A 72,089-nucleotide genomic window follows, 5' to 3' on the forward strand; every position below is an offset into this window, starting at 1 on the left:
TCTTCGGTAATATAAATGCCGATGCCCAATGAAGACTCAGTGCTATAAGTACAGATTTAATAATTTGTACTCTACCAGCATAAGATAGAGTGGTACCTTCCCATCCAGCAATCCGTTTGTCAATCTTCAGTAATAGTGGACGGCAATCTGCAATAGTTAGTCGAGACCATATAAGTGGTAACCCCATATACCTCATTGGAAGAACCCCTTCCTGAAATCCGAGTAGCGCCAACATCTCCTCACGCAATGCTTGCGCTGAACGTGAGATAATCAAGTGGCTTTTCTGCACGTTCAGTCTGAGACCCGACCATTCGGCAAAACGATCCAGACCTGCTTTGAAAATTCTTAGAGAGTCCATATTAGCACGGAAAAATAATATCACATCATCCGCACACCCCAACTGAAAGATCCTGGCTGCCTCGCATTTGCAATGATAGGAAAATATCTCCTCTTGATCAATCAACTGTAGGAAGCCCAAGTGTAGGACTTCCATCACAAGCACAAATAGGTAGGGTGATAAAGGGTCACCTTGCCGAAGTCCTCTGGCTCCTCGAAAGAATCCATGGGGCTTCCAATTTAGCCCTACAGAGAATGAAGGTGTTGTCACACACTCTTCAATCCACTTCACGAAAGTAATAGGGAACCCAAACATCTCCATGACTACTATCAAGAAATCCCAATCAACTGTGTCATATGCCTTTCGGATGTCAACTTTCAGAGCACATCTAGGAAGTAGACGAGTCTGGTTGTATCCCGTAAATAGTTCCCGTGCTAGCATGATGTTATCTCCAATGCTGCGTCCCAGTACAAATGCCGCTTGGCATGGGCTGATCAGTTTGCCCATTATCACAGTCAACCTTTGGACAATGAGCTTTGCAATGATCTTATAAAGTACATTACAGCATTCTATGGGCCGAAAATCACTAACCGTCATAGGGGAATGTACTTTTGGTATGAGCGACAAAAGTGTAGTATTTATCTCCTTTAGAAGTCGACCTGTACTAAAGAAGTCCAGTACTGCCGAAGTCACCTCTTGTCCAACTATAGGCCATGCTGCTTTGAAGAAGCCCGATGAGTATCCGTTCGGGCCTGGGGCCTTGTCCTCAGCAATGTCAAAAACCGCCTGTTTGGCATCTGCTGGTGTGAACGGTAATAGTAAAGCGGTAGATTACTCAGAATGTGCCTAGCCCACGGTCTGAGAAACCAAATGTCAATACTTGCTCTTCGTCTATCTCCTCCTAGCAGGTTTTGGTAGTATGTGACAAACTCATTAATAACTTCTTCTGGATCAGTGCGAGTGGATCCCTGGTCATCGTTGATCTGGAAGATCCTCCTTGATGATCTTCGTTGGGCAATCTTCCGAAAGAACACTCGGGAGCACTGATCACCTCCCTTCATCCACTGCATCTTCGCTCGTTGATTTAACATAATCTGCTCCAATTTTGTTGCTTTGGCCAGTACGAGTCGACAACAGTGTTCTAGTTGTATGTATAGTTCATCTCTCTTTCTTGAGCTAGCAAGTAATTGTGCTGCTTCAAGAAACCCTTTCGCCATTTGGACATTGTGCGATAGATCCCCTTATTCCTCCTTTGCTCTCGGAAGATTGGTTTCAATGCTTTGAGTTTGCGTGTCACAGCATACATAGGCGTACCAATAATGTTATGTTGCCATATATTCTGCACACTAGGAATAAACTCAGGTGAACGAGCGAGGTAATTATCAAATGGGAACATACCGCCATATTGCTGCTGCCGGTCCCCATTTAGTACCATCGGTGAGTGGTCTGAAGTGCGTGGTGTAAGGACCGAGTAGAATGTGTTAGGGAACCGTGCCATCCATCTATCATTTATCAACATGCGGTCCAGTCTTTTCCAGAGGTTCCGTGGTGTCGCACTGTGGTTGTGCCATGTGTACCACTCTCCCTGCATGGGTAGTGGTAGTAATCCTGTATTCTGAATGGCAGCATTAAAATCTTCCATAGCTATTCGGATATCCCCTGATGTGCCACATACTTCGCTGAGGTCGCGAACTGCATTAAAATCCCCTCCAATCAACCACGGGATATCAGCACACTCTATCGCTAAATTTTCCAGGGCATTCCATAACTCTCTCCTATCAACCACCTCAGTAGCTCCATAAGCGACAGTAACAGCGACTGACTCATGAATTGCATGAATATTAACAAGACAATAGATAAATTGCGTTCCACATTCAACCACATTAACATCAATAAAATTATCATCCCACGCTATCCACACCCGATTATTAAAGCAAGTTTGTTTCCCTTTTATACTAACTTGTAGTTATTATTACGCTTAGCAAATTTGCAATACAAATGCTTGGGTCTAAAGCAACGATTGGGTCAAGTTTCATTGAATTCAGTGTACGTTCAAAAGTTAACTATTTTTGAACGTTCATAATGTATATAATTTATAATTATTAAAAGGGAAACAAATTTGCTTTAATAAAACCGTGCAAAACAGCTAAATTTTGAACGTTCTTAGAATTCGACGAAACTTCTCCCAAACGTTGGTCTAGACCCAAGCATTTGTGTTGTAAATTTTCTATGCGTAATAATAACTAAAAGTTAGTATAAAAGGAAAACAAACGTGCTTTAATAAACCGTGCAAAACAGCTAAATTTTTAACGTTCTCAGAATTCGACGAAACTTGACCCAAATGTTGGTCTAGACCAAAGCATTTGTGTGCTAAATTTGCTAAGTGTAATGATAACTACAAGTTAGTGTAAAAGGGAAATAAACTTGCTTTAATAAAACAGTGCAAAATAGCTCAATTTTGAGTGTTCTCAGAATTCGACGTAACTTGACCCAACCGTAGGTCTAGACCCAAGAATATGTGTGGTAAATTTGCTAAGCATAATAATACCTACAAGTTAATATAAAAGGGAAACAAACTTGCTTTAATAAAACCGTGCAAAACAGCTAAATTTTGAACGTTCTCAAAATTCGACGAAACTTGTCGCAAACGTTGGTCTAGACCCAACCATTTGTATGGTAAATTTGCTAAGCATAATAATAACTACAAGTTAGTATAAAAGTGATACAAACTTGCTTTATTAAAACACTGTAGAACAACTAAATTTTGAGCGTTCTCAGAATTCAATGAAATTTGACCCAACCGTAGGTCTACAACCAAGAATTTGTGTGGTAAATTTGCAATGCGTAATAATAACTAATAATTAGTATAAAAGAGAAACAAACTTGCTTTAATAAAACCGTGCAAAACAGCTAAATTTTGAACATTCTCAAAATTCGACGAAACTTGACCCAAACGTAGATCTAGACCCAAGAATTTGTGTTATAAATTTTCTAAGCGTAATAATAATGACAAGTTAGTATAAAAGGAAAACAAAGTTGCTTTAATAAAACCGTGCAAAACAGCTAAATTTTGAGCGTTCTCAGAATTCGTCGAAACTTGATCCAAACGTAAGTCTAGATCCAAGCATTTGTGTGGTAAATTTTCTAAGCATAATAACAACTACAAGTTAGTACAAAAGGGAAACAAACTTACCTTAATAATACCGTGCAAAACAACTAAATTTTGAACGTTATCAGAATTCGAATAAACTTGTCCCAAACGTAGATCTAGACCCAAGCATTTGTGTTGTAAATTTGCTAAGCGTAATAATAACTTCAAGTTTGTATAAAAGAGAAACAAACTTGCTTTAATAAAACCGTGCAAAATAGCTAAATTTTGAACGTTCTCAGAATTCGACGAAACTTGTCCCAAACATTGGTCTAGACCCAAGAATTTGTGTGGTAAATTTGCTAAGCGTAATAATATCTACATGTTAATATAAAAGGAAAATAAACTTGCTTTATTAAAACCGTACAAAACAGCTAAATTTTGAACGTTCTCAGAATTCGACGAAACTTGACCCAAACATTGGTCTAGACCCAAGCATTTGTGTAGTAAATTTGCTAAGCGTAATAATAACAACAAGTTAGTATAAAAGAAAAATAAACTTGCTTTAATAAAAAAGTGCAAAAGAGCTAAATTCTGAGAGTTCTCAGAATTCGACAAAACTTGACCCAAACGTAGGTCTAGACCCAAGAATTTGTGTGGTAAATTTGCTAAGCGTAATACTAACTACAAGTTTGTATAAAAGAGAAACAAACTTTCTTTAATAAAACCGTGACAAAATAGCTAAATTTTGAACGTTTTCTCAGAATTCGACGAAACTTGACCCAAACGTAGATCTAGACCCAAGCATTTGTGCTGTAAATTTTTTTTTAGGTAAATATAATTTTCATTAAGTAAAGTAATACAGTACAACAAGGTGATTTGCATTGTAAATTTGCTAAGCATAATAAAAGGAAAATAAACTTACAAATGCTTGAAGATGCAGATGATGCTAATAGGGGTCCTAAAGCAAGCAGCCCCAAGTATGGTGATCTATGTTGAATATGGCAATTTGGAATGTGCGTGGCCTGAACAAGAGGGACCATCAGCTTGCAGTAAAGGATCTTGTGGCTGAGTTTAGGTTAAATTTCATTGGTCTCCTTGAAACTTGAGTACGAGTTAATAATGCTTCTCATATTCAGTCATTTTTATTACCTCATTGGAAATGGTTTATGAATTATGCGTTGACGGGTAATCATATCTGGATTGGTTGGGATGATAATTTTCTTGATGCTACTGTGGTTGAGTTGAGTACACAATTTTTACACAGTCATGTCATTATCCGAGCTCTTCAGGAATCAGTTGATATTACTGTCATTTATGGGGCTACAGAGCTAGCGGACAGACGCTCACTTTGGGATTCACTTAGTACAATTGCCATCCAGTGCGTGGATACTCCGTGGCTAGTCGGAGGTGATTTTAATGCAGTACGTGATCTCAGTGAAGTCTGTGGAGCTTCTGGTGACATACGGCCTGCAATGGAGGAATTCAATTATTGTATCCAGAATTCCGGATTGTTACCTCTACCCATGCAAGGAGAATGGTACACGTGGCACAATTGTAGTGCAAGTCCACGTAATCTATGGAAGCGACTTGATAGGATGCTCATTAATGATACATGGATTGCCCGATTCCCCACATCCGCATATTTCAGCCTCACCCCACGTACCTCGGATCATTCACCACTAGTGTTATGTGGGGATAGACAGCAACAGTTGGGAGGTATGTTCCATTTTGACAACTATCTTACCCTCTCACCAAAATTTATTCCCAGTGTACAGAATGTTTGGAAACATGATGTAGTTGGTGTACCGATGTATGCGATAACTCGGAAACTTAAAGCATTGAAACCAATCTTCCGGGAACAAAGGAGAAATAAGGGAGATTTATCGCACAATGTACAGTTGGCAAAGGGATTTCTTGAGGCGGCAAAAAACCTGGTTAGTGCAAACCGGCAGGAGGAAGTATTCTTATTCTTGGAGCACTGTTGTCGGATGGTTTTGGCCAAAGCAGCGAAGCTCGAACAAACCATGTTACATCAGAGAGCAAAAATGGAGTGGATGAAAAATGGTGATCAATGTTCTAGGGTGTTTTTTCGCAAGATTGCACAGAGACGGGCAACAAGGAGAATTTTGCAAATTAATGATGAGCACGAGATCACTCACATGGAGCAGGAGGCTGTTATCAATGAATTTGTATCTTATTATCGTATCCTTTTGGGAGGACAAAGACGATGGGACATGATTGATATTCGGTTCCTCAGACCGTGGGCTAGACATCTGGTGACTGAGGATGAAACCAATTCTCTTTTATCACCATTCACCCCCTCGGATGTCAAAGAGGCAGTGTTCGATATTGCAGAGGATAAGGCATCGGGTCTTGATGGGTACTCGTCAGGCTTCTTCAAAGCTGCCTGGCCGATTGTGGGAGGCGAGGTTACGAGGGCAGTGTTAGATTTCTTCACTACCGGGAGGCTCTTGAAACAAATCAATACCACAATATTGGCGCTTATCCCGAAGGTACATTCCCCTATGTCCGTTGGTGATTTTCGACCTATTTCTTGCTGCAATGTCCTCTACAAGATTATTGCCAAACTTATTGTCAAAAGACTGAGTGTGGTATTGGAAAAAGTCATTAGCCCATGCCAAGCAGCATTCGTTCCTGGCAAAAGTATCGGAGACAATATCATGCTAACTCAGGAACTTTTTGGGTAAGTGTAATTTTCATTAAAGAAAAGAAAGTATAGTACAACAGAGTCCCTCTTTAGGCGCTTCCCTCGACAGGCGAAGGGATACGCCACAGTCTATACAAGGCACATGTGCTAATAGATCTAGGAAGCTTAATACTGAGTATACGTTGTTGAACATCTTCTACTATTAAGTTGGCCACTACGCTCGGGGGTCTCTCCTCGTGCTCAAAACGTCTCAGGTTTCTCCCCCTTCAAATATGGTATACACACGATCCAAGAAGGCATCGGTAGGATATATTGATGATGTGCTTCCCACGCCATTTTCTTGCTCCCCATTCAACATCACTGACCCAATCCCTATTAGGCCACTGGAATCATACAATGCGCCGAATACTACTGAGGCATCTCCTACTAAATCTGCAGTGGAATAACAGGTGGTTATGTGACTCCACCATGTCTTCATTGCACAGCACGCAGCACCCAAGATGGGAGAACCATGGTTTATCCGTCGTTGCGAGCTTCTCCAGGATAGCTAGCCAAAGGATAAACAAATGTCGCGGGATCTTTAAAGAACCCGAAATGAGTGAAATCCAACCTACTTTCGGTCCTGCTGGTATCATAGCCCGATAGAACTCCTGGTAGTGGGTTTCCCACTCGACCTTTCCATATACTACGATCTGTACCCCTATGGATCCGAGGCAGCACGTGTGTAATCTCCACGCATTCCATGTTTGTGATCAATGGCCAGTGCCAATGGCCCTCACAGATAACCGAGCTTAACATGGTAGACTCATGCAATCCCAGACTGTTTGGTCCCCGCGGAAATCTGTCAAGGAGGGGCCCAAGGTGATGCCAGGGATCCTTCCATAAGAAAAAATCACTTCCATCACCAATACGATATTCCACCTCTGAGCGTAACCAGCCTCTCAACCTCAACATTTTTCTCCATCCCCATGGTCCACGATTCTCCGGGATAGTCCATATCGAATCATCTCGTAGTCTGCCATGCCGCAGCCACTCGACCCAGATAGAAGTCCTATCACATCGGATGACTTCACATAGCTTTTTGCACATCAATGCTCGATTAAGAGTTCCCATATCCTTAAGGCCAAGTCCTCCCTCCTCCTTCGGTTTGCAAATCTCCTTCCATGCAACTTTAGAGTATCCACTATTTCCGGTACCTCTCCATAAGAAAGCTCGCAATTGCTTCTCAATATCTTTAATGACCCCTTTTGGCAAAATAAATGCCGAAGCCCAATATACACCCATAGCCACAAGAACAGACTTAATGATCTGTACCCTGCCGGCATATGACAGTGCCAATCCCTCCCAACCATTGATACGTGTATCGATCTTACTCAGTAATGGTTGGCAGTCGGCGATAGATAATCGAGAAGAGATCAATGGTAGACCCAAATACCTCATCGGTAAGTGGCCTTCCTAAAACCCCAACACCGCAAGTAGCTCCTCTCGTACATTCTAAGCTCATCGGGATATGATGATGTGGCTTTTTTCAACATTGAGGCGTAACCCCGACCAATCAGCAAATCTATCTAATCCGGATTTGAAGACCCGAACAGATTCAGTATTGGCCCGACAGAATAGGAGTAAGTCATCAGCGAACCCCAGTTGGAAGATTCTAATATCGTCACACTTCCAATGGAATGCGAAGTTCATGTCCTGCTCGATTAGTTGTAGCATTCCCATGTGTAAAGTTTCCATCACAAGGACGAAGAGATATGGCGATAAGGGGTCGCCCTGTCGAAGCCCTCTGGCACCCGCAAAATATCCATGTGGCTTTCTGTTCATTCCCACCGAAAAGGAAGGTGAACTGATACATTCCTCAACCCATCGTCTGAAAATCTCTGGGAAACCGAATAGCTGAAGCACCGATAGCAAGAAATCCCACTCGAGAGTGTCATACGCCTTCTGAATATCAACTTTCAAACCACATCTCGGTGGGAGTCGGGCCTGATTGTAACCAGTGAAGAGTTCCTGTGCTAACATAACATTGTCCCCTATGCTCCGGCCAGGGACAAACGCTGCCTGGCAGGAGCTCAGGAACTTTTCTCGGGATACAATCAGTCACGCCTACCTCCCAGATGCGCGTTAAAAGTTGACATTAGAAAGGCGTATGACTCAGTTGAATGGGACTTCCTAGTTGCGGTTTTGGAACTTTTTGGGTTTCCACCCACATTTTTTTTTGGTAAAAGTAAGTTTCATTAAGTAAAATTGGTACAGTACAACAATATGGTCCCAAAATGGTTTATCCCTCGACATGCCAAGGGATTCGCCATAATCGAAATAATGCACGTGTACTGACTAATCTAGATAGTGTGATGCTATGGATTTGCTGTCTTATGTCCTCAATGATAAGTAATGCAATGGTGGTAGGCGTCCTCTCGGTGTGAACGAATCGTCTCAGGTTTCTTTCCTTCCAAATGTGGTACACACATGATGCAAGTAGTGCTCTATAAGACATGTTGATGAAGCCCATGTAATGTCATCTTTCCACTCTCTATTGGGCCACAAGAACCATATCGTTCTTCGAATTTCCGTGAGGCATCTCGGCTAAATCTGCATTGGAAGAATAAATGTGCATGTGTCTCTGTCAAATCTTCATTGCATAGGATACATGGGCCAAGGTGAGCAAGCCATGGTTTATCTATCGTAGCCAACTTGCCTTGGATGGCAAGCCATAGAATAAAGTTGTGACGTGGAATTTTAAGTGATCCCGAAAGTAGTGAACACCAGTCTACTTTTGATCCTGGTGGGTCAAATAACTCATAAATAGCCTGTGCTGTTGGTCGATCATTCTCAAATCTCCAAATTATACGGTCTTCCCCTCCAAGAATAGTGGGGGGTGCATGTGTGATCTCCAAACACTCAAGATCCGTGATAAGGGGCCATTGCCAAACTCCTTCATGAATCACCGTGTTGAGTCTGGATGACTCATCTATTCCAAGTAGCCTCGGTCCTCGTGGGAAAGATTCACAAAGAGGGCCAAGGTGGTGCCATGGATCCTGCCACAAGAGGAAATTCCTCCCATCTCCAATCATGTAGTCCACCATATTTCGGAGAAAAATCCGTAATCAGAGGATTTTCCTCCATCCCCATGAGCCTCTTTGGTCCGTAATCGTCCATATGGAGGTATGTTGTAGGCGTCCCTGGTGCAGCCAATCAACCTAGATCGATGTCCTGTCGCATCTAATGACATCACATAGTTTTTTTGTCATCAATGCACGGTTCAAGGTACTGATGTCTTTGAACCCAAGTCCTCCCTCCTCCTTTGGTCGGCATATATCTTTCCACGCAACCTTGGCATAACCACTATTCGTCATTCCCTTCCACAAGAAAGCTCGCAACTGTTTCTCAATTTCATTAATAACTATCTTGGGTAAAATAAATGCCGATGCCCAATAAACACTCATTGCTGTAAGTACAGATTTAATAATTTGTACTCTACCAGCATAAGATAAAGTGGTACCTTCCCAACCAGCAATCCGTTTGTCAATCTTCAGTAATAGTGGCCGGCAATCTGCAATAGTTAGTCGAGACGATATAAGTGGTAACCCCAGATACCTCATTGGAAGAACCCCTTCCCGAAATCCAAGTAGCGCCAACATCTCCTCACGCAGTGCTTGTGCTGAACGTGAGATAATCAGGTGGCTTTTCTACACGTTCAGTTTGAGACCCGACCATTCGGCAAAACGATCCAGACCTGCTTTAAAGATTCTTAGAGAGTCCATATCAGCACGGCAAAATAATATCACATCATCAGCAAATCCCAACTGAAAGACCCTGGCTGCCTCGCATTTCCAATGATAGGAAAATCCCTCCTCCTGATCAATCAACTGCAGGAAGCCCAAATGAAGGACTTTCATCACAAGTACAAAAAGGTAGGTTGATAAAGGGTCACCCTGCCGAAGTCCTCTGGCTCCTCAAAAGAATCCATGGGGCTTCCCATTTAGCCCAATAGAGAATGAAGGTGTTGTCACACACTCCTCAATCCACTTCACGAAAGTACTAGGGAACCCAAACATCTCCATAACTACTATCAGGAAGTCCCAATCCACTGTGTCATATGCTTTCCGGATGTCAACTTTCAGAGCACATCTAGGAGGTAGACGAGTCTGGTTATAACCCGTAAAGAGTTCCTGTGCTAGCATGATGTTATCTCCAATGCTGCATCCCGGCACAAATGCCGCTTGGCATGGACGGATCAGTTTGTCCATTATCACACTTAGCCTTTGGATAATGAGCTTTGCAATGTTCTTATAAAGCACATTACAGCATGCTATGGGCCGAAAATCACTAACCGTCATAGGGGAATGTACTTTTGGAAGGAGCGCCAACAGTGTAGTATTTATCTGCTTCAGAAGTCGGCCTGTACTAAAGAAGTGCAGTACTGCCGAAGTCACTTCCTGTCCAACAATAGGCCATGCTGCTTTGAAGAAGCCCGATGAGTATCCGTCCGGGCCTGGGGCCTTGTCCTCAGCAATGTCAAAAACCGCCTGTTTGGACATCTGCTGGTGTGAACGGTAACAGTAAAGCGGTAGATTCCTCATTACTCAGAATGTGCCTAGCCCACGGTCTGAGAAACCAAATGTCAATACTTGCTCTTCGTCTATCTCCCCCTAGCAGGTTTTGGTAATATATTACAAACTGATTAATAACTTCTTCTGGATCAGTGCGAGTGGATCCCTGGTCATCGTTGATCTGGAAGATCCTCCTTGATGATCTTCGTTGGGTAATCTTCCGAAAGAACACTTGGGAGCACTGATCACCTCCCTTCATCCACTGCATCTTCGCTCGTTGTTGTAGCATAATTTGCTCCAGTTTTGTTGCTTTGGCCAGTACGAGTCGACAACAGTGTTCTAGTTGTATGAATAGCTCATCTCGTCTTCTTGAGCTAGCAAGAACTGGTGCTGCTTCAAGAAACCCTTTCGCCATTTGGACATTGTGCGATAGATCCCCTTTATTTCTCCTTTGCTCTCGGAATATTGGTTTCAATGCTTTGAGTTTCCGTGTCACAGCATACATAGGCGTACCAACAATGTTATGTTGCCATATATTCCGCACACTAGGAATAAACTCAGGTGAACGAGCGAGGTAGTTATCGAATCGGAACATACCTCCATACTACTGTTGTCGGTCCCCATATATTACCATCGGTGAGTGGTCTGAAGTGCGTGGTGTAAGGACCGAGTAGAATGTGTTAGGGAATCGTGCCATCCATCTATCATTTATCAACATGCGGTCCAATCTTTTCCAAAGGTTCCGTGGTGTCGCACTATGGTTGTGCCATGTGTACCACTCTCCCTGCATGGGTACTGGTAGTAGTCCTGTATTCTGAATGGCTGCATTAAAGTCTTCCATAGCTATTCGGATATCCCCTGATGTGCCACAAACTTCGCTGAGGTCGCGAACTGCATTAAAGTCCCCTCCAATCAACCATGGGATATCAGCACACTGAATAGCTATATTTTCCAAGGCACTCCATAACTCTCTCCTATCAACCACCTCAATAGCTCCATAAGCGACAGTAACTGCAACTGACTCATGGATTGCACGAATATTAATAAGACAATGAATAAATTGCATTCCACATTCAACCACTTCAACATCAATAAAATGCAATCCACACCCGATTACCAGAAGATCTGTAATCCACATACCATTTCCAATGGGGTAATAGAAAAGATTGAATTTGAGCTGCATTATTAATACTAACCCGAGTTTCAAGAAGACCGAGAAATTGTAACCTGAATTCAGCAACGATGTCCTTCACTGCTTGCTGATGGTCTCTTTTATTCAGGCCACGAACATTCCATATTGTTGTGTTCAACATGGATCATGAAGTTTGGGGATGCGTTGATTAGGACCCCGGGCTATATCATCTGCATCGTCAATTAAGTGTAGAGCATCGAATGTATTATATACTACAATCTCCTTACCTTTCTCCTTTCGACTTGCCTTCAATCCACCTCCACGAGAAGGCACTGCCGTACCCCTATCGTTTTGTTTCTCCTCGTTTCTCGAAGCACCAGCTCTCATTTTATCATTATTCGAAGCTTTCTTTTCATTGGCCAATTGCGTTTGGGGAATGATAGCTTTTGGCACATACACAGTTACCGGTGGTTTAGTGGATTTAAGGGGTTTATTCATTGCACAATCTTTCATCATATGTCCGATCATCATACAACTCATACATTTCGGAGGTAGCCATTCGTATTCGACATCTATCTTACACGGTGTTTCCCCTCCATCCTCATTCGGTGTCATGATTATGACATGGTTTATCAACTTCTGTGTAACATCTAGTATCACGCATACACGAGCGAAATCCAGTCTCGTGCATGCCCTCGTTATCGCATCTGGATATAGGGGCTTGCCCACTTCACTTGCAACTGTACTCAATCCTTCCGTTGTCCAGTATTTCATAGGCAAGTGCCGAAGTTTAATCCATACAGGTATTTGTGTATGCTTTTGTTTCCTCATAGCCATATCCGGTTCCCACTTCTGGAGTACTATTGGCTGCCCTTGGAACAGCCATGGTCCGCCTTCTATCACCTCTTCCATGGCAATGACATTTTTAAATTGAAAGAAGAAAAAGCCATTAGCTGTCGCGGTTACCTCTCGTAAATCGGGCCAGACCGAATGCGCATATTCCTTCAGATGATGGTAATATGGCCGCTTTCCCAAAAAGTATCCAACTGCAGTAGTTTTCCACCGTTTAGCTCCATCACGCACAGTATCTAAAGATGGACGAACCACAACCTCACCATTTTGCGTCAGTGGGGCTATATATGAGAGCGTTTTTCGTGATGAATTATTGAAGTCTTGGGTTATTTTTTCATCAATTACTGAGTTCCCATGTTCATGTAATGGAATGTTGCCTATAAATAACCCCGTCGGAGCATGATTCGCAAGAGAAGGGAGCATTTTTTTCAAGCTATTTCACAGGCTGACATCACTGCTGATGTCAGCAGAATCAGCAGTGACATCAACAATCAACAGGTCAACTGTAGCTGCAAATGTGACATCAGCGATGATGTCATTCCCTTCCACATCCTTTGCCACACGGTTTGCCAACTCAGCGCCAGCCTGGCTAGGTTTAGACACATCAGCATCCCGTGTTAACTCAACAGTCGCCGGAGCATTCCTACCTGTAGCACCAGACGCCGGCGGGAGCAAAGGAACGTCTTTTCCGGCCAAAAAACCAGTATGCAGGGCATCAGATACTTGCTGTCGCGACGCTTTGTTCCCCAGGTTTTCCGATGAAACTGAGGTGGTTCTCGACGGTGAAAGGCAGCTCCTAGGCTGGTGAACAACCGTTGCTCGTGGTGGCGCACCACCCATCTTGGAACTAATCCATGACTGCGTCGGCTTCACTCGAAATCGCCTCATCCACTTGGTTTTCAGATCTAATAGAGCCTTAACAGCCTTCTCATCGCCTTTATCAATTACAGTATGAGCCAATCGTACGAATTCCTCGATGTTGAATGGTTCATCATCGCATCCGCCATTGTTAGGAGGTGAACATCCACGAAACCCTAGTTTTTGCGGCGCTTCGACTGACAGCGATTCTAAGGTCAAGATCCCATCTTTCAAGTTCGTAGACGTACCTATCATCTTCACAGACCCTCCATTTTGATTGTTGGCCGGAATAACGCAAGTTTCCGTCAAAGTTTCTCTGCGCAGCCCTTCGTCTTCCCGAAACCCTAAAAATGGCGATTCATTTCCCGACATGGTTTTCGCCCCCAAATCATAACTAATCATCAGTGAATCTTCATTGTTTATCCCTACAACACTTGTCTGCTCACCCATCGTCGGATAATCAAGTTTTCCGATCTGAAAATTCAAATCCGACGTTGTAACTTCTTCGTCGGAAAATCGCTTTCTCCCGTCACCGTCCTGCTCAAAACAATCAGCCAAATCACCTTCGCTACCCTCAGCGATCGCCTCACCTTCTTCCTCCATCATGCCATCGATTTGCATGAGAGATAGTAACTTTTCATTTTGTGTTCGGAAATCTGATTTTTCTCCCGGAAAACCACCGCCGCCGGTCACCAGCCGGCGTCCACTTTCATCCTCGTCAGCCCAGTCATCGGCCGTCTCATCCTCATCATCGCCGGTCGGAGTTTGCATGGGGAAGACACTAGTATGTGTTTTTGGTGGTGTAGTAGTGTGTGTAGGAGAGAGAGAATTTTTAGTGAGAGAATTTTTGAAGTCCATCTTTAGCTAAAAGGGATGTGTCACTACACCATCCTTCTCAGTAGGATTGAATGGAAAGCCACATGGATTCTTTTCGGGTGCAAGAGGACTTCGACAGGGGGATCCTCTATCGCTGTACCTTTTTGTCCTCGTCATGGAGGTATTACACTTGGGATACCTACAGATGATTAACCAGGATGGGCTCTTTTCTTTTTATTGAAAGTGTGATTCAGCTCGGATTTTTCAGCTGGGATTTGCTGATGACTTGTTGTTATTCTGTCGTGCGAATATGGACTCTATTGAGGTCCTTAAGAGAGGGCTGGATCGATTTGCCGTTTGGTCGGGCCTCCGACGGAACGTACAGAAAAGTCATCTTATTATTTCGCGGTCAGCAAAGGGTTTACGTGAGGAGATGCTGGAAGCACTTGGATTTCAGGAGGGACTCCTTCCACTGAGGTATTTAGGTCTACCTCTATTATCCTCCAGATTAACTATTGCTGATTGTGAACCATTATTGGTGAAAATCGATAAACGTATTGCTGGTTGGGAGGGAATGACACTTTCATATGCCGGTAGGGTACAAATTATTAAATCTGTACTCATGTCGTTGAGCTTTTATTGGGCTTCAGCATTCATTTTACCAAAGAGAGTTACGAACGAAATTGAGAAGAGGCTGAGAAACTTCTTATGGAAGGGCCCAACAAATAGTGGCTATGCTAAGGTAGCATGGAAAGAATTGTGTAGGCCGGTGGATGAGGGAGGTCTTGGGTTCAAGCATTACTACCTTGAATCGAGCCTTAATGACTAAGAAACTCTGTGATATCATTCAGTGTGATCAAACCTCTATTTGGGTTGAATGGCTATACCATGACCGGTTACGAGACACTTCCATATGGATAATCCGAGATCATGGAGGTTCATGGAGTTGGAGGAAACTCCTGTGTCTACGGATTTTTCTCCGTCCTATGGTGGACTACCAAATCGGAGATCGGCGGAAGTTTCACCTTTGGCAGGACCCGTGGCATTACCTCAGACCTCTTATTGAGATATTTCCACGTGGACCGAGGCTCCTTAGGCTTGAGGAATCAGCAAAACTCAGCATGGTGATTAGTGGAGGAGAATGGCAGTGGCCGCTTATCACGGATTTCGAGTGCTTGGAGATCACACATGTATTACCCACAATCCATGGAGGAGATGACCGGATCGTATGGAGATTTGATCAGGGTCGACCCACAACACAGTCTATCTACAGTTTATTTGATCCCCCAGGACTAAAAGTAGGTTGGGCTTCGCTACTTTTGGGCTCGCTAAAGATTCCACGTCACTTATTCATCCTGTGGCTTGCTATTCTTGGCAAGCTGCCTACGACAGACAAACCATGGTTGTCTCACTTTGGTGATTGCATACTTTGTAACGAGGGGGCAACAGAGACACATTCACACCTTTTCTTCCAGTGCAGATTTAGCCGACAGTATCTCACAACAATCCGGAGAAAGGTACAATTTCATTGGCCCAATAGAGACTGGGTGAACGACATTGAGTGGGCTTCTCATAGATGGAGGGGTAAGCACATCGTTAACATAGCTTATCGAGCACTACTGGCATTTTCTGTTTACCACATTTGGAGGGAGAGAAACACAAGACGTTTTGAGCAAAGAGAGAGGACTCCGAGCACCATGGCGTTAATGATAGTTGATGATGTCAGGCAGCGAATCATTAGTATTTCATTAGCTAGTTCTGTCAGTAAACGAGCTTTGTATAGACTATGGCGTATCCCTTGGCCTATCGAGGGAGAAAACAGCTAAATTTTGAACATTCTCAGAATTCGACTAAACTTAACACAAACGTAGGTCTAGACCCAGATATTTGTATGGTAAATTTGTTAAGCATAATAACAACTACAAGTTAGTATAAAAGAGAAATAAACTTGCTTTAATAAAGCAGTGCAAAATAGCTAAATTTTGAGCATTCTCAGAATTTGACGAAACTTGACCCAAACGTGGATCTCAACCCAAGAATTAGTGTGGTAAATTTGCTAAGCATAATAATAGCTACAAGTTTGTATAAAAGGGAAACAATCTTGCTTTAATAAAACCGTGCAAAACAGTTACATTTTGAACCCTTCTCAGAATTCGACGAAACATGACCGAAACGTAGATCTAGACCTAAGCATTTGTGTTGTATATTTGCTAAGAGTAATAATAACTACAAGTTAGTATAAAAGAGAAATAAACATGCTTTAATAAAATAGTCTAAACAGCTAACTTTTGAACGTTCTCAAAATTCGACGAAACTTTACCAAAACGTAGGTCTAGACCCAAGAATTTATGTGGTAAATTTGCTGTGCGTAATAATAACTACAAGTTTCTATAAAGTGGAAAGAAACTAGCTTTAATAAAACCGTGCAAAACAGCTAAATTTTGAACGTTTTCAGAAATCGACGAAATTTGTCCCAAACGTTGGTTTAGACCCAAAGATTTCTGTTGTGAATTTGCTAAGCGTAATAATAACCACAAATTACTATTAAAAAAAAAACAAACTTGCTTTAATAAAACCGTGCAAAACAGCTAAATTTGGAACGTTATCAGAATTCGACGAAATTTGACCCAAACGTTGGTCTAGACCCAAACATTTGCTTGGCAAATTTGCTAAGCGCAATGATAACTATAAGTTAGTATAAAAGAGAAATAAACTTACTTTAATAAAACAGTGCAAAACAGCCAAATTTTGAGTGTTCTTAGAATTCGACGAAACTTGACCCAACCGTAGGTCTAGACCCAATAATTTGTTTGGTAAATTTGCTAAGCGTAATAATACCTACAAGTTAGTATAAAAGGAAAACAAACTTACTTTAATAAAACCGTGCAAAACGGCTAAATTTTGAACGTTAATTTGTGTTGTAAATTTGCTAAGCGTAATAATAACTACAAATTTGTAAAAAAGAGAAACAAACTTGCTTTAATAAAACCGTGCAAAACAGCTAAATTTTGAACGTTCTCAGAATTCGACGAAACTTGTCGCAAACGTTGGTCTAGACCCAACCACTTGTGTGGCAAATTTGCTAAGCGTAATAATAACTACAAGTTACTATAAAAGGAAAATAAACTTGCTTTAATAAAACAGTGCAAAACAGCTAAATTTTGAGCATCTCAGTTTTCGAAGAAACTTGACCCAACCATAGGTCTAGACCTAAGAATTTGTGTGGTAAATTTGATAAGCGTAATAATACCTACAAGTTAGTATAAAAGGGAAACAAACTTGCTTTAATAAAACCGTGCAAAACAGCTAAATTTTGAACATCATCAGAATTCGACGAAACTTGACCCAAGCGTTGCTCTAGACACAAGCATTTGTGTCGTAAATTTACTAAGCGTAAAGCGTAGGAAAAAATGGAACCAAAAAATTCTCTCTCTAAAATTTCTCTCTCTAATTTTTCACATACAAATTTCTCATCTTCCTCACATCCGGCCGGCGACGTGGAGACCGCCGGCGAGGCTCTGGTGGATAGCGAAGGTGACGGAACAGTGACCGGTCAGCAGAAGAAGAACGACCGTGGATGAATTTTTGGAAATCCAGCTGCGCGCGGTGGAGAAGATGATAGGTCGGGACCTTCGCCGCCGGTTGAAACAGCCATTTTTCCGCCGGCTAAGGGTAGCCCAAGGGTTGTCTTGCGCGTAGATGGGCTGTCGACGGCGAAAGGTGGGAGTGTGGGAGCTGAAATCGCGACTGCAGATCTGGGTTTTGGAGGCGACGCGACCTTGAAAGGCGTCCATGGCGGATCATTTTCTTCCTCGTTCAACCTGGACGAGTTTTTAAACCTTGTCAACCGTGTTATTGACAAGGGCGATGAGGCATCCATGGCTGCTTTGAATGACTTTAAAATCCGATGGCAAGTGCATTTTGGAGAAGGCACCAATCTGCGTGAAACAATGACGGTGGAGCGCGGCCGTGAACGACCAGTGACCGGAGGCCTTCGTAAGGCTTTGCGTTGCCTTATCCCGCTAGATGCAGGGCAAACGGTGGTAAGACGCCTGCAACGCTCCAGCTCCCCGCGATGGTGACCGTTCGCATTCCAGCGATGGCGACTGGCGGAAATGGAGGTTTTTCTGGTCGTCCGACCAATCCTGGTGGTTGGAAAGCTGCTGCAAACGATTCTGCAGCTGCTAGAGCTCCTGGCGCGTTTTTCCGGTGGTTTGATGAGTGGCGGTGACTTCTCCGGCGACCGATGACGTGTGCCGGAAAGCTGACGTGGACGCCTATGTGGATACGGCTGGAGCTGAAGTGGCAGCGGAAGTGGGTGACAAGGACGGTGAGTTGGAGAATGAGAGGGCGGCTGGTAGGGCTGATGTCATCCCTGATGCAAGGGCTGATGTCATCCATGATGCTAGGGTTGATGTCACTGCTTAGACAGCTGCAGATGTCATCAATTCTAGGGTTGACATCGGCAGTTATATGGAAGAAAAAAACAGCAACTTGGGTAAAAAATTGGCACCCGTTCCTTTATTTATTGGGAACATTCCGCTTCACACCAGTTCTAATGGGATTGTTAATGATAAAATTGTTGATGCATTCAACAATTCGTCCCGGAAAACGCTATCTTTCATTGCCGCAACAACGCAAAATGGGGAGGTTGTAGTTTGTCCTTCACTTGATACTGTGCGTGACGGATCCAAATGATGGAAGGCTACGGCAGTGGGATACTTTACGGGAAAGCGGTCGTACTATCACCACTTGAAGGAGTTTGCCCATTCGGTTTGGTCGGCGCTACGAGAGGTCACAACAACTGCTAATGGCTTCTTTTTCTTCCAATTTAAAACAGAAATTGATATAGAGGAGGTCATAGAAGGGGGGCCATGGCTGTTTCAGGGACAACCAATTGTATTACAAAAGTGGGAACCGGGTATGGCTATGAGAAAGTTGAAGCATACACAAGTGCCTGTCTGGATAAAACTGCGACACCTTCCATTGGAATTCTGGACGACGGAAGGATTGAGTACTGTTGCTAGCGGTGTGGGTAAGCCTCTATACCTTGATGCGATAACGAGGGCATGCACGAGACTGGACTCGCTCGTGTATGCGTGATGATTGATGTTACTCAGAAATTGGCAAAACATATTATCATAATGACGCCAGATGAAGATGGCGGGGAAACCCCATGCAAGGTTGACATCGAGTATAAATGGCTTCCCCATAAATGCACAGGATGCATGACATTGGGTCACTTGGAGAAGGGTTGTTCGTTGACCAAACCTCAGAAACAGCCCCCGGTGAAAGTGTATGTACCAAAAGCCAATGTCCCCCCTCCACCAGTCCCCGAGGAGAGAGAAAAGAAACATAAGACCGTGGTTGAGGTGGATGATGAAGCGAGAGGAGATGAAGGTACAAAACAGAATAAACGTTACACCTCATCGCAAAAGGAGAAGGGTAAGGAAGTGGTTAATTATAATCCTTTTGATGCTTTGAATTCACTGGACGACGCAGAAGAGAATACTAAGGGTCCTAACACATGCAGCCGCTCTAGTAGTGATCCATGTTGAATCTCGCGGTGTGGAATGTCCGGGGGTTGAATAAGAGAGACCATCAACTCGCAGTAAAGGACCTTATCTCGAAATACAGGTTACATTTTATGGGCATATTAGAAACTCGTGTTCGTATTAATAATGTCATGCATATTCAGTCGTTTTTGCTTCCTCATTGGAAATGGTTTGTTGATTATGTAACTGTGGGTAACCGCATTTGGGTAGCGTGGGATGAGAATGTTGTGGATGTTCATATTCTTGATTTAGGGAATCAATTTATGTACTGTCCTGTCACTCATAGGGCTGATAGTGAATCCCTCATAATCACTATTGTTTATGGTGCCTCTGAGATGATTGATCGCAGAAGTTCATGGAATACCTTGGAAACATTAGCTCGGGAACACTCGGATGAGCCCTGGCTGGTGGGGGGGGACTTCAATGCGGTCCGAGAAATGAATGAGGTGTGTGGAGCTTCTGGTGATATAAGGATGGCCATGGAAGAACTCAATGCTGGTATCCAGGAGGCCGGGTTAATGCCATTGCCTATGTAGGGGGAATGGTATACTTGGCATAATTGCAGCACGAACTCTCGGAGTCTATGAAAGAGATTGGATCGGATTCTCATTAATGATAGATGGCTTTCGAGGATTCCCTCCTCATGTTATCATAGCCTTTTACCGCGAACTTCTGACCACTCGCCGCTTGTACTGCATGGGGACAGGCAAAATCAAACTGGAGGTATGTTTCGATTTGACAACTACCTAACACACTTACCTGAATTTATCCCCAGTGTGCAGAATATTTGGCATAATACAATCATTGGGGTTCCTATGTTTGCGGTAACACGTAAACTTAAAGCATTGAAGCCGATCTTCAGGGAACAAAGGAGGAAGAAGGGGGATTTGACTCTAAACTTTCAATTAGCTAAAGGCTTTCTAGATGAGGCACAATAGCTGGTCAGCTCAAATAGGCAGAGTGAGGCCTTTTTACAATTAGAACACTATTGCCGCTTGGTATATGCAAAAGCGGTAAAACTGGAACAAATCATGCTGCATCAGCGAGCCAAGATACAGTGGATGAAGGGAGGTGACCAATGCTCCCGGATTTTCTTTCGTAAAATTGCCCAAAGAAGGGTGGCGAGGAAGATATTGCAGATAAATGATGATAATGGGACCATCCACACTGAACCAAAAAAGATTATCAATGAATTTGTCCGTTATTATCAAAATCACTTGGGCGGTATCAGACGACAGATAACGTTGGATATTGGCTTTCTCAGACCGTGGTCAAGACATGTTCTTTCTAATGAGGAGGCTGGCCAGCTTATATTGGCATTTACACCGGATGATGTGAAGCAAGCAGTATTTGACATTGCAGAGGACAAGGCACCGGGACCTAATGGATATTCATCAGGATTCTTTAAAGCAGTCTGGCCAGTGGTGGGATAGGAAGTTACAAAGGCGGTACTGGAATTCTTTAGTACCGGTAAACTACTCAAACAAGTCAACTCCACACTTTTGGCACTAATCCCAAAGGTACACACTCCTATGACTGTTGGTGATTTTAGACCAATTTCGTGCTGTAATGTGTTATACAAAATTATTGTGATAATTAGTCCCTGTCAGGGAGCATTTATTCCAGGGTGTAGCATTGGGGACAATATTTTTTTGGCACAGGAATTGCTCACGAGATATAACCAGGTGAGGCTCCCACCTCATTGTACCCTGAAACTCGATATAAGGAAGGCATATGATACTGTGGAGTGGGACTTCCTACTTGCGGTCTTGCAATTATTTGGTTTCCCCTAAACGTTCACCAGGTGGATTGAGGAGTGTGTAACGACGGCGGCATTCTCGATTGGTCTTAATGGAAACCCTCACGGTTACTTTGCAGGAGCACATGGATTAAGACAGGGAGACCCTCTATCTCCCTATCTTTTTGTTCTCGTTATGGAAGTCTTGCATTTGGGATTAGTGCAACTCATTAAGCAGGATATGCAATTCTTCCTATCACTGGAAATGTGAGCCGGCCAAAGTCTTCCAGTTGGGATTCGTAGACGATCTCCTGCTTTTCCGTAGAGCTGACTTGGATTCTCTCAGGACCTTCAAGATGGGGTTGGACCGATTTGCAGAATGGTCGGGACTTCGGCTGAACGTACAAAAAAGCCATGTCATTATCTCTCGATCAGCACAAGGCTGGAAGGATCAGATTTTAGCAATTTTGGGTTTCCAAGAGGGCTAACTACCAATGAGGTACTTGGGTCTCCCTCTACTGTCTTCTAGATTGTCTATATCCGATTGTCAGCCTCTTTTATTGAAAATTGATGCTCGCATTAATGGCTTAGAAGGAATTTCATTATCGTATGTTGGACGTATACAAATCATTAAATCCGTACTATCAGCAATGAGCATTTATTGGGCGTCTACATTCATCTTACCGAAGGCTATTATTAAACAAATTGAGAAACACCTCAGAACTTTTCTATGAAAAGGCACTTCTACGTCGGGATATGCCAAGGTAGCGTGGAAGGATGTGTGTAAACCAATTAAAGAAGGAGGCCAAGGAATTAAGGATATTGGTATCCTTAACCGTTCCTTAATAGCAAAGAAGTTATGTGACGTTATCAGATGTGACCGAACATCTATATGGGTTGAGTGGTTGAAGCAGGGACGATTACACAACACTTCAATTTGGACAATTAATGAGAAGGGAGGATCATGGGAATGGCGAAAACTGCTCCGACTTCGCAATTCTGTCCTACCTATGATGGAGTTTCTTATTGGAGAGGGGAGGTGATTCTACTTGTGGAAGGACCCGTGGCTCCACTTGGGCCCACTTATTACTAGATTCCCACGAGGACCGAGCCTCTTAGGACTTGATGAATCCACCAAACTACAAGTCGTCATTCCTGAGGGAATGGCAGTGGCCTTTCATTACTGATTTGGAATGTATGGACATCATTTACACTTTACCTCAGATTCATGGAGGGGATGACAGGATCAACTGGCGGTTTTCAGAGGGACGACCCACTACACAATCCCTATACGGACTTTTCTGTCCACCTGGACCGAAAGTAGGATGGTCTTCACTACTTTCGGGTTCGTTGAAGATTCCCCGACATAACTTCACTCTTTGGTTAGTAATTCAAGAGAAGCTACCGACGATTGATAAACCATGAATGACTCATCTAGGGGGATGTATTCTCTGTGATGAGGGTACAGCGGAGACACACACTCACATGTTCTTCCGCTGTCGATTTAGCAGAGGATGCCTTGCAGCTCGACAACATATTTGATTTGCTTGGCCCAATCGTGAGTGGACAAGAGACGTGGAATGGACATCGAGGAAGTGGAGGAGGAAGCATATTGTTAATGTTGCTTATCGAGCATTACTTGGTGCATGCATATACCATATATGGCGAGAGAGGAACTTGAGACGATTTGAGAACACCCAGCGGCCGGAAACTATATTAGCTACTTGCATCATAGAAGACGTTAGACAGAGGATAATTAGTATTAACCTTTCCAGTTCTATTAGTACATGTGCGCTCTATAGACTTTGGCGTATCCCTTGGTCTGTCGGGGGAGTCACCACTTGATTGTTGTACTTTACCTCTTTTTTTAATGAAACTTACATTTACCCAAAAAACAAAAGTTTGTTTCCCTTTTATACTAACTTATAGTCATTATTACGCTTAGCAAATTTACAATACAAATGCTTGGGTCTAGACCTACGGTTGGGTCAAGTTTCGTTGAATTCTGAGAACGTTCAAAATTTAGCTGTTTTGCACGGTTTTATTAAAGCAAATTTATTTTCCTTTTATACTGACTTGTAGGTATTATTACGCTTAGCAAATTTACCACACAAATGCTTAGGTCTAGGCCAACGTTTGGGTCAAGTTTCGTCGAATTATGAGAACTTTCAAAATTTGGTTGTTTTGTACTGTTTTATTAAAGCAAATTTATTTCCCTTTTTATACTAACTTGTAGTTATTATTACGCTTAGAAAATTTAAAACACAAATGCTTGGCTCTAGACCAACGTTAGGACAAGTTTCGTCGAATTCTGAGAACGTTCAAAATATCGCTGTTTTGCACTATTTTATTAAAACAAGTTTGTTTTCCTTTTACACTAACTTGTAGATATTATTACGCTTAGGAAATTTACCACACAAATTCTTGGGTCTAGACCAACGATTGGGTCAAGTTTCGTCGAATTCTAAGAACGTTCAAAAGTTAGCTGTTTTGCATGGTTTTATTAAAAAAAATTTGTTTCCCTTTTAAACTAACTTGTAGTTATTATTTTCGCTTAACAAATTTACAACACAAATGCCTGGGTTTAGACCAACGTTTGGGTCAAGTTTCGTCGAATTCTGAGAACGTTTAACATTTAGCTGTTTTGCACGGTTTTTTTAAAGCAAGTTTGTTTCACTTTTATACTAACTTGTAGTTATTATTACACTTAAAAAATTTACAACAAATGCTTGGGTCTAGACCAACGTTTGGGACAAGTTTCGTCGAATTCTGAGAACGTTCAAAATTTAGCTATTTTGCACTATTTTAGTAAAGCAAGTTTATTTCCCTTTTATACTAACTTGTAGGTATTATTAAGCTTAGCAAATTTACCACACAAATTCTAGGGTCTAGACCTACGATTGGGTCAAGTTTCGTCGAATTCTGAGAACGTTCAAAAGTTAGCTGTTTTGCACGGTTTTATTAAAATAAGTTTGTTTCACTTTTATACTAACTTGTAGTTATTATTACGCTTAGCAAATTTACAACACAAATGCTTTGGTCTAGACCAACGTATGGGTCAAGTTTCATCGAATTTTGATAACGTTCAAAATGTAGTTGTTTTGCACGGTTTTATTAAAGCAAGTTTGTTTCCCTACCGCTCACTACTTGCAACGAGTGTCTAACACATATGGAGGGAGAGGAACTTGAGGAGATTTGAACAGACTGAGCCAACACCGGCTACTCTTAGTATACTGGTCATCGATGATGTCAAGCAGAGGATTCTCAGCACTAATCTTGATTCGTCAGTCAGTACACGAGCATTGTATAGACTATGGCGTATCCCTTGGGTTGAGGGAGAAACCAATTGATGATCACATGTTGTACTGTACTACTATTTTTTTATTAACGAAATTTACATTTACCCAAAAAAAAATAAGTTTGTTTCCCTTTTATACTAACTTGTTATTTATTACGCTTAGCAAATTTACAACACAAATGCTTGGGTCTAGACCAACGGTTGGGTCAAGTTTCGTCCAATTCTGAGAATGTTCAAATTTTAGCAGTTTTGCAAGGTTTTATTAAAGCAAGTTTGTTCCCTTTTAAACTAACTTGTAGTTATTATTACGCTTAGCAAATTTACAACACAAATGCTTAGGTCTAGACCAGCGTTTGGGAAAAGTTTCGTCGAATTCTGAGAACGTTCAAAATATCGCTGTTTTGCACTGTTTTATTAAAACAAGTTTGTTTTCCTTTAATACTAACTTGTAGGTATTATTACGCTTAGGAAATTTACCACACAAATTTTTGGGTCGAGACCAACGATTGGGTCAAGTTTCGTCCAATTCTGAGAATGCTCAAAATTTAGCTGTTTTGCACGGTTTTATTAAAACAAGTTTGTTTCCCTTTTATATTAACTTGTAGTTATTATTACGCTTAGCAAATTTACAACACAAATGCTTGGGTCTAGACCTACGTCTGGGTCAAGTTTCGTCGAATTCTGAGAACGTTCAAAATTTATCTGTTTTGCATAGTTTTATTAAAGCAAATTTATTTTCCTTTTATACTAACTTGTAGGTATTATTACGCTTAGCAAATTTACCACGCAAATACTTGGGTCTAGACCAACGTTTGGGTCAAGTTTCGTCGAATTCTGAGAACGTTTAAAATTTAGCTGTTTTGCACGATTTTATTAAAGTAAGTTTGTTTCTTTTTTATACTAACTTGTAGTTATTATTACGCTTAGCAAATTTTCAACACAAATTCTTGGGTCTAGACCAACGGTTGGGTCAAGTTTTGTCGAATTCTGATAACGTTCAAAATTTAGCTGTTTTGCACGGTTTTATTAAAGCAAGTTTGTTTCCCTTGTATACTAACTTGTAGTTATTATTACGCTTAGCAAATTTACAACACAGCTTGGGTCTAGACCTACGGTTGGGTCAAGTTTCGTCGAATTCTGAGAACGTTCAAAATTTAGCTGTTTTGTACGGTTTTATTAAAGCAAATTTATTTCCCTTTTATACTGACTTGTAGGTATTATTACTTTTAGCAAATTTATCACACAAATGCTTGGGTCTAAACCAACGTTTGGGTGACGAAAATTATGAGAACTTTCAAAATTTGGCTGTTTTGCACTGTTTTATTAAAACAAATTTATTTCCCTTTTTATACTAACTTGTAGTTAAAGCAAAATTAAGGCATCACCTCTCGAAACTTGAAAGATATGCATTTATTTGATGAATAAAACAATATCACAGTATCAATATAAGATTCTGAAAACAACAAATAGAATACCAAATAAAAAGTTCGCATATATATATATATACACACCAAATAAAGAGAAAGAGGACATGGATTCTAGAATAGCAAATGGAATACCAAATAAAAATAGAAAAATTTCTGTAAACTCTGCAAGAATTACAACAATTTCTCATAGAACATAAAAAAATTTAAACTTACCGGTTCTTCTTCAACAACACGAACGAACTCTCCTCTCCTCGAGCACAAACCCTAAATCTAACTTACGAAATCTAAATTAGTGTTTTTCGTTCTATTTAAGGTAAAGAAACACAAGTTTTTTGATCAAATTCCCTCGTTTTCTCCCTCTCAATCGCAAACCCACAAAATCCTAGTTTTTTACTTTAGTAATTCTAGTCTCGCTGTAACTCTTTCTCTCTCTTCAAATTCACTCTTTGACTGTAGTCAAAGAGCAGTAAAGACAACAGGGTTATAACAGTCAAATTAGGAAGAAAAATAACGCCATTAGTGCTCGTTTTAAAAAAGGGCACGTGAGCTGACTAAAACAAAACAGGAGGGGGGTTTTAGCCTATTCTGAAAATAGGGGGTGCTTTTTGCATACTTTTTAAAATATAGGGTGGTTTTATGCATTTTGTCCTACTCGAGCCTTACACCGCGTACCTCGGATCACTCACCGATGGTCCTGTATGGGGACCGACAACAGCAGTTGGGAGGTATGTTCCGATTTGATAATTATCTTACCCTCTCACCAGAATTCATTCCCAGTGTGTAGAGCGTTTGGCAGCATAAGATAGTTGGCATACCGATGTACGTGGTGACTCGAAAACTAAAAGCTTTGAAACCAATTTTCTGAGAATAGAGGAGGAATAAAGGTGATTTATCGCACAATGTGCAGTTAGCTAAGGGTTTTCTTGAAGCGGCACAAATTCTGGTCAGCTCGAACAGACAAGAGGACTTGTTCTTATACCTAGAGCACTACTGTCGAATGGTTTTGGACAAGGCGGCGAAGCTAGAGGAAATCATGCTTCGTTAGAGAGCTAAAATGGAGTGGACGAAGGGGGGTGACCAATGCTCCAGGTTTTTTTTTCACAAGATTGCGCAACGAAGGACAGCAAGGAGAATCTTGCAAATTAACGATGAACACGGAGTCACCCATATGGAGCAACAGGCAGTGGTAAATGAATTTGTCTCCTTCTTCCAAAACCTGCTAGGAGGAGAGAGACGACGGGATGTGGTTCATCTCCAGTTCCTTAGACCATGGGCATGACATTTGCTGACAGACGACGAGGCCAACTCTATCTTATTGCCTTTCACCCTGGTTGATGTTAAACAGGCAGTGTTTGATATTGTTAAGGATAAAGCGTCGAGGCCCGATAGGTACTCATCAAGTTTTTTTAAAGCGGCATGGCCGATTGTGGGACAGGAGGTAACGGAAGCGGTGTTGGATTTCTTTAATACTGGGAGGCTCTTGAAACAAATCAACACCACTTTGCTGGCAGTTATACTGAAGGTTCACTCCCCAATGTCCATAAGTGATTTTCGACCCATTTCTTGCTGTAATGTGCTTTATAAGATTATCGCCAAACTCATTGTCCAACGATTGAGTGTGGTTTTGGACAAACTCATTAGTCATCCGACCACTTTGGCCTCCTTGATTGTTAATGATGTAAAGCAGAGGATACTTAGTATTAATCTAGCTTACTCGGTTAGCACATGTGCCTTATACAGACTATGGCGTATCCCATGGTTTGTCACAGGAGAGACCAACTCATGAACACAGTGCTGTACTATTTTTATTTAGTTAATGAAATTTATATTTACCCCAAAAAAATATATATTTTCATAAATATGACTAAAGAGTGATCATAACTCACAATCGTATGAATCAATCCGTTGACCTCTAAAATAAATAACAATAGCAATATTGTTTTGTTATGCCATATTTTCACAACAAAATAAAATATATATATATATATATATATATAAACTTGAGTTAATAACATTTATAACAAAAACAACCAAATGTATAAATATAAAAAAAAATTAGTGAAAGGAACTTACTAGACTAGTTTTGATTGTAAAAATCCTCGATTGAAAATGTCAAATAAAATAAAATAAAATTTTGGGTCAAATGCACTTTCCACACCTAAAGTATACATAAAATCGTCATATATACCCCTTTAAACTATAAAATATAACAAACTCTCTCATAATATGGACCAAAAAGTTTATAACAAAATACCCTTATTGTTTGCACCCTCTAAAATATGTTTATTATAGTCATCACCAAAAAACGTAATCTGAACTATTATAATTTTTTATTTAAAATAAATATTATCCAAAATTTATAATTTTTGTAATTAGTATGATAATTTGAATAAACTCTATAAATTTTCAATTCATTTATTTTATATAATTTCTAAAAGATTTACATAATTTTTATTTTGTATTGTTATATATAGTGAAGTTTTTTTCTAGAGGAATTGTCAACATCATCTAAAAAATTATTTTGAACATTTATGTATGCGTACTATAAAATATGCTACTTTGTTGATATAATTAATCTATAATATTTTATTATTCTATGAGTGATTTTGTGCATGTAATTTAATATAAAAATATATAAGTTATATAATATTTTATTATTTTATGAGTGATGATATGCTATATTTTAAATATTTGTGCATGTAATTTAATATAAAAATATATAAGTTATATAATATTTTATTATTTTTTATAAGTGATGTGTTTGCAAACCAGTTGGGGAAGGGGGCCAAGGAATTAAAGATATTGGTATTCTCAACCGAGCCCTAATGACAATGAAACTGTGTGATGTCATTAGATGTGACCGAACGTCTATTTGGGTTGAGTGGCTACAGCTCGGATGACTACGAAATAATTCCATTTGGACAGTTGACGAGAAGGGAGGATCGTGGGGTTGGAGAAAGCTGCTTCGTCTATGCAGACTTATCCAACCAATGGTGGAGTTTCATATTGGTGATGGTAGGACCTTCTATCTTTGGAAGGATCCATGACATCACCTTGGACCCCTGATCACTAGATTTCCAAAAGGACCGAGATTACTTGGGCTAGACGATTCCACCAAGCTCCATATGGTTATTGATGAGAGCCAATGGCACTGGCCCCTCATCACAGATTTGAAATGCCTTCAGATTATCTATATATTACCCCAGATTCATGAAGGAGATGATAGAATCATTTGGCGTTTTCTGGATGGGCGACTCACCGCCCAAGCTCTGTGCCAACTTATCAGCCTGACTGGACCGAAAGTAGGCTGGTCTTCACTACTTTCGGGTTCGTTGAAGATTCCACGGCATACTTTTATCTTATGGATGGCTATTTAGGAAAAATTACCAACGACGGACAAACCATGACTCACACACATGGGAGGATGTATACTTTGTGATGAGGATGCAGTTGAGACACATTCCCATTTATTCTTCCAATGCCGCTTCAGCAGAAGATGTCTTTCAGCAATACGAGAAATTATTCGATTCGCCTGGCCCAATCGAGCATGGGCAACGGATGTGGAATGGGCAGCGAGAAAACGGAGAGGGAAGCATATCATCAATGCTGCATACCGAGCGTTCCTTGGATCATTCGTTTACCACATATGGCGTGAAAGAAACTGCAGACGGTTCCAACAAACTGAGCATACGACAAATGTATTGGCTTCTTTCATTATCGACGATGTTAGGCAGAGAATTTTGAGTATTAATCTCTCTAGTTCCATTAGTACATGTGCTCTCTATAGACTATGGCGTATCCCTTGGCCTGTCGAGAGATAACCAATTCACTGTTGTACTGTACTATTTCTACATAATGAAACTTACCTTTACCCAAAAAAAATATTTTATGAGTGATGATGGATTCTTCTTAAGCTTATCATACAATATTGCTGTTTCTTGGCAAGGTTCTTATAGTATGGGGCTATATAATTCAGACTGCTATATTTTTAATTATTTATGCATGTAATTTAATATAAAAATTATAAGTTATATAATATATTTTTTTATAAAATTAAATTGAGCTTGTAAATAATTTTCTTTGTAAAATATATTTTCATATTGAACTTGTAAACTTTTTTTATGTATTATATAGTTTATATAAAGCTATACATTTTGAACATTATTGTTTACATAAAAATTTTAGTAAAAATTTTAAAATTACTAAAAGTAGTTTTGAGAGAGATTTTTTAATAGGAAGTGAAACAAAAAATATAAAAACATGTTAAAAGGGTGTAACAAAAAATATAAAAACATGTTAAAAGGGTGTTTTGTTCTATCAACACTAAATTATTTTTTTACGGGGACTTTTGTTATAATAAACGTAATTCAGGGGTCAAAATGTATAATAAAAATTTTACAATTTTGTAAAAGGTTTATTAGCGGTAAGATGGTCGCATGGTAAAACATATTTCAACTCTCTCCTCTTTCTCTCTCTCTCTCTAGGGTTTTATTTTTCATCGATTGCACGAAAAATTCCCCAATTGGTCGTATCTATTCGATCGAAATGGTAAGCAAATGCGCGTTCCTGATTTCCAATTAGCTTATACGCTATTGTTGGCTTACCCATTTTGTATCTCGTGCTGTGATTTATCGAATGTTTTGGTTTAATTTTGTAGGAAAATGGAGGCGGAGATTTGGAGGCGAAAATTGAGATGTTGCTGAATGTGGAGAAGCAGATGAGGCAAGTGGGTGATGTTGCAGGTACGAGGAAGGCCGTCACACCTCTTGCAATTCTTCTTCTCACACCTCAAACAATACCCCTCATTTTCTCCCTCCAAGAAAGCCAAAGCCGGCGAAGGAGAGACGCCGCAGTTCCGTCCTCCCACCGCCAAAATACCCTCACCCAACCCCACCATCAAACCATTTCCCTTCTCCACTGTTCACTTCTTCGAGGAAAAAAGTTAAAGAAAGCAGGTGAAGTTCATGGTGGTATGGCCGACTCAAAGGTTCGAATGTGATGGTACGGCAGCACCCGCGGGAGAAGCAGCTGCGGATGTGGGTACAAATCCAAGAAAGGAAAACCCCGCTGGTAAAAACCCTTAAACCACCGTTTTCTCCCCATCATCAAACCCCACCGACACGCACATGGTGAAATCCTCTCACCTTCATTTCTTTTTTCTTGTTCATTTCTCACCCAAAAGAATAGAGTAAAGAAAACCAAGAAAAGCAGGGGGAGAGACAGAGCGAGGAGGAGGCCTCAAATTATGGTATTGCGAAATGTTACTGCTGTTTGAACAATCCTTCTTGGCCCAATATTTTCTCATTGTTCATATATTGATAGATAAAGAAGGAATACTGGAATACTCTCTGTTGATGCCCTAAGTTTGCTCTCACTTCCTTGCAAATACTTTCTCCCTCCATTTTACATGTCATCTTTATCTTGCTTTCTAGTGCTTCTTTTATTTAATTTTTGCTTTGACAATCCTAATGTGTTTAACTTGCTCTATATAATATCATATGGTGAGTAATTTTCTTCTACTTAAAATTAGAAAAATGTTGCTAAGGATTGTTGGAACAGTTTACATCTGAATTTGATGAATGTCTTCTTCTAGGTTTGGGATTACACTGGCTTTGGATATACAAGGTACAATGCCAGAGACATTAACAAAGAAATACTAGGGTAAGCACAATTCTGCAGCTGTCTCCTTCCGTGATGAAACCTGTAATGTTCACAGATAACTTGTTTGTGGTTTTCATTTAGGTGTGTTGTGGAGAATAAAGTGCTTCATAGATCTTTATTATCATGCTTCATAGGCCTTTCCCTCTTTTTTTTTTTTTCTTTTTTTTGTTTAATCCGTAATACCCAAACCTGAGGGTATGTGTCTGTATAATTATCCCGTAATCTTCCTTTGTTATTCCAGCTCTTAAGATGTGACAATTTGTAAGACATGAACATTTATCTAAATCATGAGCGTTCCATGGTTGCTCAGGTGTCATTGCTAAGAGGATATAAATCAGACAGGAGACCTGCAAACTCGACAATGATGGCGATTCTGGATGGCTTTCAGAAGGCATATTCCGTTGATTTCAGACCACTCAATGCATTGTGCCCTGCGGCATTCCAAGGGGCTCATTATATTTCACCATTGAAAAGGCAAATAATCTCGTATGCATCTGGTGAGCAGAGATTTCCGCTTTTCTTATGACTTGTATCAGTTAATTTTCAGAACGATGCTAGTTCTTTTTGAATGATGAATTCCATTACATGAAGTTTTAATGGAAGCCACTTTTTCTTTTATGATGTTTGGTCCCCTTGACCTGTCCAAATCCAATTTTCATCCCTCTTTATCTTCTAATTCAAGAACCAGCTTCAATTTCTGATGGTTTTAAGGGCCTTCACAGTTTATCATTGTTGGTTATTACCACGAACAGTTCAGTCTCCTTTCCAAGTTGAATACCTTCATCATCTAATACCATATTGTGAGTGAGAGGCTGTTTCTGCTGTTTGAACAATCCTCAAATTAGGATTTTCTGTACAGTTTGGTCTTATGTAGACGTTATTCGTGATATTCCTGTATTTAGTCAGTTTGGGTAATATTGAAGATGATGAGCTTCTGCTCAAATATTGTTTCATTTGGTAATTTACTGAGTTGTGGAGCTTTGTGAGTACATGTATCATGAATGATTATGCTACTCAAGATTGAATTATGATCAGCTACCCCCAAAACACTTTCATTTTTTTTTCTCGAAAATATCCAACTTGTTAATAGATCTGAAACTTATGCGAACCCATTCATTAGTTCATTGGTAGTGCTAGCTATTCTTTTGAGTCGATGGGTCGGCTGGTCCTCGTCCTATGTTTATCTTTTTAATGTTGTTCAAGGGTTGAAGGAGTATAATATTTGGGCATGGAGATTGGGTGGTATTAAGTTAAGCACTAGTAGCACAATGACATTGGGAGGAGAATAAATGGAACATAAGTATTGTCAAAATCTTTTAGGTACCTTAGAGGACTTACCATGCTGGCGATCAATATAACAAAGCACGACGGTCTTGTTTATAAGAGTGTCACTTTTGGCTGTGTTTGTGACTTTGTGTGTATGTAATGATTCATGTTGTTCTTAGTTGTATGATGCCCTTATAAGTTCATGATTGATGGTTGGTTAAGGCTTCGTCTTAACAACTACTTATCTTTTTAAGCAATGCATTGGTTGTTCATATATATATATATGTGTGTGTGTGTAGACATTTGCCACATCTAATGCATTTGTCAACGTCTTTGTGTTTCAATGTTTCTGGACCACATAGGTAACCAAGCTTGTACACTCGTTTAAGGAAGGTTCGGAGGAATGGTCCAAGAAGGCGGTAGAGCTTGAGGATTCATGAAGACTTTAGAAGTAAGTTCTATTTGTAATTTATTTATCCAACAATGGCGAATGATGCACAGTACACTAATTCCTCTTGTGAACATGCAGTTTGGTTGTGGAATTTCAAAATTATCTGTTTTTCTTATGTCTTCATGCATGCTGGATGAAGGTGTATGAGGTGGCAAAGACGTCTTTGAAAACAATGACACAGAAACTAGAAAGTCTTTGCAAAGTGATGATGGTGGTAAAAAGTTGATCATTTTCTTGGCTTTCACTCTTCATTTCATCCATCAAGCATTCCTTTATATGTTTGCATTGTTATCTTGAGTTCTTGATATTTATCATCTACATTATGGGGTTGTGATTTTCTTTTTATCTATGGCAAGTTTGTTCCTTTGATAAATAGTGTTGGATGCTTTTTTAGTGGTTTTCAATTACTTTACTACTGTGGTGTGGGTGTTTCTCATCTTGTTTAATTTGGTTGTGCTTTTATGTTATCTCATTCAAGTAAACGACGTGTATTGTGTTCTTTGTGGTATATCAAGCTCTGTGAGACATTTTGTTGTTGGGATGTCCGTAATTGTTTAGCATTTTAGGATTGGACTCTTGGTTCAATTGAAATTACATGAAACTTCTCATATTCTAATTTTGATTTGAACAGCCCAATTCACCTTCCAAATGGGATAAAACCATTTCAAAAGTAAAGAATTCCATGACATATATGTAGTGTTAATTAACACATAGGAACCAGAGGGTAACTTTTTTTTAAATTTTTGTTCATCTTTTGTTATCCTATCAAACTACTTTTGTTTTGTTTTCTTTTGCCAGTTACTATCAAACTACTTCCGTTTATATTATTTTTTAGTAATTTGACAAATAAATGTGATTTAGGAAGTCATAAGATTGAGACATGAATGTGCACTAGCATTATGTGATTGTTGCTTGATTAACTGTGGAGTCGTTGAGCCATAATTTCATGCATTTTGAATTGCTTTGAAAGAGAGTTGGAATATCTTTGCTTCTACTAAATCTTAGGATTCTTGTGAGATCATATTTGTTTGCTAAAACTCTACCCGATTGATCCTTATATCCCTAACATGGGACATGCATCCATTTTGAAAAATTCAAAGGCCCTTCCCCTTCCAGAAAAAAAAGAAAGAAAGAAAGAAAAGTAAGAAAAAGGAAATTACATCTACTCCGCTGGTTTAGGTCACTTAGTAACTGGGTAACTTCATCACAAATGTTGTTATTCACGTAAAACGGTGGCCGGAGCTATGAGTATGCAAAGCACTTTAGGTAAAACGTCTTTTGGTTGAGTAACCGGGTGCCTTCACCACAAGTGTTGTCATTCGCGTCAAAAGGCCAGAATGCGACGTTTTTTGGTTGAGTAACCGGGTGCCTTCACCACAAGTGTTGTCATTCGCGTCAAAAGACCCGAAAACGGCCTAAAGAACACAAGTCGCAGGCAAAAAAAAAGGAAAAAAAAAAGAAAATAAAAGCCGTGACTAAAGCAAAAGGGGAAGAAAAAAGAAAAAAAATTCATTAGTGGCCAAAGAAAAGAAAGAAAAGCGAAATCCGTCCCGACTAGGTAGATGTGAGGAGATAAAAGGGTATTGTGTTAGCATCGAGGATGATAACACTTTGAAATCCATAGATTTTGTGGAAGCTTGATTGTCCTCCTCTATACTTGGCAAAACGAAGTGTTGTGATGTGATTGGCCTCTTACCCTCGTTATGATAAGTTAGCATTTGCATAATGTATTGCGGCGTTTGTGTTTTGAGATTATGTGCACATAGTATTTCATTCTGTTGGAGGCAATAACTTTAATGACATTGCGGCAGTCCTTTCTTTTCTTTATTGATTTATTAAAAAATTGTCACATTTCTTGGTGCTGAAATTTTTTTTGTGTAAAATCCTCTACTTTGGCATGCCTTTTCTTATGTGACTACTATTTTTGGTTGGAAGGAGGAGGAGATAGATTCTGGCCTTGTATTTATTGTAACAATATTTAAATTCTATATTATTATGGTTTTCTTTAATCTTAATGAATTATTCCCTTTAGATTGCCATCCCAGCAGGGTGAGGGTGCAAGTTCAGTATATAGCAGTAGTGCATTTTACATGACCGCCCATTAAAAGGAAAATGTATGTGCTTGCATGTAAGAGTTAAAGAAGTCTACCATGGTGCATATAGACAAGTATTATAAATTTTTCACTTCTAATCTATACTGGCCCATGAATGCGGTTTATCCAGGTATGTGAGGTTGGGAATCATTGTTAACTAATAATTGATAATAAAATCAGATTCCTTTTTTGTGTTCCATCTTCTGTTAAACTCTTTAATGAAGTTCATGAGATATCTTTCAGTTACATTTGCTACACTTGGTGAGAACACCAGATGATGTCCCTGGATGTGCTTCTTAGTGCTGGTGTTCCGTGGTGCAGGTGACTATTTATATGCTATCATATCATCTTTATCATTTGTCCCCTACACTCTTATGCAGAACCCATTCATTAGTTCATTGGTAGTGCGAGCTATTCTTTCGAGGGGTTAGGTGTGTTAGTGCTCTCCTGCATTTATCTTTTTATGCTCTTGAAGTGTTGAAGGAGTAAAATTCAAGTCCATACTCGACAATAGATATTGGGTGGTATTGAGTTATGAGCTCACAGCAAGGTGTTTTAAATGAAAAAAAGATTACATCATGAGAAGAATATATGGAACATAAGTACTGTAAAAATCTTAGGTACCTTTGAGGACTTAGCATTCTGCTAGGGATTTTCTTATCCATTGAAAATCAACAGATACAATTAGATACCATCATTTGTAATTAGGTCTGTGTTACTTTTTGTTGCTCTGCATCTTTAGTGATTTAATCTTTGGTTGCATTGTAAGTCACTCTCTTAAATCAATGTTTTTCTTGACTACTGGTGCAAAAAGCTCGAGAATTTGTTGTCACTTCCCAAGAGCTTATCACTCGGGGTTCAGTCCTGGTAAGTCGCTTGTACTGGCTTAATTCCTATCGATATTTATGTTGATCTATCTAGAGAAGTTATTTAATATCAATATCTGAAATTAAAGTGCTTATTCTGTTTATTCGATCTTATTGTTTTAGGATATTATTGTGGAGATGCTGCTGATATGGCTAATATTGAATCGTCGAGTGTTGCAAGAGAAGCTGCAATACATAGTGCAGCTATTAGGTGTCCTCCAATGGTGTCTCGCTTCCAGTTATCATATGATCTAGCAGTCTCGTTATGTTCTAGGTTTGTTTTCTTTTCTTATGTGTGATCCTCTTCTAGTATCACGCAGAAATGGTCTCTTGGAAATTTAGTATTCTACCGGCATTCCTTTTCTTGTTATGCCCCTGTGCAGAAACTTATGGTAAGATAATAATTATTATTTAAAATTGAAATATATGCAAATAATTGCTTCATTTATGTAATATATGACTTTTGATCACAATTGGAATGCTAATTACTGTGTCGCGCTGTAGAATGATGCATGTTAGTTGGAGCTAAATGAAGGTAATTTGGTGGATATCTCTAAGTCATAAAGTATCAGAGCATTTTAGAGGATGCTTGATGGTTTTGATTTTTTGAGTGCAATAATGGCAATATACTAAAATCGTCTACAACAGTAGACATACTGTCCCCATATTCTTTTACTATTCCTTTCTCGAATTATGATATGCCTGTTGCTATGTAAATTGTTGAACTTATGTACATGAGCATGCAATTGCAATCTCTGGGATTTTGGCATCTAACTATTTGGACAATGCTCTGGTCCGTTGTTGTGGGATGGGATGTTTGATGCTACATTTAGGATATTCTATACAGTTTGGTCTTATTTAGACGTTATTAGTGATATTACTTTTTTTTAGTCAGTTTGGGTAAGATTGAAAGTGATAAGCTCGTGCTCAAGTATTGTTTCATTTAGTAATTTACTGAGTTGTGAAGCTCTGTGAGTACATGTATCATGAATGATTATGCTAGTCAAGATTGGTTTATGATCAGCTACCCCCAAAACCCTTCTATTGCATTTGGTCTCTGAAATGTGCAACTTGTTAATAGATCTAGATCTGAAACTTTGAAAGAATTCAGCAGGCTGTTCAATTTGAGAATTGGAGTTCATTGGGTTTAGGCCTTGAATTGGTATCCTTTTGTCTGTACCTGTATCATCCAGAATGGTACCGTGATGCCAATCAGGATCACCATGAACTCTGTGCTTCCTGTTTCCATCATGTCTGCTGACTTGTATTGAACTACTCTAGCTCTTTGCGGATGTTGGGGGATCTTCAATAGCACTGAAGTGTTGTTTATATATCAAACTACTGCTGAACTGATGGAGTTGAATTAGTATCTAGTTTCTATAGAGACTAATTACTGGACTACAGACTATGATCATGATCATTTTGTTGCAGTTTTTCGCCACAGAATATGAAATAAAGTAATTTCTACTGTGATAATGAAGAATTTTTCGCTCTTATGATCATCTACATTTCTTAGACTAAATTTATTATTAATTAGTTACTGAACGAGGTTCTTTCTTATTTACTTTGTTATTTAAATAGGATATCTATGGTAGAGAAATTTCTATTTTTCCTGCGCCAAAGGGACAAATAATGACATGGAAGGAGTCTTTACTTGATACACCTACCTATAGTTGGGTATACTTGTTTAACAATGTTCCTAAAACGGGCGTGTTCTTTTTCAGGTAGGAGATGTGGCATTGTCCATATTGCACAGTATGGTAGCCGCTCATTCAGATATAGATGATGCTGGAGAGATTGTTACACCAACCCCCAGAGTAAAGAGGATCTTGTCAAGCTCACGTTGTCTCCACATATTGCACAAGTAATATTTTTAAGTGCCTGTCCTTCTATTGGTTGTGTGTGCTCTTGTCCCAATTTGGCCAACTGAAAAATCTACTCAGACTTATTAGAATAAAAAATTGCTAAAAAGGCAGAAAGTTATGCTTAATATTGTATCTTTTGTTTATTTACCTGGAGAGCCTGAAAAATGTAAAGGTTGATATGTGGTTTCAAACAAGTTCCATCAACCTTTGTCCTCAAATATTTGAGATTTTCAATCTGGCAGTTCTATGATTTGTATTCGCTTAGGGATAGTAAGTCGAGGATTATGTTGATGGATATGCGAGGGTGGGGTACAGCATTTCCGACTTCTGTTAAAAGAGTTCTAAATTTTGCTTGTACGTAGATCTGGTACAAGTTGGTTCAAAAGAATTATGAAGGGCTGTTCATTTTGTTTTTCCCTTCCCTCAATCTTTACTCGCTTCAATGAGCAGGCCATTCTTTCACGTACATAAAGCACTGGGCCCCTTAAAGCATTCCTTTGGTTATGAGCTTGGTTACATAAAAGATTGATGTGTGGCACGTAGAGTAAAATAGGATCAGAGCTTTATCCTACAATAAACCGGTTGCCTTGCAAGCCATTTAAAATGGGAGTCAGTTGTCCGGTATTTATGCTTATCGTCACATGAGATGCCCATTGGAGACTGATTGAGCAAACAACTGTAGAAGGGTCACTGGAACTATTGCACCTCCTTAAACTAAGATATAGTTTCCCTGTAATATGCACTTAGGATATCCACGTTTACTAGTATCCTTAAACTCCAGGTGTTTTAAAGATGCAACTTTTCATATTCTCTTGTGCCTTTTCATGGTAATTATATTATAACACTTTCACTTTGGAAGTGGGGTAACTTTTGTTCCTTTCTTTGCCTTCCACACAGGTTTGAGATGTTTTCGTTATTTTCTCTTTTGTTTTTAAGCTGAACTAGGCAGTGGCTCGATGGTGGCTCCCTCAATATGCACATTGTTTCTCAATTTCAGAGCTTCAGTTAATGAACCAAACTCTTTCCTCTATTTCTTATGTGCAGGCAATGCTTTCTGGTGAACCAACTATTGTTGATGCTGTTGCTGCTCTGCTGAAAGCTATAGTTACTAAGAACCCAAAAGCAATGATCCGACTATACAGTACAGGCACATTTTCTTTTGCTCTGGCTTACCCTGGATCTAATCTTCTTTCAATTGCCCAACTCTTCTCAGTGACTCATGTTTATCAAGCTTTTCATGGTGGTGAGGAAGCTGCAGTTTCCTCTTCTCTACCTTTGGCGAAACGAAGTGTTTTGGGCGGCCTCTTACCTGAGTCATTGCTTTATGTACTGGAACGTAGCGGCCCAGTTGCTTTTGCCGCAGCAATGGTTTCTGATTCTGACACTCCTGATATTATTTGGACACACAAGATGCGAGCAGAAAATCTGATCCGTCAGGTAGCCCTGAATCTGCAACTGGAGTTTGCTACTTGTCTTTCACCCCAAGCATCTTTTGTTAACATTTAGTATTTACATTCTAAAACATGGTGGTACTTGAGTCATCTTCAATGCAAATAAGTGCTGCATTTAACTCTCAGTTTTATTTGATTAGGTTCTTCAGCATCTTGGTGATTTCCCTCAGAAATTGTCACAGCATTGTCATTCCTTATATGACTATGCTCCAATGCCACCAGTGACATATCCAGAGCTGAAAGATGAAATGTGGTGTCATCGTTATTATCTTCGAAACTTATGTGATGAAATTAGATTTCCTAATTGGCCTATTGTTGAACATGTTGAGTTTTTGCAATCATTGCTAGTAATGTGGAGAGAAGAGTTAACTCGAAGGCCAATGGAGCTTTCTGAAGAAGAAGCTTGCAAGATACTAGAGATTTCCATTGATGAAGTATCCAGAGACGCCCCTAAGAAACCAAGTTTTGAGTTAGTTGAGGAGATACCTGATATATCAAAGCAGATTGAGTATATTGATGAGGAAAAGCTCAAGAGACAGTATAGGAAACTTGCAATGAAGTATCATTCAGACAAAAATCCTAAAGGGAGGGAGAAGTTTGCAGAATGCTTATGAGTGCTTGCAGGTATGCCAAATTCCTTGATCCTGTGTGAGGATCTGTCGTTACTCATAAAAAATGGAGACTATTATAGACAAGGGATCTTATAAGCTGCCAGATCTTATTTCAAATGAATTAGTCGACTTGTTTAGACGCCGTTTTCACAATTAAGCTGTTTATTTGACTGGTAGAAAGTGCTCTAAAGGTATTTATGCTGTCAAGATGAGCCAAATGCTTTGTTACACATATAAATGGATATCGGTATTGGTTTTAAATATATCTTGGAACTAGGAAGGACACGGTACTATATATATATATATTTAATTCTTAGATATGATACTACCTCAATTTAAGGTGTGGACCAAGAAATAAATTTAAATATATAAATCTAAGTGGCTTTTGCGGAAGAGTGAAAATGTAAATCATAGGGCTTTCCTATGAGGTTTGGACTACTTACATATGTTTCCTTTGGTTTTGTTGCCTGCATCTAATATTTCATTCTGCAATCAGTAAACTTCTTGGAATATGATCAGCAAAGTTGGACAAAATTCCTAAGTTGAACCCTACATATGAGCGTTTTTATGAGGCATGTCTTTGGCCGGAATGCAATCCTCTTTAATTGGTTGTATTTCTTCATATTTGAGTTCCATGTTTCATATTTTCTTTTTAGTGATCTACTGCTTTCTTATTCCTCTCCCTTAGGTGACCGTGTATGGATTGCAAGGTCCCCAGAGTTGGAGGTTGTTGCTTCTCTTAAAGGGCCAGTGTATTCTATATAGGCGATATGGGAATGTATTGATGCCATTCAAATATGCTGGATATCCTATGCTCTTAAGTGCCATTACAGTGGACAAGGATGATAACAATTTTCTTTCCTCTGATCAAGCACATCTTCTAGTTGCATCCTCGGAGCTTGTTTGGTTGACGTAAATTCATCATCTGCCTTTAATTTCCATATCATTCTTCTTGTGATAATACTTTGTAAATGTACTTTTGCTTATGCTATTTCCACATATTTAACTTTCAGGTGCGAGTCTTCATCATTGAATGGTGAAGAGCTTGTGAGAGATGGTGGAATACCTCTTCTTGCAACCCTCCTTTCCCGTTGCATGTGTGTGGTCCAACCAACAACTCCTGCCACTGAACCGTCCGCTACTATTGTCGCTAACATAATGCGAACCTTTCCAGTTTTGTGTCAGTTTGAAAGTGCGAGAACTGAGATGCTCGAATTTTCAGGATTAGTTGATGACATTGTTCATTGCACTGCACTTGAGCTTGTTCCTGCTGCTATTGATGCTGCCCTGCAGACCATTGCTCACCTTTCTATCTCCTCTGAAATTCAAAATGCCCTTCTGAAGGCTGGTGTACTGTGGTAAGATAGATCATTATATTGTTATAATTATGCTTTCATCAGTTTTCTAGCATGAGATTCTAGTTTCTGGAAGTTCGCAGAACACTACTGTTTCTGTTATGGATTTTTTGACCGTCCTTTTATATTTATCGCTTAACCTGGTTCCAAGTGACATATTGCTTAGTGACTTAGTTTCTATTTGTTCATTACTTTTCACTCTTTTGCCCATATAATTCTTCGTAGCTCATATATGGATATTGAATAATGAAATTACCCATATTGGTCTATTTATAATGCTCTTTGTGCTCATGTGGATGACTTTGTTGCTGGCATTTTCTCTGTGTCAGTCTGAGCTTGTATAGAAGACTTATTTGCTTGTGAAGGTGGTCATATTTTTATTTTTTTAAATTGAAGAAAATGTTGGAACTCTAGTGTTGAAGATGCTTTGTGGTGACTATTCTTTGAATGCCAGAATATACTTTTTCTACGTGAAGTGTGAAAACTTAAGCTTTATGAACAATCTGAATTCTGAAGCCACTGCATCAGCTGGCACATGACTGTTACATCTTACAAAAACCACTCCGATGTTTCTCAAAAAACTACCGTACCTTGATGTTATAGTTTTCTCTTGTGGTCTGTTACTTGAATCGAGGTCCATTTACAAACTTGAGGGTTCATAGAGTTAATGTTTATTTGTTCGGTACCTTTTGTCGAGTCAATTTGCTTGCGAAGAGAGTCCAACTTTTATTTTAAAATTGAACAAAAATCTTGGAACTATTGTGTTGAAGGTACTTTATGGTGACTATTCTTTGAAAGACAAAATTTCTTTATTCTGTGGCACTGTGGAAGTTTATGGTTTATGAACATTGTGAACTTGAAGGCCTCTGCATCAGCTGCTATGTGCCTGTTATATCTTAAAAACCACTCCACTGTTGCAAACTGCTTTATCGTGATGTTATGGTCTTTCTCAGGTGGATTTTTTTTTGAATCCAGGTCCATTTCATAAACTTGTGGTTTTATAGGGTCACTTTTTGTTTGTTCAGGTACCTTATACCATTGTTGCTCCAATATGATTCGACGGCGGAGGAATCAGATAAGACAGATGCACATGGTGTTGGTACTAGCGTTCAAATAGCAAAAAACATACATGCTGTAAAAGCATCTCATGCCTTGTCAAGGCTTAGTGGTTTGGTTGACGAGGAGATCCCGACACCCTACAATCAGGCTGCAGCTGATGCCTTAGAGCTTCACTAACCCCTAAACTTGCAAGCATGATGAAAAATAAATTTGCAAAAGACCTCCTATTCACATTAAACTCAAACTTGGAGTCCCCTGAGGTAAATGCTGCAGATTTTGCATTTTGACAAGGAAAAAACGTATTGGGTGCCACTTGAGCATTGCCTCATCTTCCTGCATCAATATCTGCATATTTTCTTTGAATGTTGTGAAACTCAGAGCACTATAACGGGGCAGGCTTCTTAACATACCTTTTCTGATATGTAGGCAATATTTGCTTCTTCTTCTTTTGTAAGTACTTTGTTGCTTCTATTAGAAGTAGATAATTGGGGGAAAAAAGAGAGGAAAGCAATATGTTCTACATGTTCGTGTTATTAAAAGTTTTCAAATTGGCTTTAACTACTTGGTATGTAGTTGTCATGAAGATTCTATAACTGATTCAAGTTTCATTTTTTTTTTCTTTTCCCGATTTACTTGTTTACTAGCAAATCCGGGTGGTGTGGTGGCATGAATGTATTCTGGACGTTCTGCATTTAAATTTAGAAAACTTAATTTTCTTTCAACTGTCTTTTGCCGGGTGGTGTGGTGGCATGAATGTATTCTGGACGTTCTGCATTTAAATTTAGAAAACTTAATTTTCTTTGAACTGTCTTTTGCATTGGACATAGTATTTAATTCAAAGAATCTCTTGCAGGTGAACTATTGGTTCTTTAAGGGAAGAGGCTATTTGTTTGCATCTAATAGAGTATCTTCTTATCTATCTTGTCTGATCAAAGAAATTTGGTGTTGGGCCTTAAAATCTATGCCCTTCCTATCTATGACTAGTTGTGAAGTTTCCATGCATTTCTTATGTTTGATATGCAAACCTATTTGCACATTTTCCTCCTCCCTACCCCATAAAAAAAAAAACAAAATAACAAAAAAAGAAGCTTTTGCACCAAAAGTTCTTTTCACGAGCCTGAAGGTTTTATTTTTTGCATAATGATTAAGAAAAGGGTATCTATTATGTGCAAGCTATAATTCTAATCTATATATAGGTTGTCTTTCTGATAATAATTGGGGTGTGGGTGTTACTTTCCATAACTATCTAGATTGAAAATGTTTTAAACACATATACTGTAGTTCCAAGTGATGGCCATTTGTAGATGCTCTATGCCATAGTTGATGACCTTGTGGGACTCTCAGATATCATGACATAGTTTCACTTGATCTTTCATTTACAGATAATCTGGAATTCCTCCACCTGAGTAGAACTTTTGAAATTTGTGGAAGAGCAGCGTGCAAGCCTTAGTCATCATGGTTCATATGACCTTAAAGATTCGCATTCCTTTGTTTATGAAGCATTATCTAAGGAGCTCTATATTGGCAACGTAAACTTGAGAGTCTATAATGATCAACCAGATTTTGAAATTACTAAGCCTGAGGACTTCTGTCTTGCCCTTGTTGATTTTATATCACATCTAGTCCATAATGCACCCGCTGCAAGCATGGATACTCATGTTAATAGTGATGTAACCACTGATGGATCTGCCGAGCAGCATCTGATGATTCTTCAGCATCACTTGATGGGAAAAGCTTGGAGAGGGAGGATTTGGAACTAGTCAAAAATCTTCAATACGGTCTGCTATCCCTTCACGTAGAAGTCTGGTGGTTTTTCGTCTGACACTTTTTTAGTCACCCTTGACACCTTTTTTTCTGTAATTTCAGCACTTGTTGACAAAGAATCTGAATTTAGCTTCAGTGGTCTCCACAAAGGAGAAGCTATTCCCCTCTTTGAATGCTTTTCTCTTCCTGTTTCTTCATCAAGCAACATTCCTCAACTATGTCTACTTGTTTTGTCATGGTTGACTACATATGCACCTTGTGTGGAAGCAATGGTCGCAGATAGCTCTGGTCTGCTTGTTTTATTACAGTTGCTTCACTCATCTCCCAGCTGCCGTGAAGGAGCTTTGCATGTTCTGCCTTAGCAAGCACGCCAGAGCTAGCTTGGGCAGCTGCAAAGCATGGAGGGTTGGTTTTCATTCTTGAAGTTCTCTTGCCAATACTAGGTATGCTGATCTCATAGATAGCGGTTTCTTAAGAATTCTATCTTGCGCTCTAAAATGGAAATTTTGTGTAGAAGAGATTCCGTTGCAGCAAAGAGCCGCAGCAGCTTCGCTATTAGGGAAGCTTGTTGGCCAGACTATGCATGGGCCTAGAGTGGCGATAAGTCTGGCAAGATTTCTGCCTGATTTCCTTGTCTCGGTAATCAGGGATGGTCCTGGTGAAGCAGTTGTGGTTGCTCTTGAACAAACAACAAAACTCCTGAACTAGTCTGGACTCCAGCAATGGCTGCATCGTTGTCTGCACAAATAGCAACTATGGCTTCGGATCTGTACCGTGAACAGGTGAAAGGACGTGTTGTTGATTGGGATGTACCTGAGCAGGCCTCTGGCCAACAGGAGATGAGAAATGAACCTCAGGTATAACTGCTGTGTGCTGCAGATGTACTCTTTTGTTTTTGATTGATTACATGGATGTTCTAAAGAACGCTAATTCTGTTTAATGACTTACATCATGTATTGCTGTCTAGGTTGGAGGGATCTATGTTAGGTTATTCCTGAAAGATCCCAAATTTCCACTTAGAAATCCCAAGAGATTTCTTGAAGGGCTGCTGGATCAGTACCTTACATCCGTTGCCGCCTCACAATATGATGGCCAAGCTGTTGACACTGAACTTCCTCTACTTCTTTCTGCTACCCCAGTCTCTTTACTCAGGATGTACCCCGCTCTTGCAGATCATGTTGGATATCTTGGTTATGTGCCCAAACTTGTGTCTGCAGTAGCCCATGGAGCAAGCAGAGAAACAATAGCTTCAGAAATCTATGTATCTGAGGATGGTTCGTCGCAACAAAATTCACAAACTCCTCCGGAGCGAGTTCGCCTTAATTGTTTATGTGTTCTACATTAGCTTGCAGGTAGCACCACCTGTGCAGAAGCTATGGCAGCCACTAGTACTGGGACACCCCAGATATGCTGTGGTTTTAAGCAGCCCCCCTTTTTTCCCCTCCAAGAAAATATCATACAAAAGATGTGTTTATCTGATTAAACATCTGTTGCTAAGTTTGGTATTGTTCTGATGAGCTTTTTCTTCAGGTAGTTCCACTTCTGTCGAACGCGATTGGTTGGCAAGGTGGAAGCATCCTAGCTCTTGAAACCTTAAAGCGTGTTGTAGTTGCAGGGAATCGAGCAAGAGATGCACTTGTTGCACAGGGTCTCAAGTGAGCATCAATATCTCTTTAGACCCTAAGTTGTAGAATTGTTATGCATGTGAAATGTGCAGACGTGGTTAATGAAACAACAATGCGCATAAATTCATCTGTGTTTTCATGATAAATTTTCTAAGATGGGTGCATAAGTAATGCAAATCATGCAATTAGTATTTATTAGACACAAAGTAATTTCGGCCCACAACGTGCAATTATCTGTCACCTGGGCTTAAGATATGGGTGGGTGATTGAGTCTGTTTTTAGAATATTATTGGGATATGCATCCTGATAAAACTACTGTTGCATGTTCTCTGTGTCATGCAATAGTAACATGGCATATAATTGTTGTAGGGTTGGTCTTGTGGAAGTTCTTCTTGGCCTTCTTGATTGGCGAGCTGGGGGAAGAAATGGGCTTTGTTCACAGATGAACTGGAATGAGTCAGAAGCAGCAATTGGCCGGGTTCTTCAAATTGAGGTCTGTACCATATCATGATTTGTGTGAACACATACTGCCTTTTCTGCATGGTTGTTTGGAAAATTCAGATGGTGCCTTTAGATTAAATGATAAATGGCTTTATATCCAAGTATAGAACATTTGCAATGAACTAACATAAAATGCCAAACCAACCTTGTGGGACAGAAGTGGTGCATAATTAGCAAAAGAAATTATGTTCTGAATTCATATGATAAGTTGCTCAAGGTGGTCTGAGTTCTATTTTGTTTAATTTCTCCAGAAATATATTTGTGTTTATAATCTCTTTGTGGTCATATTCCCTTTGCTGTGGGATCTTCCATGTTTCCTTCAAAAGGACAAGGTAAAACAATATGCACACCAAAATGAAAAGCTCTAAAAGGATTAGTAGTTTACACGTCCTTGTTAAAAGCTTTTCTTGAGGTATTGTGATTGTTTCGTGAGTTTTTTGATTAGCATGTGAGAATACTAAGTGAATAATGATTTATTTAGGCTTAAGAAAATTAAAGCTGCTGAGAAGATTTCTGTATCTTCGTTTCACATGTATCTTTGATCTGCTTTGCACTGTAGATGCAGGCTTATTAAGGAGTTCTTCCATACTCTCGCATAGGATGGGCAGGATAAGGTCAGCTAATAGTGGGGTCTAGTTTGGATCTAGGTAATAGAACCGCCAGGATAATAAATCATATGCTCTGAATTTGCGGGTTGATCAGGCATAGTGCATGAGTTTTAATACATTTAGTGGGTAATGTTGTGACACTGCAGATTATCAGGAAACATGGAGTGTAAATGAATTTTTGAAAAGCATGAATTGTTTTGAAATAATTTACATGCCAAATGTATGTGATACATGAATTAAATATTGAAAAGCATATTTTTTTGTAAAACTAATTTGCACACCAAGTATATGTGAAACACAATTGACAGATATGATGGTTTTTAGAATTCAATGGATCTTTTAGTAATTTAATATTCAGAAAAAGATGTCATTTTTTGTTGTAACGAATCTTCCAATAGACGTTATTGGTGATATTCCTTTTCTTTAGTCAGTTTGGGTAAGATTGAAAGTGATGAGCTCCAGCTCAAATATTGTTTTATTTGGTAATTTACTGTGAAGATATGATCAGCTACCCCCAAAACCCTTCTGTTGTATTTGGTCTCTGAAATATGCAACATGTTAATAGATCTAGATCTGAAACTTTGAAATAATTAAGCAGGCTGTTCAATAACTTTTAATGAGTTGCCTATTATACTCTTGTTTTAATACCCATTGATCTTCAATTGTTAAAAAAAAAAGAACGTTATAGATTTTAAATAATTTAATATATATTGTATTTATGTATATTTACACAGATAGCTCCTTTTGTGGGTGGCATGCTCACTCTGAGAGAAGACGAGTTTGGACAATCTTATTCTTATGCATGTTTGTTTATACTTTTATTTTTAATTTTTAATTTTAAAATTCTAAAATAATAATTACAGTAAAAAAGTATTTTTTTTTTTTACGTATTCTCACTGAAAATATGATGTACGTATTCTCACTGAAAATATGATGTTAATGTAAAATAATTTCACGCAAAAAGCTATATAAAGTTGAAATTGTGCAATTGTTACTAAAAATTGAATTAAAAAATTTGAAAGAAAGGAACAGAAAATTATAGATTTAAAACAAGAAATAAGAGATAAAAAAGAAATAATATTTTCCTTTGTGTTATTGATTCTCCGCAATTGGGTGTCTCGGAAGTGTACATTTCTTCTCTCTAGTAAAGGGGTTTTTCCCCTCTCTCTCTTCCATCATCAACAAAATTGATCTTTCACTTCCAAGCACTTTGGCAAGCGACCACTGCCAGAGACCCACTTCTGTTCCGGCGGCCCGTCGCCGCCCAACTCCATCATTCTCCCACCACCCACGCGCGCGCACGCGCGTCTTTAGACTGCAACACAAACCCCCTTTTTCAACCAATCTGCTCAATTTCTCTCCGTCCGTCACCGTTGCCCGCGACCAGCGCCGACATTGGAGTCCCCTCACCCCCACGACTCTTTTCCGACCATCCCCCGGCTTTCTCCACTGGTCTTCGACAGGACTGCAACGTCTCCAATTTTTTGCTCCTTTTCCCTTTCTACATTGGACACTTCGACTGAGGCCAGTGGGGGTTAGATTCCTTGATCCACTTGCTAGACTTCTTGTTTCTGGAATGATCTTAAGAGCTGGAGTTGGAAGTGGTTACCAAAGGTAGATTGTTGTTATGTATCTGCTTTTCTACTAAAGCTATTACCAATGCAGGTTTTCTCTTTGTATAAATGAATTAAACAAAGCATAAGTTGATAGAAACCGACATATGTTCTAAAGTCTTTCTTCTTTTGAGGAAACGAACTTTGTTGTCAATCAAATAGTTTAAGAACTCTACAGGTTTTGACATTTGTCTTGTTCCATGTTGACATATGTTTGAATTAATATCTTGGAATTGGTGGATGTTGTTGTTCCGTCGCAACACCTGGAACCTTATAAATACACAATAGTGGGGGTTGAGGGTGTCGAGGCAAATAAATTTCAGATTTCTTGAACAAGTAGTCCATTTTTTCAAAATTTTAAGTTAGTTGTTGGCTCTTCCACTCTATTTTCCTGAGCTCCTCAATCGCTTAAAACTTAGCACCTCATACCCTTCACTCATTCTATTATATGACGTGTTGCTGGGTTTGCTTGGTTCTTATGTGTTAATAGGGTTGTAATATGCTTGCCGGGAGGGGGCGAGGGAATTGGTCCAGTAAGGGGATTGCTGTGGCCCTATACTTAGATGCCTTGCCGTAAATATGTTCTTTTAGTGTGTATACAAGAATAAGAAGTGCTATTTTAAAAGCTTATATATATTTGTGATGTTGAATATTAATATATAGGATGGCATTTCAATCACTATCACTATCAGTCATGCTGGTGCAGTGCCTGAAGAAGAGATTGCCCTGCATTAAGTATTAACTTAAAATTGAACTAAGTCCTCTTGAAACTACATCTTGCCCATCTTCAGAATGTGACTGTACCTTGGCTCATATTTCATTTTATCTTGGTTTATTGCGTTGTTTTATTGTTAAATTATGAATTGAAAATATGGAACAATGCAAAGGTCATTCTAATTCTCCCTTTGAAGATCAATGAACTTCATTTTGTTTGTTTCTTTCTCTGTTGCTTCTTCCCATTCTAAGAACAAGTAAAATGAAGTAAATGAAAGGGAAAAACCATGGTAGAGATCGTGCTGAGTAGTTTTATTGTCCAGATAATTATGACGGCCCTTTGCAATAGGTAAGGGGGTCACTGACAATAATCACGACGTGGAAATGATTTTTTAACTTGACATCTCTACGTGAACTATAATTTCATCTAGCCTTTGTCTTCAATTGCTAGCATTGCGAGTTTCAGGTCATTGTTTGTTTTATTTTCTTTAGAAAAGCAAGACGTCTTAGTGAGTGATTGATTGGAAATCTAAGTCTGTAACTCTTGATCAGTAATCTGCAAGATACCAGGTGTATTTTCTTTACTAATCTTTGCAGTGCTTGCTAGATGATATATCATTAGTAAGAAAAATATTTGCAATTATTCATATGTTTCATAATTACTAATTGGACTGTTTCCATGCAGTTACCAATGGCCAGTAATGTTAACTTGGAAAGCTATATCTCACAGGACTAAAGGCTTTAGTGGAGCGGACCTTCAAGCACTTCTTTCTGGCACACAACTTTAAGTAGTTCATTTGCTCTTGGATAGGGAAGATGGCAGTGGAACTGGAAAGATCTTTATTATCACGGTTGCTCTTCTGGAGTCCATGGCATCCAAGGCTAAATGCCTAAATCATCAGTTTCAGAAGCTGAGAAGCGAATGTTGCACGGCATTTACAGCCAGTTTCTCAATTCAAAGTGGTCTGTCACTGAACAGGTATATCTCTCATCCTCTCTCATTGGTTCAGTTTGAATTTTAAAATTTATTGATAGTTTTGTATGTGAATGTGTAGTTTTGGAAGAAGTATAGTAGGTACATCTTAAAGATGAAGCTGTGCTAGCAAATTTAATATTTTATCGATTGGTAAAAAAACCATGATTGTCAATTTTGTTCGGTTATTGCTTATTATTTGGTGCAATTATGATAATGTTGGATTTTTGTTTTTATTTTACAATGTTAATTTATCGTAAATTGAACTTTTAGTACTTTCTTGGTTATTGAATATGTGCTAAACCACCATCCCATCAATAAATACCGTACATAAGTCTGAAGTGCCCATGCATATTACCTCCAAAGTCAACTACAACAGGGCAGTAAGTCAAGCAGAGCGATCCAAGCTGTTTAGACTGAGGCTCGGCTTAAACTTATTCGAGACTGCATTTTTTATTGTTTCTCTCTTGAATTTAAAAAGTTGAAAGCTATTCTGCACCCTCTATGAATGTTGAACGGAGCAAAATGTGTTAATCCCACATCTTTTTGTTATTAGTCTATAGCGTGAGTATACACAAACATCCATCAATGGCTGAATAAAGCATAATGTCTGAAGGCTACCAATGTCCATTTGTTTTAGTATGAAGAAAGTGTACATACTTAAGAAAAAACCACAACAGCTTTGAAATCTTTATGCTGTAATATTTGAAGAAAGAAACCCAGGGATATTAATTTGTTGTTTTTGTGCTTAGAATGCCATTGTTACGGACATGTCTAATTTTGTAACCTTACCCCCTCTCTTGGAGTATAATTGTAGAAACTTAAGGTTGTTACCAGTCTTGTAATGGAGATTTAGTTTTCAAGAAATGGAACCTCATGTGATATACTGAAGATAATTGGTTTTGTTTTCTGTTGGCTTTAGTAGTTTAATGGTAACTCTCATCATCAAATCTAACATTAAATTGATATGATATGTTGTGTCAACAGCTAGTCATTGCTGGAGATGGGTACTAAAGATTTGGATTTTGTACAACTGAACCAATTAATTGGAAGAAAAGCTGGTGGGATATCAGTATATCCTTTCACACCATCAGTTCGAGGGAAGGAGGAGCCCTGTAGCCATATAATTGTTCGGGGCAAAGCTATGTCAGAATGTGTTGGAGATTTATTTACCTTGGTAATTCTGGTATTTTTCTTTGTAATTTAATTACATGCGAATTTCGAACCCCACCATTGTCACCATTGTCAGAATGTGTGGAAGGCTGAACAGTATTACCTGCAATAATTGTGTGCCAAAGAGTCCATTAGAGATTCTAGTTATGCGGGTGTTGGACAGTACCAAGCAATGCAATGGTCGGTCAAAGTAAATTACTACTGTCTTGCATTGTGAATCCTAAAATGATGTTTTCTTGGCCATACTTTTTCTATATTATAACTCTTTTGAGTGTAGTGTTGAGCAGTCAAGGATTTGTCTTTTAAAGCTTTAGACGTCAAGGAACTGAACACCAAGAAGATTCTTGTACGAGATGTGGAGACAGTTAATAGCTCAGACCATACATTTGATGTGCTGCGATTTTTTGTGGTACGAGATGTGGAGACAGTTACTAGCTCAGACCATACAACCCCCGTTCTTGACACCATCCCAATTTTCAGGGACGTGTTCTCTTCCCTTTTTACTTTTCGTTCCATTGTTTGAGTGGGTTTCTGTGCATAGATTGAGGACAATGCATCATGCATGTGCTTGTTGTGGGGAGAGGTATGTTGTTCTTTGTGGTTGTGATTGGTTTTTGGGAACGTGGTTGGATAGTCATTGTAGCACGATTCTTGCGAAATTGGTTGTGTTGCTGGAAATCTGAAAGTTGAAAATTCATATTAATGTGTGGAATGTGGATGTGTGGGATGTGAAATTTTTTGTTTGGTGGCTGAAAAGTTTTATTGAACACCAACTTGTTAATGAAGTTAGTGTGTCTTGAGAAAAATATGTGAATTATCTTGTGGTAGTTGCTGAATTTTCAGATTGTCATCTTGTGATATCCCTTAGATTAATAGGAATTTTGGTTTAAGTCGAGATAAGTAAGAGAAACGGACGCTTGTGGCATATTAAAAAAACCCAAAAAAAAAAGAAAATTGTGTTAACTATGTTCCATTGACTGCATCAAATTAACAATGTTCAAGAATCAACACAAAAACCCTTTGTGTGAGCTTTTGGGCCAAAGCACTTCCATTTCAATAGTGCTTCTATATTTATTCAGATTGAGGGTGTCAAACTTAGTCTGTCCATTCTAGAACTTGCTTGTGTAATACATTTTGAGACCACATTCTTGTTAGATTGGTGTATGAAAGTGATAAGGGCACTTAGGAAAAACCCATTGACTTGAACAGAGCCTACCTTGAATTCACCCATAGAAAAACTCATTTGAGCCTTTGATTTTCTTTTCTTGGTTAAACCACATTATAAGCTTGACTATCCCCTTTTTGGTTATTTCCTAAATTGATATTGAACCCATTCAAGGGCATGGTGTTGGCTTGGTTGCTTTTAAGTTGACATGGAAGTGAGTTAATGTATTCAAGCTGCATACACGGATGCATCGTTAGCCCTAAGGGAAAGGAAAAAAAATGGAAAGTGAAAATTGAAAAAAAACAAAAGAGAAGAAAAGTAATGAATAGAGAGGAAAAAAAAGAAGGAAAAGAAAAAAAAGGAGAAAATGGGAAAAAAAGAGAAGAAAAATGATGAAACAGAGGAAAAAAAAGGAGAAAAAAGAAAAGATTACAAAAAAGATGGAGGAAAAGAAAAAAAAAAGGAGAAGAAGAATGGTGAAACGGAGGAAAAAAGAAGGGGGAAAAAGAAAAGGAGGAAAAGATGCAGGAGATGCAATAAACATAAGAATTTCATGAGTTTTGACTGTTCAAAGCACTTGAATTAAGTCGAACGAAAATGCGCTGGAAGGATAAGCAACTAGGTTGGCATCATGCCTTTGAATTCATAAGCCAAAGTTCGACCTATCTTTTGCCACACCTTGTCCTAAGCCCCATTACAACCCATCTAAAGACCCTTTGATTCATGCATTAATTTGCATTTCGTTCGTGGTGGAGATTTGATTCACAAGCAAGCCTATGGTAATGGCATTCTGTGTATTGACTTGAGTGAAACCCGAATTCTTCAACACCTTATGTTATGAGTGATTACAATGACATCGTTGTGAGAACCCTTGTGAGAGTGTTGAAACTTGTTTCATTTGGTTTTGATGAAGTCAATGGGATACCTGCTTGTTGAATGTTGTGCTACAAGTGCTTGTTCTCAATATTGCTATCTCTTCTTAAACTATTAAGTCATATTAGTGTAGGGGATATACTTGAGTGACATGAAACGAAATTTGAGAATTGCTACTTGGATAATTCTTGTGTTTGGATCAAGACATGCTTGAGGTCAAGAATGGTTTTTGTGTGTGGAATCTGATTAGATATATTTTAGTGCTCCTATGCATGCACTTTTTCAAGTGATTGGGAAGGATCTTATTGCATGGATTGTCGATGTTAAGTTACCCCAATTTCATGGGAAGGAGCGTAAGGTAAGTTATAGGCGGCAAATTCAGCTCTTGTGTTATTGTGCTTGGTGGAATTTAGTCTAAAGTTCAGAGATAACATGTCTTATACTTAATGTTGTCTATCATGTGCCTCTTTATTTGTGTTACTAATAATTATTTCACTAATGGGATCAAGAGAAGTCTTTAGGTATCACATACTACTTTACTCTTCTTCTTGTCCATATGGGTGTCAGATTATCAATATTTTTCTCATCCAAAACGCTGAGGGTGGAGTTAATCCTAACTGCTTAAATTCGCTTTCTGCAGAAAGGGTTATTGTAAAAATGTTGAAACTATTGTGGTCGTCTTTATCAACGAAACTGGAAATGTGCTTGTGTCATATGTTAAAGAATGATATGTGAAAACCGATTGTGCTATTTCTAAGAGTGCATATGTGAAAATCTTTCAATTGACAGCAAGGAGAGTTCATGATCTCTGTCGTCTGCATTGGCTTCTGTAGCTCATAAACTGAACCTTGAAAATTGATTCAAATCACCTTCATGGCCGAGAGGTCGTTGGGTGCGCTGAGCATGGACACGCCCAGTTATTTTTAGGGTTAAATGAAAAGCTTTCAGTTTGCCATCAATGCCTTTTGTAAGTACCAATGTTTTTTGTTTTCGATTTCAGTGTCTTCTTATAAAGATTGAAGATTTAAAATGTTCGATACTTTTGAGTATAGGTTGGAAATTCACGAGATTCCATTAAAGTCGCCGCCGCTTGACTTTGGAAAGCTATCAATATCTGATGCTTCTCCCATAATAGGTATGTTCACACTTGGTTTTGGCTGAAAAAGCATTTTTGGCCCAATTAAATCTAATTTTCTTTTACATTTGGTTGGGTTAGTTCTGAAGTTACTACCACTTGTAAATGCTTGTCAAGTTAAATATTGTCAGTTGTTCACAAAAAGTAAATTGTCGCTGTTTTTCATTGTGAATCCTAAAATTGCTCTTTCCTTGGCCATACTTTTTCAATATTATAACTATTTTGACTGTTGAGTAGTCAAGTGTCTTTTAAAGCTTTAAACCACCAAAGAATAACCAAAAAATACGATTAGTTCCTCTTAACGGCACCTTTCATTGTCTTGTTTCCTAATGGCACCTTTTATTGTCTTGTTGTAGTGCACGAACTGAAGATCACGAAGATTCTTGTACGACATGCGGAGGCAGTTAATAGCAGACTTTTCGTGGTAAGTTGTTTGGGTGTTGTGCTTGGTGTGTGAGGATGGGCATAAAAATTAGTCTTCTGATCTATCTTGTGTGCTTGTCATTTCTCTTTTTGCAGCGTATTCTAGGACATCTTTGTAATCATCTTGTTGTATGTAGAATGATAGAATTGTGTTGTTGACTTGCACTTGCTAAGACTGATGTGCTTACTTTTGTTTGATGACAGCCTAATCCATCTCATGATTTGAAATCTAAAGAGAAAAATGAAGAGGGAAGACGCAACATTAAGACTGTGAAAGTATGTTCTCATCTCCCTCTCTCTCTTACATACTGCTTGATCTCTTGTCCACTAGTATTGCTGAACAATCCCTTGTTGTCTTCACCTTAATTATGGGGACTTCTAGTTTTACTTTATTGCTTGTGGCATAATATATTCATATTACTACAATTATTCTTTTCCCCATCACACAGTGTGAGTTAAATGTGGCCTCCAAGTTGGTATCTGTTTGAGGAAAAGTAAGATGTTGTACAGAAATTTACTTATTTGTTTGAATCAATAAGGGGAAGATAGGGGAAGGTGTAGTTGCTTTCCAAGGGGATGTATGATACTTATTCGGTGGACTTGTTTACTTCAACCTAAAGGAAGTAGTTGTGTGGTACTCCTTATTTGATACTATAGAAATAAAGCAGGGAGGAAAGATTGAGTTTTTATGTTTACACGTTCAAAAATTAAGGGGTGACTCTGCTTTTGCTCCTAGACAGGATGGGAAAAATGGCTTTAGAGGGTTTCCTATACTTTAAATTTTCTTATACTTTAACTAGCTTCAGAATAGGAAACAAGGTGATGTACTGTGTTTTGCAATAAATTTTTCTTATACTTTAACTAGTTTCAGAATGGATCATGTATCCAGATCCCGAGGTTTTTTAGACATTGGCAATATGGAAAAGAAATCATAGAGAAAACTGGTGTGTGATTTAAGTGTTTAAGAGATCTGTACATTTGGAAATTGTTATAGGCATTAGGGATTTGGTGAGATTCAAAGGTAATAGTAACAATAAGACTGGGGGGGGGGGGGGGGAGGAGGAAGTCATCGTGGATTTTTGTTGCGAAACTTAGGTTGTGGAGAAGTTGTGCGATACATTGCTGCATATATTCCACTTCGAGTAACTCTGGTACCACACAGTGTAAACCTTGTCTCGTAGTGAATATTTCTGTTTTGGCATGATATTGTATTTTTATTCAGAGTTTTGTGTTGTGCTGTAACATTTTGTATTTGAAGTAAGCAACTCGAATTTAAACCAATTTGATGTCTGGTTTCTCTAAGATTTATCCTCCATTGTCCAACACTAACACTTTGTTGCGAAACTCAGGTTGTGGAGAAGTTGTGCGATACATTGCTGCATATATTCCACTTCGAGTAACTCTGGTACCACACAGTGTAAACCTTGTCTCGTAGTGAATATTTCTGTTTTGGCATGATATTGTATTTTTATTCAGAGTTTTGTGTTGTGCTGTAACATTTTGTATTTGAAGTAAGCAACTCGAATTTAAATCAATTTGATGTCTGGTTTCTCTAAGATTTATCCTCCATTGTCCAACACTAACACTTTGAAGAGCACCTCACTACCGCCATCACCATCACCACTACAACAATCAATCACCATCATGAAATTAAACAAATTATTAGCATATACTGTGAATGCAAATATTTGGTTTATTTGGCTGACAGAAGCTTTGGTTATATTTTACTCATTCCCATTTGCATATACTTTGCTATTCTGGAATGATGTCTTATGGCTTTTGCTTAATGCTATGCTTTAGTTTTAAAGCCAGGAAAACGAGAATGCAATGCGTAAATATATTTTTATTGAGGTAACGGAGAGATAACCTTTTGCGTAGAACTTGTGTCAAGGGGGTCAACCCCTTTTAGGTATGGTACTGATAACAGTTTTGTGCAGTAGTGATCCTAGAACTTTTATGATCGGAAAGCTATGTTCTTTCATTGTTAGATAGGTTGGGGAGGCCGCATTATATTTTCTGGCATTGATGCATTAGTCTCTCAACTTGAATATTACATGCATGTAGCTCTTGTGGTTATATTATTTGAGAAATCTTGTGATGTAACTTAAGAGTATGTTAATGATGTATACTTGGTCCGCATTTTTCCTTGATGCCTTTCCCTTTTTGGGGTTTTCTGAGTTTAGATGCAAATAATTAAAGTTGCACAACAAATTCATACATGATCACTTAATATAAGAAACTAGTCATCCTTGATAATACATATTTAAATACGCAAATATTGGATTGGCCGTCTATTTGCTGAATTATATAGTAAATCTTCAATGACCTTTGTAGATGAAAAATTGACAAAAAACACTGAATTAATGGCAAAAGACCGCAGAGCCAATTCGGGTTCGGGGTCGAGATCAATGTCCTCATGCGGTCGTCTTTGGTTAATGGTGGAACTGCGTGTGGCCTGGTGAGACGACAATAGTTTCGTGGAAAAAGCTTCTCACAGAGGCCACCTCAAGTAAGGCAAGTGGGTTTTGCCCATCAGCTTCTTGCCCATCTTCGAAAGCCTATCAGCAGCCTGTGTCTTAGCTACTGCTTCTGACTCCTACAGTGGCTTCTTCGAAGCAGGCGCTGCAAGAGAATGAAGCGAAGGATCCCAACCCGGGACAAACTGTTTGAGCACCGTTATTGAGAAATCAAGCGAATATATGTGGTACGTTTCGATGGATTACTGAGTTTAAGGTAACTTATTGATTCAGTTTGAATTTTAAAACTTATTGATAGTTTTGTACGTGAATGTGCAGTTTTGGATGAATTATAGTAGGTCCATCTTAATGATGAAGTTGTGCTAGCAAATTTAATATTTTATCGATTAGTAAAAGAATCCATGATTGTCAATTCGCGAAATTTGTACGGTCATGGAACTAGTGAAGAGGAAGATGTTCCTCTGGATTATGCAATTAGCTCTTAATTTGAAGCTTGTGTTGCCTTACATTAACCATGCTTTCCCATGCAAGCAAATTCAGTTGCTGAGGAATCAAGAGTTGGCTCTGAGAAACTGTTCTCCAAACCTGTTAGGATTTCTCTCTGAAGCACCTCTATATTTGGAGATTGAGCAATCCCTGGGTTTTCTTGACCATTTAATGTTGGGAACCCCTGCTTCTCCTGTGAGAAAAATCCTGCTGGAGAGTGGTCTGGGCTATGTTCTTGTTGGTTGCAGGGGTTGAAGTGAGCTCCTCCAGCCTCAGTTTAGTATTGGACTATAATTTTGTAACCTTACGCCTACCCTTGGAGTATAATTGTTGAAACTTCAGGTTGTTACCAGTCTTGCAATGAAAATTTAGTTTTCAAGAAATGGAACTCATGTGATATACTGAAGATAATTGGTTTTGTTTTCTGTTGGCTTTACTAGTTTCATGGTAACTTTCATCATCAAATCAAACATTAAATTGATATGGTATGCGGTGTCAACAGCCAGCCATTGCTGGAGATGGGTACTAAAGATTTGGATTTTGTACAACTGAACCAATTAAGGAAGAAAAGCTGGTGGAATATCACTATATCCTGTCACACCATCAGTTCGAGGGAAGGAGGAGCCCTGCAGCCATATAATTGTTCGAGGGTGAGGCAAAGCTCTGTTAGGACGTGTTCAAGATTTATTTACCCTGGTAATTCTGGTATCTTTTTTTTGTAATTTAATTACATGCGAATTTTGAACCTCACCATTGTATCTTTTCAAGTTGGTGGAGGGTTATAACTTTGTTATCGTGATGTTTGAATGAAATTTGTGTAAGATTTCTTTGAACTATTTCGTAGAATACTGCATAGGTAGGTTGAAAAGTGGTGGTGCTTGCAAACCAATTCTTTACATAAATAGTTTGTATAGTCTATTGTGACTAAGCCATGACCCAAGGTGTGGGTCATGGCTTAACTGAAAAGTGTGTTGGCAGTTTTTTTACAGGTACATGTGTGCATATTTATATTCATTCCTTTTGTTCATGTTCTTTTTAAGCATGGTGCACTTCTCTATATATTAGAAGGTTTAAGAAAGGGGACAAACTGATGAGTTAACATCTTATGTTGGTCAGGGCTTGGTCCCCTATGTGTCTCGTTTTGTTTTGTTGCCTTGCGTTCTAGTTTTGGTCTTTTATTGAATTAAATGGTAGGTTTTGTCATTTTCTAATGAAACCAACTGTCAAGCTCAATGGGACAACATGATTTTGTCCTCAACTGTTGCTTTCCTTTTCAAATTTATCAGAAGCAGCTGAAGTTGATTGATTCGGTTGTTCAAATTATCAACTGTAGGTCAACCGTGTTCTTCAAGATGTTCAATTGACTAACCAGAAGCGTTTTAAGCAGCTTGTTTCTCAAAGCAAAGCAAGAATGGAGATTGATCTCTGACAGAACTGAGACTAATTTACCTTCTTCAACTAAGTCATGTTAATTGTTGATTTCCACAATAGGTTAAGAGGCGAAGTGGACATAGCATTGCACTGCAAGGATGGATGCAAAGCTCAGTGTTGCATGTTGGATCTCTGAACAGATGGTTGGTGTCAGGTTAATTTGTTTGGAGTCTAATTTTCACCTTTGATATTTGGGAAGCATGTTGATGTCGTATAATATTATGAGATGCATTACCATCTGTTATATAGACTAAGCGTTTGCTAGCCATTGACTGATTTTAGAAACTAGGCTAAACAATGATGGGTATTTTGTTAATTGTGGGAAGTTGAAGCGCATGTGAATTTTGTTTTGAATTAGCATTGCTACTTTGATAGATAACATTATTGTTAACATTATACACTAGTATGCACTCTTTCACTTGATTATAGGAACCTGGTGAGATGAATCCATTATGTTTCTCAGCATCTGTTTATGCATGGATGTAGCGTCCAATCCTTTTTGAGACCAACCTCAAGATTCTTTCATGTGGAATACTTTGTAATGGAGATAGGAAAATAAACAATTAGTACTTTAGTAACCATGAACGATGGCTAGCACCAATCATTGCTCTCCACTATGCAAGTACAGCTGGTGCTTGTGTGGAGTATTGAGGATTAATGTTTCTAATTGTTGTTTGTTACCTAATATTTGACGTACTTTTCAGGTGGAGCAATGAACCACAAATTCAGATAATTTCCAAGAAGCGTTCTCCATGGCAAAGAAGCATTGAAACAAAAATACAGCATGCATGGTGTTCTGGAAAGTAAGATTTACGACTTATATGACCTTTATGTTGAGGTAATATATCAGCTTTTAATACTTCCGTTCGATGAATATTGTTGTACTGATATACCTAACTTGCTAATTTCATTCCAAAACTTGAAGAAGATTCAGGCTCGCCTGTCACAAAGCTGTATGAAGAGGTAAGTGGCATATGCGTGGTCCAGAATAGGTCCATTGTTTATGTGGAGGAACATAAATGCATTAGTGTAGATGGGAAAGTTGTGACTATGACCCTGTATTTTCTCACGTATTCCAGAGATTAGTTAGCCACTTAATTGAGAAATTAAAATGTTTGAACCTGCATTTTACCTCCTCGACGTAGATGCTACTACACACTGATATTGAAGCTATACATTCCTCCTATTTTGCAAGTGGGGTTTCACATTTTAGAGTGCACAAGAGATAACCAGTATTTGTTGCATCATTTGTGCTGCCACTAATACAGAATTGACATGGAGGGTGGCATTTCTGAGAACGAAAGAGAGTTGCAGTGTAAAACCTGGGAATGTAAAATAGGGATGCCCAACAATTTGATTCTATTGCTTTTTTAGATTGAGGAACACCACCTCCTATTAGTACACTAGAAGAGGAGTCAGCGTAGCACGAACTTTATGTTTTCAAAATCATGTAATACTTGTAGCACTAGTGATGGTCTGTTTGGGGGGATAAATCATGCGGATAAACAGAAAATACAAAAACTTTTCCCATTGTTGTTGGATTTATACATATAAGATGCCTAGAAAATGATGATTTGAGGGAGGATAAGTATCTCTCGGCTCCTTTGAGTTATTTGGATTAACATTTTATAAAATTTTCCATTGATCATTAGAAAATAGAAACAAGTAGGTATGCTTAGTCAAGAGTCCGTAAGAAATTTTAGGTATGTGGCTGTTGGACAATACCATGCAATGCAATGCTTAAACCTGCCGCTGTTTTGCATTGTGTGTCCTGAATTGTTGTTTTCTTGGGCATACTTTTTGAATATTAACTCTTTTGAGTGTTGAGCAATCAAGGACTTGTCTTTTAAAGCTTTAAACCACTAAAGGATATGATTAATTTAACGGCACCTTTTTTTGAGTTATTGTAGTCAAGGAACTGAAGACGAAGAAGATTCTTGTACGAGATGCGGAGACAGTTACTAGCTCATACCATACATTTGATGTGTTGCGATCTTTTGTGGTAAGTTGTTCGGGTGTCATGTTATAAATACATGACCTCTTTGTGCTTGGCGTGTGAGGATGGGCATAAAAATTAGTCTTTGGATCTTGTGTACTTATCATTTCTCTTTTTGCAGCAAATTCTAGTACATCTTTGTAAGCATCATGCTGTTTGTACAATGATAGGACTACGTTGTTGAGTTGCAGTTGCTAAGACCAACCTAATCCATCTGATGACAGCCTAATCCATCTGATGATTTGAAATCTAAAGAGAAAAATGAAGAGAGAAGATGCAACATTCAAGCTAACAAAGTATGTTCTCGCTTACTCATCTCTCTCTCTCTTTGTCTCTCGCATACCGCTTGATCTCTCGTCCACTAGTATTCCAGGAGAGTCGCTTTTTGTCTTCACTTTAATTATGCGGACTTCTAGTTTTAGATCAATAAGGGGAAGATGAAAGGGGAAGACTAGTTGCTTTTCAAGGCGAGGAATGATACTTATTCTGTGGACTCCTTTAGTTCAACCCAAAGGAAGTAGTTGTGTGGTACTTCTCCTTGCTTGATATCATAGAAATAAAGTAGGGAGGAAAGATTGATTTTTTATGTTTACACGTTCAAAATCATCTCTTTTTTATGGAAAAGAAAGCAAATTATAGAGAAAATTGGTGTGTGATTTAAGTGTTTAGGAGATCTTTACATTTGGAAATCATTATATGCATTAGGGATTTGGGTGAGATTCAAGGAAATAGCAATAATTGTTTTTTTTTTTTTTTTGGGGGGGGGGGGTCATTGTTGATTTTTGTTGCAAAACTCAATTTGTGGAGATGTGCGATATATTGTTGCATATACTCCACTTAGATTAACTTTGTTACTATATAGTGTAAATCGTTGTCTCATAGTAAGTATTTCTTTTTGGGCATGATATTGTATTTTTATTCAGAGTTCTGTTTTATGCTATAACATTTTGTATCTAAAGTAAACAACTCAAACTTAAACCAAGTTGATGTCTAGTTTCTCTGGAATGTATCCTCCATTGTCTGACCAATACTTGAAGAGCACCTCACTATCAACATCACCATCACCATCACCACTACAACCCTCTATCAACATCATGAAATTAAAAAAACATATTAGCATATGCCGTGAATGCAATATTTGGTTTATTTGGCTGACGGAAGGTTTGGTTATATTTTATTTGTTTCCATTTGCATATACTTTGTTGTTTTAGTACGATGTGTTATGGATTTTGCTTAATGCTATGCGTTAGTTTTAAAGCCATATTGTAGAAACTTGTGTGAAGGGGGTCAACCCCTTCTTTTTATTGGTGCAGATCAGTGATTTAAATGTAACCAAACAGGAATTGAAGCTTTTCATGGAAATGTATTGGCACCAAATGGTGGATTCAAGGTTAGCACTTTTTATTTGTGGCAAGATTTTGGCAATTTGTGATACTTATCTTGACTTATCTTGAGTAGTAGTTCCTCAATGATTGTTATGATTACAATGCAGCTCATTTTGACTAGATTATATACTTTATTTTCTCGATGTGTTGGTTGCTCTCAGAATGGGGAACAAAGGTGAATAACCATTTACCAATAAAAAACGTTAAAGTCATTTTTTTAAGAGGAACGTTTGATTTGCATCGTTGTTAAGATGGTTAAATTGGATCAGGGTGCAGAATAGACATAAAAAGAAAAACGTAAGGTCCAGAGGTGCCTTTTTTTGCTTGATAAGAAATAATAGACAAATGGCAGTCATATTTGGGTTTGTTGCGTTGCTGTTCATTTCTACGTTACTTGGTAGCCTTTCCTTTCTACATAACAATTTAGGTTCATTTTTGTTTAAATCAAATGTTTTAAAGGCGCCGTCAATGGAAGGACCTTAGATTGGTACTTTGGAAGCAACCCTCATGGTGCTTAAGGTATATGCTTCGATTATCCAAAGATTAAAAATACTCTTTTGGACTTGATTTGGTTTGTTTAACAAAAAGCATGACCTCATCACTAGTGGTGGTAGTCTGTTGCCCATAATTAACTTATAATTATTGAAATTAAAGAGTCAAATTTTAAATCTTAAACTATTGCATCAATCATACTTGGGCTCAAGGTTACCATTAGTTTTTTATTCTCACAAAATCTTAAATATTGTTTTTTTGTTGTTAATTTTAGTTATGATTGTATATTTTATCATATTTAAGCCTTTTTGCCTTATTTTTTTCATTTAATTTTTTTCGTAAAATTTGAACTATTTAGTTTATTATTTCTATTATTTGTGAGTATATGTGCTTATCAAGATACATAATTTAGTATGTAATGTCTATTTTAACATTGATAAACTTGCATTGTATGGTTAGTGCTTAGTTAAAATTCTTATATGTATTTTGATATAATTGTTAAATTTAATTTAAGATAGACAATTTCATATGTTTTAGGTCACCATGGAAGCATCGTATTTTAATAAAATGTAGGATTAAAATGGAGTTCACTCCTTAAATTAAATATCTTGGCTAAATTATATAATTGATAGATTTAATCATGTTTGAAAGTACGATTATTCTCATTTTATTTTTAGAGAGTAGCATATATTTGTTTGTTTTATTAAATTTAAAATCAATAATTTTATTTAGGTCTTGGTGGCGTACTTTAAGCCAAATTTCAGTCGAGTATGCTATTGTTGTTAATGCTCTTTATTAAGGTTCCATTCTGAATTGTAATTAACTTTTGATTGTCAGTGCTAAAAATATCTTTTGATATTTTTATTATTTAATCAGTCTTACTCTTATTACAAGATTAATTGATATTAAAAATTAAATACTAAAATGTTCACTAAATATTTAAATCTTCTTTCACGTGCAAAGTTCTAGTGCTTTTATTTAATTGTCTAAGCTTATTTAATTAATTACATGTGCATAAAATATATTTTTCTACAAAAAAGCTGTCATTTTGCATATAAATAAATGAACAAATTGATTAATACTTGTTTCTATGCTTGTAGACAACAAGATGGAATAAAATAAGACGTACAAATAATTTGTTGATATATGAAGAAGATAATAATACAAAAAAGAATGACATTTGATATATATGACAATTGTTTCAACTTATTTGTATCATACTATGAGTGCATTAGAAACAAAAAGAATGACATCCGACGTGTGACAATTATTTAATCTTATTTGTATATGTACGGATTTTTCATTGCATTTTTGAAGTTATTTATGACTGATATGGAAAAACTTTGAAGATTGATCATTTTTTAATGTTCATATGTTCTATAAACGATAGCACGAAGTTTGTATAGTTTATTAATATTTTTGAGTAATAGTAATTATAACAATTTAATTTATCCAGATTGAGTATATAATTGACTTTCGATTGTGTGGTTAAAATATCCTCTTTTTGTCTTTCTTTTGAAATTGGATATGTTTTTGTTGAATAGCTAAAAGACTAATCACACATCAATTAAATGTCTTGCTTAATTTATATAATTGATAGATTTAAAAAATTTAACTCCATCATTATATTCGAAAAATGTATTTTTATGGTCATTTTAGTGATGTCCTATCAGTATTGTAGGACTCCTTTCATTTTGAGATTATTTGCTTCCTTTCATTTAATTAAAATATATTGGGTACGTTTTGTTATCTGGTTATTTATTAAGCATGAGGAGATTAGAATAATCATGTTATTGGGTTATAACTTTACTGTAGCTATATTTATTTATGTACAATTTAACTGTTTTTTGATTTATTTATCTTTTCTTTTATTTAATTAAATAGAAATAATAAAAAATTCAATTGTTTGAATTAACCTTTTATATGTATGTAACAAGGTCAATTAGTGAAAATAAAGTCTAAATTGAAAGGACTCTTACATGTCTTTGGATTCATTTTTTAGTGTTTTGTTTTGTTTTTTAGAGATAGAGAGAGAAAACAAGAGTTATGTTTTGAAAATTAGTCTATGTTTTTATTTATTTTTGGAGGTAACTTAAGATATTTTTTGGAGGGATAAGATTCTCTGTTGATTTGTCAAATTATATCCGCTTTATATGTATTTATATTTGTTGGTGGATCAAAATATATATAATTATGTGTTGTAAATAAGTTATTAAATTTTATTTTTTTGAAATAATAGTTATATATTTTATAAATTATATTATTTATAATTAATCACATCACTTCTCTTATAATTAATTATTAATTAAAACATCACTACCAATTTTAGTAACATAATAATTCTTCATGTATTTTGTCACTAATTAATGAAGGAAATGAACATGCCAAAATAATAAGTTCTAATCACTTAAAAAAGTTTTATTTTGTAAAGATTATAAAATTAGTGAGAGAATATCGTGTATAAAGTTTCCTGATAAAATTTGAACTATTTAGCATATTGTTTCTATTATTTATGGTGTATGTACTGTTAATGCTTGATAAGTTTAGTGTATAATGTCTATTTTAGAGTTGATAAATTTGATTTGTACGGTTAGTGTTTAGTTAAAATTCTATAATTATTTAACGTTAAATCATTTTGTATGTTTTAGGTCACCATGAAAGTATCACATATTACTAAAATACAGAGTTAAAATGGAGTTCGCAAATTAAATTAAATATTTTAGTTAGATTATATAATTGATAAGATTCTCTATTGATTTGTCAAATTATATCCCCTTTATATGTATTTATATTTGTTGGTGGATCAAAATATATATAATTATGTATTGTAAGTAAGTTATTAAATTTTATTTTTTTGAAATAATAATTATATATTTTAAAAATCATATTATTTATAATTAATCACATCATTCCCACTATAATTAATTATTAATTAAAACATCACTACCAATTTTAGTAACATAATAATAAATAATTATTTCTTTATGTATTTTGTCACTAATTAATGAAGGAAATGAACATGCCAAAATAATAAGTTCTAATCACTTGAAAAAGTTCTAGTTTGTAAAGATTATAAAATTAGTGAGAGAATATCGTGCATCAAGTTTCCTGATAAAATTTGAACTATTTAGCATATTGTTTCTATTATTTATGGTGTATGTACTGTTAGTGTTTGATAAATTTAGTGTATAATGTCTATTTTAAAGTTGATAAATTTGATTTGTACTGTTAGTGTTTAGTTAAAATTCTATAATTATTTTAAGTTAACTTATTTTGTATGTTTTAGGTCACCATGAAAGTATCACATATTACTAAAATACAGGGTTAAAATGGAGTTCGCAAATTAAATTAAATATTTTAGTTAGATTATATCATTGATAAGATTCTCTATTGATTTGTCAAATTATATCCCCTTTATATGTATTTATATTTGTTGGTGGATCAAAATATAAATAATTATGTGTTGTAAATAAGTTATTAAATTTTATTTTTTTGAAATAATAATTATATATTTTAAAAATCATATTATTTATAATTAATCACATCACTTTCACTATACTTAATTATTAATTAATACATCACTACCAATTTTAGTAACATAATAATAAATAATTATTTCTTTATGTATTTTGTCACTAATTAATGAAGGAAATGAACATGTCAAAATAATAAGTTCTAATCACTTGAAAAAGTTCTATTTTGTAAAAATTATAAAATTAGTGAGAGAATATCGTGCATCAAGTTTCCTGACGAAATTTGAATTATTTAGCATATTGTTTCTACTATTTATGGGTATGTACTGCTAGTGTTGCATAAATCTAGTATATCATGTCTATTTTAAAGTTGGTAAATTTGATTTGTACGGTTAGTGTTTGGTTAAAATTCTATAATTATTTTAAGTGAAATCATTTTGTATGTTTTAGGTCACCATGAAAGTATCACATATTACTAAAATACAGGGTTAAAATGGAGTTCGCAAATTAAATTAAATATTTTAGTTAGTTATATCATTGATAGATTTAATCATATTTTTAGACAATAGCATATAGTTATTTTTTCTATTGAATTCAAAAACTAAAACTTTTGTTTAGCCAATCAAAACGATAGTATATTCGATCCACATAAATAATTACCATTATTTATGTGGATCGAATATACTATCGTTGCTAGTGCTATTTATTAAGGTTCCATCTTGTATGATAATTAATTTTTTATTGTCATAATATTAAATGGTTAAAATATCCTCTGATATATTTATTATTTAATTTTAGCTCTTACACTTATTACAAGATTAATTGATATTGAAAAATTAAATCATAAAAAGTTGACTTAACTTTCTTTCATGCGTAAAGGTTTAGTACTTTGTTTATTTATTTATTACATGTCTATTAAAATATATTTTTTATGTAAAGATGGCCATTGTAATAAAAATAAATGAGCAAATTATCGCTATGACAAAAGACAACTAAAGGTAATAAAATAAGGTGTACATATAATTTGTTTATATATGAAAGAAAATAATAATACAAAAAAATGACATCTGACATATGTGACAATTGTTTATTTGTATCAAATTATGAGTGCATCAGAAATATAAAGAATGATGTAACATATATGTGACAATTGTTTAATATTATTTGTATCATATTATAAGTGGACTTTTAATTGGATTTTGAAAATTTTGAATAATGATGATTAGAAATATGTTATTGAAACGATACTATAAAGTTAATTTATTAAATTTTTTGAGTGATTGTATAATTATACCAATTTAATTTATCTATACGGATTGAGTATAACTGACGTTTGATTGTATGATCAAAATATCCTCTATTTTTTTATTAGCTAATTGTAAAACTAATAATAATTGGTTTAAAATAAAATGTGAAGTTAGAAATGGATTTTGCACGCTAAATTAAACATCTTACATAATTTATATAAATTGATAGATGTAAAAATTTTAACTCCATCATCATATTTCAAAAATGTGTTTTCGCGATCATTCTCATTTTATTTATTTCAAATAAAAATTTTATTTAGGCAATAATAATGACACACTCTAGTTATTTAGGTATATTTTGTTAACTAGTTATTTTTTAAGTTTGAGAGGATCAGAATAATTATTGTAAAAGAGTTGTAACTTATCATAGCTATATTTATTTAGAATTTTCTATCTTTTTATGCTTAATTCAATTGTACAGTTACTTAATTTATTTATCTTCTTTTTTAGTTAGATAAATAGAAAGAATAAAAAATTCAATTGTTTGAATTAAATCTTTCATATATATGTAATGAGGTCCATTAGAAAAAATAAAGTCTAAATTAAATGGACTGTTACATATTCTTGGATTCTTTTTTGGAGTGTTTGTGGAGATTGAAAGAAAAAAATAAAAATAAATAAATATATTTTGAAATTTGTGTTTGTTTGAATTTGTTTTTTAAGCTAACTTAAAATAGATTAAAATATATGTTGTATGTTTAGTTTTTCTTGGTAGAACAAAATTCACTGTTAATTTGTCAAATTATATCCCCTTTATAGGTGCATTGAAATATATATAATATGAATTTTCATAAATTATATATAATTAATTTCATCACTTCTACTATAATTAATTATAAATTAAAAGTATCATCTAAAATGAAATCTTAATAAATAGCACTAGTAGCAATAGCATACTTGATTTATGTGGATATTTTTATTTAGCATGGTTATACTACTCAAAAACATTAATAAATTATGAAAAACGTTCTATAATATGTCATTTTGATTTTCTAAAAGTGTGTGATTTTGAATTTGATAAAATAGATAAATATATGCTATTCTCTAATAGTGAAATGAGAATGGTCGTACAAATATATCTTTCAAATAGGAATAAATCTATCAATGATGTAATTTAATTTAAAGCGTGAATTCTATTTTCATCTTGCATATTTAATTTAAGACGCAAGTTTTATTTTAATCTTGCATTTTATTAATATGTGATACCAGGGTGACGTAAAACATATGAAATCATTTAATTTAAAATGAATTTAAAGCATATATATTCACAAATAATACAAGTAGTAGGCAAAATAGTTCAAATTTTATCATGAAACTTTATGAACAATATCACTAATTTTATAATTTTTACAAAATAAAACCTTTTTTTGAGTGTCTAGAACTTCTTTTGTTGGCATGTTCATTTATTTCAATAAGTCCAAACACAAAGAAATAATTAATTATTTAGAAAAAAATATTATTTTAGCCCGCTAAGTATGCCTAATTTTAATTTTAGTTCGATAACTATGTCCATTTTTGTTTAGGTACAGTAACTTAAGAAATTGCTTACTTTTAGTCCTCTGACAGATTTTCGAATAATTTTACCCCTATGCAACTTTTGAAAGGCAATTTTAGTCCATATGCACTAATAGGGGTAAAATTGTCCGAAAATTTGTCAGAATACTAAAAGTAAGCAATTTCATAAGTTACTGAATCTAAATAAAATGGACATAATTATCTAATTAAAATTAAAATTAGACATACTTAGCAGACTAAAATAATATTTTTCTCAATTATTTATGAAATACATAATCACTTTGTTAAAAGGGGCACTGATGTTTTAATAGTTAATTGTAGTAGAAGTGATATGATTAATTATGAATAATATGATTTATGAAATATGTAATTATTATTTAAAAAAACATAAAATACATCTATTTTAGGTCACCTTCAAAAATAAATCTAGATATACACCAATTTTGAGACATACCTGTTTATTTATCTCTCCACCACACAAAATAAAACACTCAAAAAATAAATCTAAACATTAGATTTTATTTTCATTCCATTCACTAGACTTTATTTTCACTAATTGACGTCTTTAATTCAAACAATTGAACTTTTTATTATTTTTATTTATGTAACTAAAAGAGAAGATAGATAAACTAAATAACTGTACAATTAAAAAGTGCATAAAAAATAAATCTTTTTAATTAAATATAACTACGATAAATTACAACTCATTACAATGATTATTCTAATCCCCTTAATAAATAACTAGTTAAAAACACATACGCAATACATATTTTTCAATTAAATGAAAGGAAATAAAATAATTTTAAAATAAAAAGAGTTCAAGTTTTTAATTTGAAGTAAATAAATGACAATGATCGTGAAAATACATTTTTTAAATATGATGATGGAGTTAAATTTTTTTAGACATTTAATTTAGGGTGCAAAATTCATTTTTAACCCTACATTTTATTTTAAACTAATTATCATTAGTCTACAAACAGAACAGATCCAATTTCAGAAGAAAAAAGAACAAAATATATTTTAACCTTGCAATCAAAATATTGTTTAAAAAACATATGATTATTAAAAAATGATTATTGTTCAAAATTTTCAACCCATATCAGTCAAAAATAACTTCTATGTTTTTAATTTATTTTGCATTTGCACAATGAATAAAAGATTCACTCATAATATGATACAAATAAGATGAAACGATTGTCATATATGTTAGATGTCATTCTTTTTGTTTTTGATCAGTTATAATTCGATACAAATAATTAAACAATAGTCTGATGTCATAACTTTTTGTGTTATTATTTTCTTTAATATATCAACAAATTATTTGTACGCCTCATTTTGATTCTCTTTAGTTGTTTTCAATCATAGCAACAAGTATGAAAATTTTAATTTGAATAATTAATTATTTGCACATGAAAGAATTTAAATATAGAGTAAATTTTTTATTACTTAATATTATGAAAAAATGAATTTGATATGTTTATACTACTCAAAAATATTAATCACTTACGAAAAAGTTCTATAGAACGTCATTTTAATTGCCTAAATAAAGTTTTTAATTTTGAATAAAATAAAACAAATAAATGTATATTATTATTTAAGAGTAAAATGAGAATAATCATACAAATGTATTTTTCAAATATGATGAAATCTATCAATTATATAATTTAACCAAAATATTTTATTTAAGGTGCAAACTCCATTTTAAATTTTATTGTGACATAAAACATACAAATCAAGTTTATCAACATCAAATTAGACATTACATACTAAATTATTTATCTCAATAAGCATATATTCTCACAAAAATAGAAATAATATGCTAAATAATTCAAATTTTATCACAAATTTTACAAAATAGAACCTTTTCCGAGTGTTTAAACGTATTTTTTTGTTTGACACATTTATTTATTTCAATAATTAGTGACAAAATAAAAAATAATAATTATTTATTTATTAA

At 37.0% G+C, this 72,089-nt stretch overlaps 1 protein-coding gene, 2 long non-coding RNA genes and 1 pseudogene across 4 annotated transcripts in view; all 4 read left to right on the top strand.

Moving 5' to 3' along the window:
* Positions 1 to 1,384, top strand: part of LOC148789156 (uncharacterized) — an 8,665-nt gene extending 7,281 nt beyond the window's left edge. The window contains exons 4-5 of the mRNA XM_088877889.1: positions 1,048 to 1,149; positions 1,293 to 1,384. Of these exons, the coding sequence (XP_088734015.1) occupies positions 1,048 to 1,149; positions 1,293 to 1,384 (194 nt within the window). The remainder of the gene's footprint in view (positions 1 to 1,047; positions 1,150 to 1,292) is intronic.
* Positions 1,385 to 30,784: 29,400 nt separating this feature from the next.
* LOC148789157 (uncharacterized) lies at positions 30,785 to 35,816 on the top strand. The gene is made up of 5 exons (XR_016063226.1): positions 30,785 to 30,873; positions 30,983 to 31,573; positions 31,919 to 31,986; positions 32,297 to 32,483; positions 33,615 to 35,816. It is a non-coding gene; the product is annotated as an uncharacterized LOC148789157 (long non-coding RNA).
* A 2,478-nt stretch (positions 35,817 to 38,294) lies between these two features.
* LOC148789158 (dnaJ homolog subfamily C GRV2-like) lies at positions 38,295 to 46,184 on the top strand (annotated as a pseudogene). Its single transcript, XR_016064090.1, has 11 exons — positions 38,295 to 38,339; positions 38,387 to 38,479; positions 39,572 to 39,964; positions 40,119 to 40,602; positions 41,278 to 41,501; positions 41,603 to 41,947; positions 42,970 to 43,263; positions 44,386 to 44,798; positions 44,870 to 45,210; positions 45,282 to 45,624; positions 45,735 to 46,184. The product of XR_016064090.1 is annotated as a dnaJ homolog subfamily C GRV2-like (transcript).
* Positions 46,185 to 46,208: 24 nt separating this feature from the next.
* LOC148789159 (uncharacterized) lies at positions 46,209 to 50,600 on the top strand. The gene is made up of 3 exons (XR_016063224.1): positions 46,209 to 46,422; positions 46,762 to 46,885; positions 50,514 to 50,600. It is a non-coding gene; the product is annotated as an uncharacterized LOC148789159 (long non-coding RNA).
* Positions 50,601 to 72,089: the final 21,489 nt, after the last annotated feature.

The sequence above is a fragment of the Sesamum indicum genome, linkage group LG2 (genome assembly GCF_026168435.1).
Source record: "Sesamum indicum cultivar Baizhima isolate 11 linkage group LG2, ASM2616843v1, whole genome shotgun sequence".
Classification (NCBI taxonomy): Eukaryota; Viridiplantae; Streptophyta; class Magnoliopsida; order Lamiales; family Pedaliaceae; genus Sesamum; species Sesamum indicum.